This window comes from Diabrotica virgifera, chromosome 9 (genome assembly GCF_917563875.1).
Source record: "Diabrotica virgifera virgifera chromosome 9, PGI_DIABVI_V3a".
NCBI lineage: Eukaryota > Metazoa > Arthropoda > Insecta > Coleoptera > Chrysomelidae > Diabrotica > Diabrotica virgifera.
Genome location: NC_065451.1, coordinates 84,684,346 through 84,756,434, shown reverse-complemented (window position 1 = coordinate 84,756,434; position 72,089 = coordinate 84,684,346). Strand labels below are relative to the sequence as shown.

General features: G+C 34.6%; 1 protein-coding gene across 1 annotated transcript; it reads right to left on the bottom strand.

The window, feature by feature from the left end:
• Positions 1-15,262: 15,262 nt before the first annotated feature.
• Positions 15,263-54,335, bottom strand: LOC126891065 (drebrin-like protein). Its single transcript, XM_050660244.1, has 2 exons — positions 54,060-54,335; positions 15,263-15,715 (listed from the first exon to the last, which is right to left on the bottom strand). Exons 1-2 carry the CDS (start codon positions 54,333-54,335, stop codon positions 15,263-15,265), a joined length of 729 nt encoding a protein of 242 aa, XP_050516201.1.
• Between the last annotated feature and the right edge of the window lie 17,754 nt (positions 54,336-72,089).

Below are 72,089 nucleotides of genomic sequence, written 5' to 3'. Positions count from 1 at the left end.
ATTCACAAAAGCATATCCAAAGAAGAACGATCAGGAAGGTTTATGGACCAATTCTCACTAATACTAAGTAAATAAACTAAATTAGCTCTACATCTACCCTCATCCGGTAATGTGAGCCTATCTGAACTAAATAATAGAAATAGAGGATGAACTTATAAGTTCTATGACTCTATGGCAACTACAAAATATGACGGGAACAAACTCCCAATTTTTTTATAAGACTGTATATTCATTTGAACATACATAGGATTATCCAGGAGATATTCCTGAATCTAAGCAACAACTAATGCCTAAGGAAAGAAGGGGAATCAACTAAAAAGAAAATCAATAATTTGTCCCGATGGGTTAATCACTAACATTACGACTCTACGTATATGGATAGTCAAAGCATCAATATACTATGAAATAAGAGACATAAAATAAGCAAACTAAACTTCCCTATTATCGTGTGAAAATGTGTCTGGAATATTTGGACTAATTACACAAGAACGGCTATTAAATGTTGCGCACCATTTCCCGACCGGAAATATTATCATGCATAAACATCCGCAAACTCAATCATGAAAGACATGGATTACGAAATCGGATAGCAGTGATCAGTTGCTGAATTTCGAACCCACGTATTCACCAACTTTGAGCATTAACAGACTAGTTCATAAGAAGAAATATGAAAGACTCAAGCATTCATCTATAAACCAAAATTCCAAACTCATTCCAAAATTATACTGTGGAGAAAATAAAGACCTGAATTATTGTAAAGTATCTAACATATCCGTGACAAATGTCAATAGCGTAACCCAATAACAAATTAAAAACCACATCTTTCCAATATGGCAAATCCAATAACATTATATAAAAATAATATATAAAAAAAAATAATAAGTAGGTAATCAAATATCCAACATATAACACATAATCTAAGATATGGTAGTGTAACATAGTTCCATCTATATTCAGCGAGAGTACTAATATGAGCCTACATATCCAAATATCTAAATATATAATAATCAACAGCTCTTTTATTGTAAGAGGTTGAGTAAGCAAACCGAAAATACAAGTGGAGGTTATCAAACTTGGTAATACTACTGCCTGGATTGAAGAGTGTTGATACTGAAGAGTGTTGATCCCTAATGATTAAACTGCAATTCATAATACAGAAAAATGATAAACTCGTATAAGCGGTATTACAGAATAATTCTTCGGTACCTAGGACTTAAGAAGTGAGAAGTCATTAAACCATGCCGAAGGATGAAAATTGAACTATGGACTTGCACTATCGAGTGATTAAAAAATTAAACCTAATTCTAATCCATAATTAAAACGAGCTAAAGGCAACCACAGGAAGGGATTAGCTCAACAACCCTGTTAAGCTAATCTTCTTCCGATGAAGTTGAATCAGCATCGTCCATGGTATTGTCAGGCAGTAAATCCTTTACATGAAATTGACCAATTCGCTTATTAGTCGAATTGTCCTTTAATTCATAAATCAAAGGAGATACTACCCTTAATACAGTACACGGAACATATTTCTGGCACAACTTTGCAGAAATGGCATCACCCTTACTGGATTTGACAAAATTGCGCTTTAAGAGTCGATCACCAACAAAGAATCGCAGATCTCGTTTCCTCAAATTATAGTGCTGCTGGTTCCTTAGGTAAGAAGATTTTAACTTCTTCCTAATGTCTGAGAAAATATGAGGTAACGTCTGGAGATCATCTAAGCGATGAAATTTCTCAGATATTTGAGGAAGGTTTTCGGAATTGTCTGAAATTAATCCAAAATAATCACCTGATAACGCAACATTCCTACCAAAATTCAGATATGCTGGGGAGCACTGGGTCACTTCATGGACAGAAGTCCTTATGGCCTGAGCTATGGAATGGATATATTGATCCCAAGCTCGGTGATCCGGGTAGGTATAGGACCTTAGAGCTGTGACAATACTGCGATTTACTCTCTCAGTATGATTTGCTTGTGGATGGTAGGCAGCATTGTAAAAGGTCTTTTGAACCTTATATTTAGCTAAAAGATCTTTAAAGGCCTTTGATACAAACTGAGGACCATTGTCACACGACACAATTTGGGGAACACCATACACCAGAAAGACTTGTTCCTCCAAATATTTTAAAATTGCTGGAGTTGTGGCCTGACGAAGAGGACAAACCAAAGGAAATTTAGTGAAATAATCCACAACTACCAGGCAATAGGTATTACCCTTGTAGCTCCGAGGGTACGGTCCAATGAGATCCATTGAGATCATCTGCCAAGGAAAATTGATGTTTCTGAAGGAACCCATAAGTCCAGCTTGTGGTAGGTTACTTGGTTTACAAGTAGCACAAACCATGCATTTAGAAATGTACCTTTTAATAGACTTCCGCATGCCAGGCCAATAATATAATTCAGCAATGCGGTGATATGTCTTATAAAACCCAAAATGACCAGCTGTAACTTGAAACATATGCAGAATATTTTCCCTATTTGGCGTAGGCACAACTATTTTCCACTCCGACATGTTGGATAAGGACTCTATCGGACTAAAGGTGTGTTTGTACAGAACATTATTCTCTACCTTAAAATCAGGATATTTTTGTGGGTCTTGAGTAACCCTATCAATCATATTCTGATACCACACATCAGGGGTTAAAGAAGACAGATCTAGGACATTAATATCGTGGACACGTGAAAGAGCATCTGCAACCACGACCCCGTTTGCCTTTCTATGGACAATCTTATATGAATAGGCAGCCAGTTTACATATCCATCGAGAAAGTCTCTGAGAAGGGTTTTTCATACTATGAAGCCATACCAAGGAACTATGGTCCGTAATTATAGTGAAATTACGACCTTCCAAATAATAACGAAACGCTTCTAACCCATGGATGATAGCTAAGAGTTCTTTCTCTGTGGTTGAATAGTTTTTCTGGGCCTTATTCAACTTCTTACTAGTGTAAGCTATTGGGTGTTCAGAGCCATCCTTCAACTGAAATAATACGCCACCAGAAGCAGTATTAGAGCAATCTGTCATCAGATAAAAATGCTCATCAAAATTAGGTGACATCATGACCGGAGCGCTCGTTAAAGCATCTTTAACGCGCCTAAAAGCTTCATCGGCCTCAGGAGTCCAAGTAATGGTCTGTCCCTTTTTCCTGTTCTTCAAAAGATCAGTAAGAGGAGACAACAAGGTAGAGTATGACGGTACAAACCGACGATAATAGCCACACATTCCCAATATCCTACGGACTTGGGTGGTGGTCTTAGGTATGGGAAAATTTTTAATAGCTACTATTTTCTCAGGATCAGTCCTTAGCCCCTGGTTATCAACAACATAACCCAAGAACTTAAGACTAGGACGACAAAACTGACATTTATCCAAATTGATCGTCAGATTAGCTTCCTTAAGACGTAAAAATAACTTATCTAAAATTTCCATATGAAGGGAAAAATCGGGAGTGACAACCAAAATATCGTCCAAATAATAGAAAACATAGGGCTCTAACTGTGGACCAATGACTAAATCCATCAGACGACACATTGTCTGAGGAGCAGAAACAAGACCGAAAGGCATGGTGACAAACTGGAATAATCCTTTACCACTGACAGCAAAAGCAGTATACTTCTTGCTCTCTTCACTCAGTGGGATCTGTAAGAAGGCCTTAGACAAATCAATAGAAGAGATGTATTTGGCATTCTGAAGTTTGCTCAAAATCACATCTATTCTGGGGATAGGATAAGCATCCCTGTTCGTTGTGATACTGTTTAGTTTTCGACCGTCAAAGCAGATCCTGAAGGATCCATCCTTCTTCTTCGTTAACCAGAGTGGGGAACAATAGGACGACGTTGAATGTTCTATGATATTTAAAGCAAGCATCGAATCTACTTCTTTTTCTAAATCTGCCTGCCAGGCTTGAGGTATGGGATACTGATACAACCTAAAAGGAGTGGGATTTCCCACTTCGATAGTGTGAGATATTAACGACGTACGACCTAGTTTGTCTTTTGAAGAAAGAGTAGTGAATTTAGAGATCATACTCTCTAATTGCCTTTGTTCGGAGCTTGATAAACTAGCAAAATCATGAATAGCACTAAGGGTAGATAAATTAAATTCAGATATGGAAAAAGAAAAATCAGAACAACTTAAGGTGCTATTGAAAGCATTGAAAAAGTCCATACCTAGAATTATAGAATTCTGCACGGAAGGAATAACATAGAATGTAATTTCTCTACATAAATCGGCCACTGTGATTTCAATTTGGAGTTTGCCCGTAATGGACTGAACTGTACCATCTGCAGTAGATACTTGCAAAGATGAAATGGGCATAATGGGAATACTAGAATTTTTCAATAAATTTAATGAATGTGCCCCTATCAAGGAAATATAAAGCTAAACACGATTGTCCTAGAATTTGAATAGGGAGATATGGCCTATTATCATTTTGTTTCCTAACTAATAAAGAATTAATATCTAGATATAAAGTATTTGGTTGTCTAGAACCGTTATAGGGAACTAACCTAGACGTATCATCATCATTAACAAAACTAAAATCTAATATAGATAATGGAACTACATCACTATCACAATTATTATTGTTACGTTGAACACTACCAATCAAAGAAGAATTTGTAAATGAACATCTGTGATCATTTGAATCAAGCGAATCTAATGTATCATCTATAGAAATTAATTTCTGGTTTAATTTTGTTTTGTGGTGTGTGCTGTTTTCTTGAACGACACCCCTTTCCCTTTTCGTGAAGATGGGTTTGGGTTGCTGGATGTGCTTGGTCCAGCAGTTTCGTTTGACGATGGGGTTGGATTCCCTGATTGGGTGTTGGACGGAGAAACGTTCAGGGGACGGACCTCCGACATCTCGTTTCCCGAACACTTAGAACAATTCCTTTTAACCTGTTCCGCTCCATCGTATCCACGTATGGATATTTTTAGGTATGGCGAACTTTACCACGATATCCACATACGGATATTCATATAGGAATATTACTGCACTCTGTAAAAGTGGTGTAGTGCTCTGTAGATTAATTTGGATCACGGTAGGATATGGATATCCATACGGCGATATCATGGTTAGCCATTGTTTTTTACACAATTCCCAGAATAATGTAAACAGCTCAAGGTCGACGTTTGTTCATTGTTCACTGTCTTTTTATATATGTTTTATTTTTATTTAGCGTGACTTTATAAATTAAGAGGAAACAGTAGCGATCAACAGGTAGCAAAAACGCGTTCCAAGATTGCTGCTGTAATTTTGAATATTTTTTCGAGATATTTGGCACACATATTCGTAATATAATAAAGAATGGCGGTACAGAGCCCAATTTGAAAAATATCTTAATATGTGGAAATTACTCTGTAATTAAATACAATATTAAAAAAACGAGCCTGTACCGCTATTAAGAAGAACAAAAAATACACTTTCTTCAAATAAACTTTTTTATCCAATGCCTAGATTTTGTGTCATTTTGGGACTACTAAAATTTTTTATTTCATTAGTAGTTCCAAAATGACACAAAATCTAGGCATCGGATAAAAAAGTTTATTTGAAGAAAGTGTATTTTTTTGTTCTTCTTAATGGCGGTACAGGCTCGTTTTTTTAATATTGTATTTAATTACAGAGTTATTTCCACATATTATCATATTTTTCAAATTGGGCTCTGTACCGCCATTCTTTATTATATTACGAATACGTGTGCCAAATATCTCGAAAAAATATTCAAAATTACAGCCGCAATCTTGGAACGCGTTTTTGCTACCTGTTGATCGCTTCTGTTTCACCTTAAATAATAGACATAGATAAGTACATTTTAATGGTATCCAGATGTGGATATTTTGGTAGTACAATCGATATCCAAGGGTGGATATACTATTACACCCAAATATCCTTATGTGGATATTCTGGTAAACACTATAAATTGTCATATAAATTCAAATTGCTTCAAACATTTTTTTGGCCCCATAGGTGAATATCTCTTCTATTATACATCATAACTATCGTAAAATAAATTTTCATTAAAAAACTTTTGCTGGTATACAGCTTCCTATCTCAAAAAGTGGCCTGGAGCGGAAGGGGTTAAGGGTGTTCTCTCGGCCACAACCATGGCAGAAAATACGACTTTGAGGAATCCCACAATTGTAAAACGGATGACCTGGCTGATCACAATTCCAACAGACAAGAGAACTAACAACCGAAACATTATGATCATGGCCCTTATTTGGCCAAGAACGTTGCCTAAAGGAAGTTGACTGAGAACAAGAGTTAGAATAGGATCGAGATGTGGATGGAGGTTGAGAAGACCAGGATAAAGTTTCCTCCAACCGTTTGCACTTTATAGTAAGGTCATCAATGTTCTGAATGTCCATAAGAGCTAATTGTTGATGATAAAAGGGTAATAGACATTTAAGGATGATTTTAATTTTAGCTAAATCTGACAAAGGAGTGTCTAAACGACTACACATACCTAATATAGTATTAATAAACATAGTAACAGATTCCCCAGGTTTCTGCTTATGATTCTTAATTTGATCTAGTAGGTCGTCCTGGAACGAGTACGGAAGAAAATCTAACTTCAACTTTTTAATCAGATCAGACCAACAAGAAAAATTACCCCTATTATTCCTAAACCAGGTAAAAGCTGTCCCGGTGAACAGTTCAGCAGATGCAGCAAACAAATCCTCTTCAGAAACACCTCTAGATACTCGAAGACATTCAACCCTTTCCAAAAATGACATCACATCAGTGTGCTGTTTTTCACCTGAAAATGAAATACCCCATTTGTGTACTTGCACAGGTTTGGAGTAAGTGAAACTAGATACATTGACTGGAGCATTAGGAGTAGAGGTAGCTATGGGGTTAACTCTAGAATCAAGTTCACCCTCTAGTGTTAATATTCTAAGAGAAACAGATTTCTTGAAAGGTTCCTGTTCTTCGGTAGGACAGTGTAACAAGTGTACACGGGCAGAAATATGGCCTAGACGAGATGTTAATCGCGCATACTCTGTATCCTTTACAGTTCCCCTAAATTTTTCGATTTTTTTAGACAAGCTGTCCAATGTTTCAGAGATTCCTTTCTGTTGTTCCTCAAAAGGGATGGATACAGCTGATATTTGGAGAAAACTCCTATTGCCAGCTTCTTGTTTCAAAGCACCTCTCAGAAGATTGCGTTTTTTATCGACAGTTGTCGACTCCTCTGGCATTATGTCCCTAATCTTTAATTCATAATCCAGTTCATCCACCAGAAGATGTTCAGCTTTAAAAGCACACATGATGAGAGCAAAATTATTGACAAGTAGTCCAAAGAACAGAAGTATGAAAGATACCTAAGTTTGCACGCAAAATATATATACCGAGAAAATATTCGCAACACACCAACAAAATCAAAATGGCCAGCAATATATATATATATATATATATATATATATATATATATATATATATATATATATATATATATATATGAATCCATATATGGATTCCGACTTTAGGTAGCCAAAAACGCTATATCGCACCGGTCATACGAAGCCCGACACCTCCTTACGAAGCCCGGATTCGGGCTTCGTAATTCTTTAATGTTATTTCCCCAAAAAACGTACTTTACACCATCTCTCGATATTTTAACCAAGCTCAGAACATGTAAATACGCTTGGGCTTCATATATATTCGGACAAATTTTAGAAATGTACCATAGGTAGCTCTGAAATCATGATTAACAATACGAAGCCCGGGCTGCTTATGCCTGGAATTATTATCAAAACATACACTCGTAGTTCATGGTGTCTACCACCAGTTTGCGCTGCGAAAAAAAGTATATACTCTGTAGAAGTTCAGCAGCGTTAGGAAGCCCACATTGAGCTACCGATTATAAGAAGCCCTGAAGTTTGGCAACGTTTTTGCATATTCCTCAAAGTACTATTAGGTTGTAAACATTTTTATTATTACCTGGCAATGCACATTTTTCGTATTTTTGGGTCGTTCATCGTCATTAATCTTGTGTACTAAGACTCCCGAGAACAGATTATGGTAATTGTTAGCATTACCTGTACACAGATACCGACAGAAAAAAGATTTAAAAATTGAACCGCAAAAGAATTATTTATTTTAATTGATACAATTAATACAAATTAATACTTTGTATTACTAATTTACTATTTTAGTTTGTAATAAGCCACAAAATTTGCTACCAAATAGGAAATTAATATGACAAATTAAATTATTGTTTTTTTTTTTATTTAAAAAAGGTTAATGCCTCGACACCTAATGGCCATTGGCATGGTAGGTACGGTAATTTTTAACAGTTAGGTACCTAGTGTAGTGTGTGTGTGTTGAGTAAGTGTTGTTACTTTGCAAAGTTGACGTTATTGTCTTTGCAAAGAGACGCTAACTGTATCCGAACGTCTGCGGTCCCTCCGGTGAGTACCGATCCCACAAGGACAGAAACTATTTTCATTTATTAATTTATAATAAATGAAACATTTCTGACCCTGGTTAGATTCGAACTCACAACCATTCGGATTTTTCGATCCAGAGGTAGGCGCTCTTACCACTCATTCAATGACGGGGTTAAAGTTATTATTATTAAATATTACTTTATAAAATTAAAAATAGTCATTCTTATGAATTATGCGTATTATTCTGATTCTGATACGATGAACACTTGTTTGATGGGTCTGAGCCACACAATTGAGGGTTAGGCCACTGTTTCGTTCGTATTTTTAGTATTTGTCAAGGCAACAATACATTATGTAGTGCCATCTTGCCAAATATAGAGCTAGATTGTGTAGACCACTGTTGAACCATATATCCAATTTTTCTGCTTTTATTGATGTATTAATCTAAAAATGCTCAATTTGTGGACTGTGCCACTGTTGCTCTGAGCGCCTCATTTAATACAAATACAAAATATTTAATACAAATGCATATAGATTTTCCCTTCGGAAAAAATCAGACAATATAGATGTTTTTTAATTTCATTAAGGGGATGGGTACGTAGTTTCTGCTGAAATGCTACTCAAATGGAATTCATTTTTTTTTTCGAATTCTGAGAAAACTAATAAGTATTTTTGAAAATTTTAAATTCAGAATAAGAGATTACGTTATTAGCCAGGGCCGAAAGTCCCTGGGAACTTCTATAATGTTTATTTTAATAAGTTACAGGGCTAAAAAACTAAAAGAAAATTTAGTGTGACTTTTAATTTCAAAATATCTCATTCAAAATAAACTTTTTATTTATTGTAAGAGACTTTCGGCCCTAGGTAATAATTTAGTCTTTCATTTTGCGTTTAAATTTTTCAAAAATATTTATTGTTTTTTTTTCAGGATTTGAAAAAAAAAATGAACACAATGTCCGTGGTAATATTTTCCAAATCTTTGTCAGTAGTAAATAGAATATTGCCAGCATATTGTCAGTCAGACAGTGACAATTTTAAAAATTTGACCTGGCATTGGGAATATTTTCAGTTGTTGATTAAATAATATTGATAATGTGTTTGATAAATAATTGATTTAAGACGTGAACTTAATAAAAAGTTATTTATTGTTTATTATTTATGGAAGATCCAAAGCAGAGAATACACCAGGATATATTCAGTGATCCAAGTATTGTGTTGTTACAGATGTTCAAAATTGTAAGCGTTTCATAGTAACAATATATTATTAAAAAATCACTTTATCACTTTTCCTCTTTTCTCGATTGATTATTAGCTTTTGTTGTACAGTAGATAAATTATTACTGAATACATAGGTAGTGAAAAAATGATCAGTAGTAATTGCACAAGAGCTCTGAAATTATCGAATTTTTCCCGAGTGACACTTTGACAGTATTAATTTCACGACCCGTCAATTACGTCAAGTGGCACGAGGGAAACAATTCGATAATAATTTCAGAGATCGAGCTGCAATTTGCTGCGATTATTTCATGAATAAAACTGTTTAAAACCAAAATTTTATTGTAATTTATTTATGTAAGTACAAATTAGTACAATTAAACACACAGTTGTTATAAATATTTGACGATTGAAAGTCATCACTTTTATAAGTTTTAAAACAGTAATTGTCATTAATGTCACTGAATGTATTTTTTCACAGCAAGGAAGGGCATCTGACGTAATATACTTGACGATGGGATATTATCAAAAATGATCAATTTAATTTGTATTTCTGTAGCTTTCTATTGGTCGGAAATATGAAATAATCATATTAATTAACTGAATTAACAATTAAGACAATTAATTATACTAGTAAAAGTTATCCAAGAACATTCAAAAGCCATCTTTACAGTTAATGATGAAATTGTCAAGTAAAGTTTACATATCCATACCAGTGACAATTTTACTACACGTAATTTGCCGTGTAAAGACAGAAAAAGTAGGGATAGCCTTAAAATATTTGCGAATTATGTACCGATGGCCCTAAGAAATGTTTAATAAACAACATATTAAAAAGTTCTACTCTAGAAGTGGGCACTTAATTTTTTATTAAACAAATGAACTGCGAAATTAGATGTTTCTTTAAATAACCCCGAAAATATAAATTTTAGAAAAAAACTGACTTGACTATTGAAAAATTCAGACTATTGAAAAAAACCTAAATATAAGATTAAAATTTTTATAAAATTAAATTTGTAGCTTCTATAATTTTTTATTTATAACGCTAATTATGAATGTTCTTTGGAAAAACACTTTTTTAAAAAACTAAACTTCACAATTAAAACTTTTATTTCGACAAACAAAGATTTTAGATACCAACTCAATAATTTAAAATCAGACTTTACTTTAACATTTAAATTAGACTTTTATTTAGAGATTTTAATCAGACTGAAAAATATTGATTTTTACATGGTGTTTTATAATTTTATAATTGCTGATCTTGCTGTCCAATACGTCGCAATTAGGTCCAGAATGTTCAACGCTGCGACGCGGCGTAGCCTCGTGTTGATTCCACGTGGTAGAATATACTGGATGGTAGCGGTCGTTGTACTATAACTACTCCATCCCCTGAAGAAGTTTTGTAAGGGATGAACAAAACTTTTGGATTGGCATCTCTTGGAATTTCGTTGCTAGAATTTATTTTTTGTATCTGTAACATATACAAGGCAAATAATTTTAATAAAAATCTATACAGGAGTTAACCAAAAAATGGCTATGGCTATGGTTCCATAATTTTGGGTTATTTTTTTCTGGATGTTCTTCTTCCTTCGGGGAGTTTATGGAATTTTTCTAAAGGGATGTGGTCTATCCTGAATGGTTTGAATTTCTGCAGTCCTAATTTTTGGAAAGTATTCGCGATTTATCTGGAACGTTTGCTCTTGAATTTAATAACTCCGGATATTTTGAAAAGTTAAATTTATTTTTTTCTTTATCATTTTTTTTTTGTCTGTTAGTAATCTAAATCCTTGCTTGTCCCAGGTTGAGGGGAATTATTTCTGGTTTGTTTTTCAGTTTCTTTATCTTTAATTTCTTTCCTATCGTCTGGCTGATCTTGTTGGGAAGTTTCCAAATTAGTTTTTGATTTAGGTTGATGTTTTATGTTCTTCTTATGTACTGTAGCTTTTGATGTTTTTACAGTAACTTCGTTATTTTTCTTTATAAGTTTTGCAGAATATCGTGGAAGTAATTTATTCGTAGTGACTGTTTTTTGGGTATAAATTTTTGTACTTGGTTTATACGTAATAGGGTCTTGTCTCGATTTGTTTCTATTTTCGATGACTTTATTTTTATTTTCTTGTATATGCTGATTTACTTCCTTGTATAATTCCTTTGTTATCTCTCTATGATTTTGAATATAATTATTCAGTATTACTTTCTGTATGTCAACGTCAAAGGGATCTTTTGCGTCGATATGGCCGTTTAATATGTCAATGGGTCGTAACTTCGTTGCGGAATGTATGGAATTATTGTACCCAATTATAGCGTATAGCATTTGTTCTTTTATCGGGAGCTTTGCCTTGGTGTTCCTTAGGATTCGAAGATGTTCGATTAATGTAGAATGAAATCTCTCAATCATCCCGTTGGATTGCGGATTCTCTGGTGTCGTATAGTGGATTGAGATTTTATGAGAGTCTACAAATTCTTGTATTACTCCATTTTTGAATTCTGTACCATTATCGGCTACTATCATTGTTGGGAGTCCATGATGGGTTATAAAAATTAGTAGGGCGTTGAGTACATTGATTGCGTTTCCTCCATTTGTTGGATAGGCTTGTCCATACTTCGAAAATGCGTCTATTATGGTTAGAAACTTCTGTCCATCAGCCTGGAATAAATCGATGTGAACTATGTCCAGTGGTTTAGTGGGAGTTGGTGTAACCATAAATTTTGGTTTGGGAGGAAGTCTGTCATATTTATTTTCTTGACATATATCGCAGAAGTTTATGATATCTTCTATGTCTTTCTTCATATTAGGCCAGTAATATCTTCTTCTTATTTGGCTTTCTGTTTCAGCTATTCCTCTATGGTTCGTTTTACCTTCATGATAGTTTTTTATAATTTCTTTTTGTTGTTCTTCTAGATTAACATCTTCCAATAAAAGATTACATTTTACTAAGTCATATGCGTTGTTTTTGAAAGTTTTTCTGATAATTTCGCAAATTTCTGCAAAAATTTCTTCTTCTGCTTCAAATAAAATTGCATACTTCTTTTTCGGGTTGAGATGTTCCTTAAAAATCTTTATGGTATCAGCTTTTAATTGATCTTTCGATAGCTGGATATGATAACGTCTTTTATTCGGAAAGGTTTGTATAATTGCTGGAGGTCGTGGATTGTAGTTGACGATTTTGACTATAATTTGGTTATTGTAGAAGTTAAGTGGTTTTTCCGAAATAGGTATACCAAGAATTGGATTTTCTACTGCTGTATGTATTGTTTCATTTCCGTCTTCATCCATGTTTTGATCTTCGTTTTCAACATTGTCTTCTGGGATGTTTTGATCTTCGTTTTCAACAGTGTCTTCTGGGATGTTTTGATCTTCATTTCCAACAGTGTCTTCTGGGATGTTTTTTGGGATTAATTCTGTTGCTTTTTCTTCTACAATCGCGTCGATTATTCGATCTGCATCTGGATTATTAGTCGTTGACCATCCATCGTCTTCCATGTCTACTAAGTCGTCAAAGACTTCCTTAATTTGTGAATCGATGTCCTTAGTTTCCTTTGTGTGAATTTCGATTCGAGACAGTGCGTCGGCATTGGTATTAGCTTTTCCTTTTTTGTAAATTACCTCGTAGTCAAATTCTTCTAATTTTAATCTCCAACGTACTAGTTTGGAGTTGGGTTCCTTTAGAGAAAATAGATATTGCAAGGGACGGTGGTCTGAAAGTATTTTAAATTTCCTTCCAAATAGGTAGGGTCGGAAATACTTAGTTGCCACTGCTAGCATTTCCTTTTCTATTGTTGAGTATTTGGTCTCAGTTTCATTTAGTGTTCTGGAAGCGAAGGCAATTGGTTTATCACTGCCAACTGGTCCTTGGGAAAGTACTGCTCCGATAGCGAAATTGCTGGCATCTGTTGTGAGGTTAAACGGTTTGGAAAAATCTGGATATTGCAATAAAGGCTCATTCATTAATAATTTCCTGCATGTTTCAAAGAATTCTACGAATTCGGGTGTATGTTCGATCTTTGCGTCCTTTTTCAAGCATCTTGTTAGAGGTTTTGTGATTTTTGCGAAGTCTCGAATAAACTTTCTGTAATATCCCAAGAGTCCAAGGAATCCTCTAATTTCTTTTGCTGTTTTCGGTATTGGATATTTTTCTATTGCTTCAATTTTCGCTGGATTCGGTTTTATTCCTTCTTGTGTGACTACGTGTCCCAGAAAATGAACTTGCTTTTTTAAAAATTCGCATTGGTAACTTGGATTTTTAGTCGGGCTTCTCTTAATCGTTGGAATACTTTTGTGAGATTTACTATGTGTTCCTGTAGTGATGTTGAGTATACTATTACGTCATCCATATAGACGAGGCATATTTCTCCTTGAAGTCCCTTCAATACGTTGTCCATCATACGTTGGAACGTGGACGGAGCGTTCTTAAGTCCAAATGGCATTCTTAAATATTCATAGTGTCCATTTTCCACATTAAATGCTGTTTTGGGAATGTCTTCTTCAGCCATCTCGATTTGATGAAATCCGCTCGCTAAGTCGAGGGTCGTAAAATATTGACATCTTCCCAATTTGTCCAAAATATCGCTAATGTGAGGAATTCTGTATCGGTCGTCAATTGTCTTCTCGTTGACCTTTCTATAATCTACCACTATCCTCCACTTTATTTTACCGGATGAATCTGGTTTCTTTGCCACGACCCAGATGGGCGAGGACCATGGCGATTGGCTTGGTCGAATGATCCCTTGCTCTAACATTGAAGAGATTTGTTTCTTTACTTCTTCTTTGTGCACATACGGATACCGGTATGATTTCGTATATACAGGCTCTTCATCCTTGGTTTTGATGTGGTGTTTAACTTCGTTAATAAAGCTGAGAGGAGTGTCTGGTTGATGAAATATATCGGAGAATTTTCGGCATAGTTGACGAACTTGATCCTCTTCTTCTTCGTTAAGATGTTCAGTTTTAATTAAGTCGTCGATATCTTGTCTGTAGTCTGGTCCGGAGGTTGTTTCCATGGAATATATATGGAAATCTTGAATGTCTATTTCCTGGCTTTCGAGTGGTTCCATAAGAGAAAGGTGAATGGGTTCTGACGTGAAGTTGGCAATTTCGGTCCAGGCGAGGTGGTTCTCGGCGTTAGTAAGGGCTTCTCGTACTACGATGCCTTGTACTTTTTGAGTTGGAATAATGATGGTTCCTTTTTCTTCTTTGACTGGAATTTTGACTTGGCTAATTGAATTTGGTTCCAAATGGATGGAATAAAATTGTGTTTTGTTTGTTTCATAATATTTGATAGGGATTGTAGAATCTTTTGTAACTAGAAGTGATTTAGGAAAGTTTAATTGGGCTTCGAAAAGTTTTAGATTATCGAGGCCAATAAGACCATCGAAAGTTTTGTGAAACTTGAAGAGATAAAATTTCATTTTGCTGTCAGAATTAAATTCTGAAAATGAAGGAATTTCAGCACAATATTTTTGGGAATAATTTTGAAAAATTGATGTGACGATGAAGGGTTCGTGTTTTATATAATTTGGAAAATATGAAGAAGCTATTTCTGGATTAAGAAATGACTTTGTGGATCCTGTATCGATTAAAAGTCGTAAAGAAGGCTCAGAAATTTCGATGTAAGGTAGCTCCTTCTTGTCGGGAAATGAATGAAGTTCAATTACGTTTCGGCTGCTTCTGGTGGGTCCTCTCGAAAATTTACGTTTTCTTCGTATTCGGTTGGTTGATTTTCGTATGTATCTTGTAGAAAATTGTCGTATTCGGGTTCATAGTAATCATTGTAGTCGGCATTCTCTTCTTGCTCATCTCCGTGGCATTGTATATTGTAAAGTTCTTCTACGGTGAATTTTGGTTGTGCTCGGTAATTTGGTGTAAATTTTTGACGGCCTCCGGTTGTGGTTTCTGATATTCCACTCATAGGTGTTGGTCTAGGCTGCTTTGGCTGTCCGGGTTTGGGTGCCCATACATTTGACTGGTTCTGGGTCCTGAATGCTGGAGGGTTTGAATTTTGTCTAAATTGGTTGAAGTTTTGTTGTCGATGGGGTTGTTGAAACTGATTCTGTGGGTAGAATTGTCTGATTGGTTGCTGCCATTGCGGAGGTGCAAAATTTTGCTGTTGATAAAATGGTTTTTGGACAGGTAAAGGCATTTGCTGTCTCTGAGGTCGGCGTTCTTGATAATTTTCGCTTCTTCCTGATGTTGAAGGTTGACTTATTTGATTTTTTTGAAGATATCTAACATTATTTTCTTCCTGTACATATTGTATCGCCGTAGCTAAACTTCCTGGTCTCATTGCTCTGATAACAGAGCCCATTGGTTCTCGTAGGCCTGCTAAAAATGTTGTAAGAGCTTGTTGACGGAAAAATTCCTGTTTGCTTCTTTTAATGTCGGCATTTACAGTATGTAATTCTAAGTAATTGTTGATACAGCTTAAAAGTCCCATTATTTTTTCGTAAAAATGCATGATAGATTCTGTTGCTCCTTGTCTTAAATTTACTAAGTCTCTTGTAAGCGAATTTTCGTCTCTTTGGTCTCCAAAATTTTGAATTAATGCATTTTTTATTTCGTCAAAAGTTTCGCATCCATATACAGATATAACTTCTTTGGCTCTACCTGTTAATTTACTTATAATACCATGAAGCAAAAATTTATTTTGGATATTAGCTGCATTTAGTCTATCATAATAATGGTTTAGAAGTATTGTAGAAACTTTAATAAATTCATGTAATTCATTTGGGTTTCCGTCGAAATTTGGAAGAATGCATAAATTTTTCACGTCAAATTGTGGAACTGCCATATTTAAAAAAAAATTTCAATATATATAGTCAATAGTCAAATACGTATAGTAATTTCAAATATATCAATCTTAAACTGCTTATTATTTATCTATTAATCTCTAGTGTTTATTAATATATAGTATTTATTAAGCTATTCAAATTTTTCTTTAAATAAATTTCTAAATCTGGCTCTAAAGTCAATCTAAGGACTTAGAGGAGATATTTCTAAATTATTTTAATTTTTCTATTAATTTATTCAAATCTTTGTTTTTATCTTCTTAATCTAGCTCTGATTCAATCTAAGGACTCAGAGGAGTCTGATTTAATAATATCTCTTTCAAAAATTAATCTTCTTAATTCTAAGTAATAATAAAAATCGCTTACAGGATAAAGACGATGCCGATGTGCATTCCTTTGCTCCTGAAGGCTCCTAACTTCTATTTCTAACTGCTAATTCCCTCGGGTGAACTCTGCAACGGTTTCCCTGGGGCTGGTTCTTGGAACAGTGGACAAACACTTAAAAGTGACGAGGATCTGTAAAGACTCTTCCACTTCCGTACTGACTGCGCCAATTATGAATGTTCTTTAAAAAAACACTTTTTTAAAAAACTAAACTTCACAATTAAAACTTTTATTTCGACAAACAAAGATTTTAGATACAACTCAATAATTTAAAATCAGACTTTACTTTAACATTTAAATTAGACTTTTATTTAGAGATTTTAATCAGACTGAAAAATATTGATTTTTACATGGTGTTTTATAATTTTATAATTGCTGATCTTGCTGTCCAATACGTCGCAATTAGGTCCAGAATGTTCAACGCTGCGACGCGGCGTAGCCTCGTGTTGATTCCACGTGGTAGAATATACTGGATGGTAGCGGTCGTTGTACTATAACTCGCTTCACGCTATAACGCTATAAGTCACCCTTCTCACAAACATTGGCGCACTGTAAACTAGCGAAGTGCACGGCTTAGTTATTTCAGTGTATTTCTCTAATTAATGGATCAAATAAAATTTTACAAATTGGACAAGAAAGAAGGAAATTAAGAGAAGGAACAAGAAAGGATAGCTTAATTGGAAAGAAGAACAATTAAGCTATCTTATGGTTATAATAAAAAGAAATAAAATGTATGGGCATAAGTACGGTGTGGGCTGAATTTTGTTTAAACATTATTTAAAAATGTGTAACTAATAAAAATTTTTTTATAAAGCTCTCAAATTTGCACAACTTACCTTTCAAACATCTTACTAAACAATGTTTCATTCAAAAAAATGCCAAAAATTTAATTCAAATGATATGACGCAAAAATGCAATTTTTGAAAACTTTTACGTAAGTTTTAAGTAAAAACGTAGTTTACAGAATTACCAGCACTTTAAAACGGTATTACTCAAGTTTGAAAAGATTTATTACAATTTTATAGGTGTTTTTTAAAGCATTTGATGTATTTTTTTAAATTTACCCAATAATTTTATTTTAGAAATGAAACTATGAAACTATGAATGAAACTATTCCTTTTTGACAAAAATTAAGAAAGATAACAAAAATGTACCTAATACAAAAACCGAAAATTACCAACTAAAAAATTGTTTATAAAAAGTGATCAAAAATGTTTTCTCTAAAACTTACCTAAAATAAATTTAATAATAAGCTTGAACAATAATACATTTTCAACAAAAAAATATTTTTAGCTCTTAAACATTATGTCTGCGTAACTTCGAACCTATTAATAACTTTTTTATTACCAGTTTTACGAAAAAAGTTATTCTTTATAAAATACTCTGCATCGTATATGATCTCAGATGCAACCATCCAATATCAAATTTTATTAATTTTACATACGAGGTTTTACATACGATTTTACATTTTGACATACGAGGTATGTAAAAAAATATGAATTTCACTCAAGGGTAAAGTACCTTTAGATTTCACAATATCGAAAATTGTTATTAAAAAAAGTTGTTTGGAATTACAAAATATGTTTCACTGTTCAATTACATTCTTCTAAATGAGATATTGTGAACTATAAAAGTACGGTATGTTTAACAGTAAATGGTCGAGTTCAATTAGTTACCACTATAAACATCCTGGAATAACCGATAATAGTATAAAAGGTCCGGTTTCAGGTAAAATTTAAATATGTTTTCTGGTACAATTTCTTTGCTTTATTATGGGATTACCGTCTAGTCAGTGTTAATTGTCAAAAGACCAACTCTGTCTACCTCGGTTGCTTATCGCTCCGGGTGGGTCTTAACAATGGGCCAGGTCAGATAAATTTAATAATATTTACGACCGCACTAATTGAACTCAACCATTTACTGTTGAACAAACCATACTAAACTGTTAAGCAAAAGTCATATTTTTACATACCTCGTATAAAATTGAAAAAGTTTGATATTTGATGGTTGTTTTTTGGACTTTAGACCAGAATAGAGTATTTTATGAAGAATAACTTTTTTTCGTAAAATTAATAATAAAATAGTTGAAATAATTGAAATAAAATAATTATGATGGGTATCCGTAATTTGAGAAAACATTGAATTTTTTTTTCAATTATAATGATGTAATTATAATAAAACATAGTTTTTAATTCCCAACAACTTTTTATAATACCCATATTTTGATATTCTGGAATATAAAGGTACTTTACTCTTTAACAAAATTCGTATTTTTGACATACCTCGTATAAATTTGATAAAACTTGCTATCTGATGATTGGGTTTTAGATTTTAGACTATGCAGAGCAATTTATGAAGAATAAACTTTTTTTCGTAAAATTTGTAATAAAAATGTTTCAAATATGGTTCCTTGCTACGCAGACATAGTGTAGAAGAGCTTCTTTATAAGCATTTTCAAATTGTAATGCCATATTCGGATTCAGCATAATCAAAAACAAAATAGAAACAAAATTCAACGATATTTTTAAAATTATTTTAAATTATATAATTTAACATGATTGTTTGGAATTAAGAACTATATTCTGATATGCAATTTCATCCTTCTAATGGAAACAAAATTGAAAATTTTTCTAATCAACATTATTTTTAGTTGTTTATTTCAATTATGATACATATAGCTATTTGTATAACAAGGGAGGAAAGTGCTACTTTTCCTCCCGAGAATGAAGTTTCGTAGCGGAGGGCAGTAATCATTCAAGGGAGGAAAAGGCACTTTACTCCCATGTTATACATATGGTTTTTCCACCTTCCTCAAATAACAAGTCATTTTTTCATTTTTACTTAATTGATTTATGTAACTAACCAACAAAATTTATTAGAACTAAAACTAATAAGTACGTACAATATAACTGTCAACTGTCAAATATAAGTCAAAATAAAAATGTAAACATTGTTAAATCAAAATAACAATTTACAGTTTTTTACCATTCTGTGAAATACAGAGTGTTTTATAAATAAACGTTAAAATGTATACAAACTTACGTAATAGAAAATAGATATTGTACAGGGCGTCAATAAGTTATATTTTTATGAATGAAGTACCATGATGTCACTTTTACTTTTCCTCCCTAGGGAGGAAAAGTACAACTTTGCTCCCTACAATCAGGTCCGGAAAAGTATACTTTCGGTAGAAGTAGGTGGAAAACTCTGTTATTATTCATTTTACGAAAAACAGTTATTCTTTATAAAATGTTCTACAGGGTCTAAAACCTAAAATACAACCGTCTAATATCAAATTTTGTCACATTTATACGAGTTATATAAAAAATATATGAATTTGCTCAAGAGTACTTAAATAATATACCCTTATTTTTCACAATATTGAAAATTGTGCTTATGTAAAGTTGTTTAGAACTAAAAACCATAATTAACCCGCCAGTGGTCGCTATATGAGATTTTCTCTCACGGTTTCAGAAAATTGCACAGAATTTTTTTTCTGGGAAATTATAAGATCTGTAGTTCCTTCTAGTCTCCTAACTATCCTCCCTCGACAATCTAATAGAATCGTCCGCTTAGATAGTGACTCAGTTGACCCAATATCACCCAATTGTTGAGTCAGCGCGCTTCAAGTGAGACATTCTCTCATCAAGCGACCACCCGCGTTACGAACTGTACATAAAAATTAATTTTATTTTGGCACTTAAAACCTGAAATAATGTAAAAAAAATTGTAATTGTCATCAATCAATTTTTCCAGAGCATTCTTGTTATATTTGTGTGCTGTGCCCTAAATTATCAAGATACGGAGATTGATTAATATTGGTTTAATTCCGATTATTTCTTTTTATTTTATTATATTATTATCTATATTATGTTACATTCGTTTTTTCTTATTATTAGTCAATAAAAAAAGTTTAAAAACTGTTTTAAAAACTTTATTTTGTAAAAAAAGGTAAAATTTATATATGTGAGAGAAAATCTCACGCGCGACCACTCGCGTAACAATCTACCTAGCGACCAATGCCGGGTCGCTAGGTTGGGAATCTATCTTTGGTTGGGAAATAAGCCACAATTAAATTGAAAAAATAATTTTATTCGCGTTTCGACGCCCAAATCGGATGTCGTTGTCAAAATATAAAATATTACTAATATTTACTCGGTAATATTTTGTATTTTGACAAGGACATCCGATTTGGGCGTCGAAACGCGAATAAAATTATTTTTTCAATTTAATTGTGGCTTATTTCCCAATCAAAATTTTTATAAAAATGTCACAAGAAAATAGCTTCAGAACAACACTAAAAACCATCTTCCAATATTCCATCCTTCTCATTGAAATATTCTGAACTAATGCTCCGTCTCAAATATGCCCGGAACATTAATAAAAAAAATAAAATATTTAAAAATTTCAAAAAATTTCGTTTTTTTTTTACTTTTTTTGCTTATAACTTTAAAACGATTCATTTTGGAACAAAGTCGTATAGGAATAAAACAAAGGTAATTAAATTTTCTATTAGATGCGATTGGTTAAAAATCTCTTAATTAATCACCCTTGCTGCAAAATAGCAATAAATATAAAATAAGGGGGCAAAACAAGCCTGTTTTTATTCAATGATTTTCCATCACTTAGGTTACACTTGGAACCTTCCTAATTCGCATAGAAAATTTTTGTAATGTGCTAAAACCGTACACCAAATTTCATTAAAATTGACTTACTAGATTTTGAATAATAATTTTGCAATCTAAACTTTTTTTAAAAAATTAAAATTTTTTAAAATGTTGCACAACAAAAACTAGTAAATACAAAGATTTGTCAATTTTTTTAAATATAAAGAAGCACTCCACCTATCTAATGCACTTTACAGAATTAAAATCGGATTATTTAAGCAGCCTCAGCAATGTTTTAAAGTTATAAACAATTTTTTGGCTTATAAACAAATTAGTCCTGTGGCCAGGAGGGGGTGCTGCGGGCTCCTTTATTTAGATGGACTTACCCAAGATTTTTATGTATTTTTTGACCCGTGGAACACGATTTTTTTGGGTAACAGTTGATCCGGATGTCAATAAAATTGTTATAAACAAAGAACTTGAGGAATTACATAACATCGATTTTTCGCAAAATAAAACATTTTTTTATATTTCTTGGGTAAATCTAAGCAAAAATGTTCTTACAAGTTTTTTCGTAGGATGCATAGTTTTCGAGATAAACGCAGTGGAACTTTCAAAAAATCGAAAAAGTGAAATTTTTGAACGCGAATAACGTTTGATTAAAAAATAAAGTAGCAATTCTGCTGACAGCATTTGAAAGTTTAAATCAAATTATACCGGTTTTAATTATTTGCATTGCTAAAAATTAATTTTTTATTATTAAACAAAGCTATTTGTTTATAAGCCAAAAAATTGTTTATAAGTTTAAAACATTGCTGAGGCCCCTTAAATAATCCGATTTTAATTCTGTAAAGTGTATTAGATAGGCAAAGCACCTCTTTATATGTAAAAAAATTAGACAACTTCTAAATGGTCTACTTTTTGTTCAGAAAGATTTTAAAAAATTTGAACTTTTTTAAAAACATTTAAATTGCAAATTTATTATGCAAAATCTATTAGGTCGATTTTAATGAAAATTAGTACACGGTTTAAGTATGTTACAAGGAATTTCCTAAGCGAATTACTAAGGTTCTATATACCACCGAAGTGGTTAAAAATATTGAATAACAACAGGCATATTTTGCCCCCTTATATTGTATTTATTGCTATATTGCAGAAAAGGTAATAAGTTAAGACATTTTTGACCAGTCGGATATCATACAAAATTCAATTATCTTTATTTTATTTCACTACGACTTTGTTCCAAAACGAATCGTTTTAAAGTTATAAGCAAAGAAAGCAGAAAAAAATCGACGTTTTTCGAAATTTTTAAATATTTTATTTTTTTTATTAATGTTCCGGGCATATTTGAGAAGGAGCATAAGTAAATTATTATTAACGAAGCATCTTACTTTATCTGCAAAAATTCGAATGCCACCTTTCACATACAAAAATAGACGTTTTTTCACAGATCCTTACTGGTCTATAATAAAAGAGTTATCATAATTGAAATAACTGAAAATAATGTTGTATATCCATAATTTAAAAAAATTCAACTTTTTTTTAATTAGAAAGATGAAATGGCATATTAGAATATAGTTCTTAATTCCAAACAACTTTTCATTATAACAATTTTCAATATTTTGAATAATAAAGCTACTTTACTCTTGAGTAAAATTTATATTTTTTGCCATAATATCTCGTATACGGCATAAAAAAAAATGAACTGATGGTTCTATTTTTAATTTAGACCATGCACAACTTTTCACGTTGACGAACAGAACGTCTATAGTCGTCTAATTTCCATTGATGTAATGTGACACAACGTCTATATACGTTGAATTTTTCCCTATTCTACTTTGCAAAATACATATAGTGTCACAACACTTGCTTTGCACGCAGTGTCCGTCAACGTGTTAATTGGACACACTGTACAAAACAATTATTGTTATTGTTTAAACAAATAATAAACAATTAGCGGCAAAATCTGTTAGTAGAACTTTTTACTTTAACATGTATATAAACTAACAAAAAAAGTTTTAGAAAAAGATAATCTTGTTTGAATTGCTCCGAAACAATGCATCTTTTCGTTCTATCTTGACTCTTCTAAAATGCTTCGTATAGATTGCTGAATAGAATTGGGCTTCTTATAACAGGCAATATGACGACTTATATACACATATAAGGATCTCGTAGAACAGTCGTATTATTTAAACGTAAATTAAAACATGGCAACATCGTCGGGCTTCGTATAATGCGTAATCCATATACACTGTGAACGCGTTTATACGAGTGGGCTTCGTAAGACTGTAGGAATAAGACAGTGCTACAATGCCCTTACCCCGTAAACCGCGGGCTTCCATTCATCTGCAGGTTGTAGCGGGCTTCCTATCATTTGTGAGCCATATATATATATATATATATATATATATATATATATATATATATATATATATATATATATATATATATATATATATATATATATATATATATATATATATATATATATAAACAAAAGATGTAGATCTTTGAAACACACTCAGTGATCAAAAGATCCACAGGTACTGGTTTAACGACCACTCGTACGAAATCTATAAAAATAACAAAATATTCGAAAAATTTTTCCCAGCCAGAAATAGTGGATGTGTGAGTTATTCGTAAGGGGATTTTTCCACATTCTCTATTTCATTTGTTTGATATATATATATATATATATATATATATATATATATATATATATATATATATATATAATGAAGTATATAATCAAATAAATATATAAGATCAAATAAATGGATAAATAATCCAATAAATAATGTATACTCAAGTAAACCTACTACCTAAATACTGGAAGTAAATTTTTATTTATATGTAACTTACCACCACTTTGGAAAAAATATATATAATAATAATCAATGCTTAGGTGTACCTCCAACTATACCACTATTGGCTGAAGGAATAAAAATTACCTTATATGAATTATATTATTAATAGCAATATTAAATATAAGTTCCCAATAAAAAATTCAAATTTAACCCAGAATGTAAGTTGCACAAACCTATACTATAACGAGGTCCCAAAATATAAACAAAAATCAAAACAGCGTATAAGAATACCTGATATGTATCAGAAATTAAAAATAAAATAAATAAGTAACAAGATGTGTATAGAGATACCAAACGGAAATAACAAAGAAACTTGAGATAAAAAGAGAAGAATTGACCTAAATAAATACTGTCTCAGACCAAAAATAAGGCCACCACGTTGGGAAGCCGATGTAACCAGATAGAAGGAGATTTTCTGTTGGAGTGAATGCACAGAGAGTGATAAACTCCAACAGAAGTAGGAATAAGAAGATCTACTTAATGTAGCCAAAGGAACAACAATGTGGCTTCTGTGTTGAAGAAGCTGAAGTCTAAAATACTACTTTGCAGTAGTACTTGTATGGAAAGATGCCAAGACGAAGAGTATAGAATTGATATAGGACTGAAGATGAAAATTATGAATAGATAGATGTAACTTGAATAGCTAGCTCAATATGCAAGAGAATGGCCACTTTACACTCAAGGAAGGATTGGGCCAATTTGCACGGCTATTTCTGGCTGGACAATAAATTAAAGGAAATGACAATGATGGCTAGAAAAGAAGATATTAAGACAATGTTCACAAAATAGATAGAGTAAATATAATAATATAATGAAAATAGAATAAATTTTTGGGCGCCAGAAGAAGGATAACTGGGTTAACCCTCTTCCAGGTATTCTACGCTGCTATAGAGTATATTAAATTTGTAATAAAAGTATATTAAATGTACAAATATAGAGGAGTAATATGAGAAAAAAAATATGCACAATAAATATGTATTTATTAAATTTAACTACTAGATGTTCACAATCTCCGAGTTAAGACAAGTAACTAGTCTGTGACTCTAACATGACAAAAAAAATGATACTAGTGAAAGTCAATTAAAAAATTATCACACAAATGTGATCTAAGAATAATCTTAATAAGGTTAGAAAATCTGAATAAGGGTACCTCTAATACAGAAAGTACAACTTACACCTAGATTAGTATGAACCCTTCACCAAATAACACTTGTACGATTTTAATACATACACCCTAATTGAATACTACCTGATAATAGAATAAGGAAAATACCTAATGTAAATAATATATATTTTACAACTCTCAATGTGTTGACGGGTAACAAGTCCCTAAATGAACCAACTTAGTACTGGATACAAAAGATCCTTTTCTGACTAGTGGTTCTAAATAATAATCGCAAGTAAAACTAGTACCTTCCTGAGGGGATGGGTACTAGGGATTTATTCAAATATAATATAAAAAAATTAATAGTTAACGTTAAATAATATTTACAAAAATCTAATACAAATTGAAAAATTATGAAATAAGTTGAATGATTTTAAATTAACTGAGAAAACAAGTCTAAAATTAATACGAACCAAGGGGAAAGAACATGTATGGGGAGAATCTTCGAGCTCGAAACTTCTACCAAGAATTATATAAATTTGGGGGAACAGTACTAACTGTTAGGCATGGTTATTATAACTAAAATGTACTTAAATTTGTAGAGAAAGAAAAAAATATTTATGTGTAATTAAATTATGAACTTATGTGTATCTAACTTAAATGTCCTGAATATTACAAAAAAAACAGTATAAGTCTTTAACTAGTATGAATAATTGTCCCCCAAAACAAACCCCTTTTCACGCGTTCCAACACTGATCCTTGGTGTGTGGTACCAAATCCGTGGTACGAAGTTAACACCGAAGTGGTGCAACTGCCCAATAGCTAATGAACCTGTCCCTCGGAGGGTGCAGGATGATGAACCAAAACAAAACAAATGGGACTGTATCCTTAGACTTGTTCCCTGGTTGACTGAATCTTGGAAGTGTCTGCTCTCGGTGTTAGAGAGGGTTTACCAGCGGTAATAATAGATTTCTCCCGAATGGCGGTGTGAGATCCTTTTTCTTACAGTTTCATTATTCCGTCACTTTAATTCACTCAACTTTCTATAACTTGCAACAACAATAATGGAACTATGCAACTGGAAATAACTTATTTTAATTATATAATTAGAAAACTCACGCCGCCATTCTTATTGACACTCCCAAGACCAATCCTTCCCTCTTCACCGTTCCGGCTTCGTGACAGCTAGCGGCCGGTGTTCAGTACCAACCTCAAGAAATATCAATGTGACCACCATACACCCAGTATGACGTCACCAAGGGAATTTTGTACGAACTGGTTTTTAATATTCTAAGAAAATACTTTTGACAATAATTAAATAAGGTGTTCCCATTAATAATTAATTAAATAAGTGATGGAATGTCTCAGTCGATACTATTTCATGTATTTGTTTTGTAGTTAGTAAGTAAAAGTGCTTTATTATAACTGCAAATAGTGTAGACGTCATCATTAAACGTGAATGTTTAGAAGTAATAGAAGCCGAACAACAGTGCAGTACATAATAAAAAAATAGAAACACGAAACCAGCGTGGCAAATAAATTTTAAGCTAGAAATACGAAAAAGTTAACTATAAGCAAGGAACGATGGATTTCTATAAAAAATAAAAAATGATACAAGAATTAATGCACTAAAGCGTACTATTGAAGTACAAACGTGCTGAAACAAGATTGTTCATCCTGAAAACATCCGACGGATATTACGAAAGAATACTTTCATGGTAGGTATAATAAGCTCGGAAGTAACCTTACATTAGTCAAAATAACGGAAAAATTAAAATGCAAAAATTGAAACATGTGCTTTTTCTTGACGAGAGCAAATTTTACCATAATATTATATTGAAAACAAATTTAAATAAAAGCGTCTAGAAGTTAGGTATTATAGATAGTTTTGTCTTCTACATTGATAACAATTCAAAGCATTCCGCACAAATTGTTAAACAATGGCTATTATATAATTTAGCGTAGGTAATTCAAACACCGACAAAATCATCTGACTTAAATGCAATTAATAATTTATTTCCTAATTTAGTTTTCCTTATTGAGTTCAGATCCGTTAACATGATATACACAATAATAATAATAAAAGAAGATATTAATATAAAAGATAGAAAATACATATATTAATATAAAAGATAAAAGATAGAAGATATATAGAAGATATTAATATAAAATATAAGACATTAATATAAAAATGCTCTTCTAGAAGAATGAAGTAAAATTAATCCTAAATATTGAAACAAATTAGTGAAATCAATAATTGATCCAAACAGGCTTAAAACTGTCGTAGCTCAAAGGAACTACTGTTATATTGTGGTAATATAATATTATTATATTATATTATGTGTTAATATTATAATAAAGTGGAGATTGACCATTTTTATTGAGAGCATTAGTATTAACAAATACACAATTTTTTAAAAATTGCTGTGGTTGGAAGACTATTGTTTAATTTATTTAATATTATTTACATATGTTAAAAGTTGTATTACCACATTGAGTTTATTAATTTAAATTTTAATTTTTTATATACAGTGCGCTGGAATAAGTGTTACACCCTTATTAACTTATTTATTTTTAGCACATAAGCAAAACGCTCGAACAGGTCGATTTTTAAAGTAATCATAGTATATTATAGCATCAATGTTTCGAACTTTACGCGATCCCTCTTCAAGTGACAGGCATAACTTTGACTTTTCTAAATAGGAAAGAACATCATGTGATACATCATTTAAAAGCTTTTGAAATGCTGATTACAAAATTGTATACGTTACTCCTGTTTGAGAGCGTAGGCGCAAAATTTCGATCAAATTCTATTTCAACTCATTTATTTTTTTCGAATTCTGAGGAAACTATTAAGTATTTTTGAAAAGATCAAACGCAGAATTATTACGGAGGGCTGAAAGTCCCTTAGACTAAACAGTTTTTTGAATAATATATTTGAAATTAAAAATCAGACAAAATTTTCTCTTCTTTTCACCCCTGTGAATTATTAAAATAAACATTACAGAAGTTCTTAGGGAAACCCTCGATATTTTAAAAAAAGACTTATTAGTTTTCTCAGGATTCGAAAAAAATGAATGCAATTGAAAATAATTCGACCGAAATTTTGCGCCTACGCTCTCAAATAGGATTAAAGTATTATATATTTTTGTAATCAGTATTTCAAATGCTTTTAAATGACGTGTCACTTGATGTACTTGCCCATTTAAAAAACTCGGAGTTATGCCGATCACCTGAAGAGGAGTCGCGTAAAGTTCGAAACACTGATGCTATAGTATACTATGCTTATTTTAAAAATCGACCTGTCCGAGCGTTTTGCTTATGTGCTAAAAATAAATAAGTTAATAAGGGGGGGTAACACTTATTCCAGCGCACTGTATACAGGGTGAGTCACCACTAACGGGACGGAAGATTACAGCGAAATGGTAAAAGATATGAAAAATTTTTTAAATTAATAGTTTGTAAGTTGATAAAAGCTACATTTTAAAATTATTTTGGAATATACAGGGTGCGCCAATAAATGGCGGCGTATCAAAGTTATATTTTTTCTTATGAAACACCCTGTATTTTATTGCATTTTTTAATTGTCCGCAAAAAATAAGGTATAGTTCCATAAGGCTTCCCTATACCTATGTACAGAGTGTTCTGAGTTATGCTGACTTTTCTTAAAATGTAAAGTTTTAAAAGAAGGCTTATTCTCAAGTTATTTAAGAAATTATAAAAATACTACTTTTACATCTAAATAGTTTGATATTGGTTAAATGTATTCCATGATTAATTATTACACATTTGTCTACAGGGTGTTCAAAATTTACAGTTCCATTATTGGACTATTCAATGTGTCATATGATGCTTATTTTAAATGGAACACCATGTATATTAATAAACAATTATACTAAACAAATTTACCTCTTTCGAATGGTATATGGATGTCCTATACCTAAGTGTCATAGTTTTTGCGTAATTTACAAATATTTAAATTCTTTATCTGTAAATCGATTTTAAAACAAAAGATGAAGTTAATTAATGCCATTGTATGACATTGTCATTTTATGACAATACGGTCTGGTAATAATCTTATAATTAATGCATCTCATGATTGATTCAGTGTTCAAAATTTACAGTTACAGAACACCATGGATATTAATCGCTTATGTAATAGGTACACATTCAAAATGTTTATACAACAAGCGATTTTAAATGATTTGTTTACCTTATTTACATAGCTGGTGCTATAGAAGCAAAAACGTTCGAAATTCTTAATTTCATAAAAATATCCTCTGAGGTAGTAGGGTAGGAAGTGTAGCATTTACAATATTTTTAATACAACCCCATTTAAAAAAATTCATCTTGGTCAATCCTGGTGACCTAGGTGGACAAATATATGGACCGAATCTATCTATCCATTTATTTCTAAATTTCATGTTAAGGTTGTTCTTAACATAACGTCAGAAATAAGCAGCAGCTCCGTCCAATTGGAGCCACATGTTTGTTCGCACGCTAAGTGGAAGGTTTTAAGAAGGATCCAAAAAACTTATTTTAAGAAATTTAAAAAAGTTGCTCCATTCAGATTTTCGTCAAAAAAATATGGGTCGATAACGTACTCGCTCAGAATACTGCCCCAAACATTAACACTTCATCGGTGTTGGCGATCAACAGTAAAATGTTTGTTTCCTGTATCATAATAAAGTGTATGTCTATTAACTAGACGATTATTATGAAAAGTAGGTAGATTCGTCTGTACACAATAAATTCTTAAAAAAATCAGGATCTTCTCCAAATTCTAAAGTCTATAAACGAAAAGTTAAACGTTCCTGTTTTGTCTAATGCTGTTGTAGTTGAGTTTTATACGGATGATAGTGGTTTTTCTTATATATTGTAGATACACTCGTTTGACTGATTTCCAATCGACCCGAAATTTTTCTCGTACTAGTATTTGGGTTTTCCGTAACAGAAAGCAGTACATCAAGTTCGTTAACGTCATCAAAAATAAACGGTTTATTTTTATTTAACTTTTCGTATCTATGCAACATTACCATTAGCATAGAATCTATCGAGAAATCTCTTAAAAACGTCCTTTTTGTGTGTCTTCTATCAGGATACTTTTAAGCGTAAACTTTAGAAGCTAAGAGACAATTTTAAAAATATTCCCCAATGCAAAGTAGCATGTCTACTCTTTCATAGATAGCGTGATTATTCATTTTTAGGAACAATTAAATTTGAATGTAATTGGCCCTGCCAAAGCCATTTTTAAGTAAAAAAATTGAATTTCATACACGGATGTTTATAGTTTTGATAATTACCAAACCAGACTCATAAACTGACAATGTCATACAATGACATTAATTAACTACATTTTTTGTTTTAAAATCGATTTACAGATTAAGAATTTAAATAATTGTAAATTACGCAAAAACTATGACACCTAGGTATAGGACATCCATATACCATTCGAAAGAGGTAAATTTGTTTAGTATATTTATTTATTAATATACATGGTGTTCCATTTAAAATAAGAATCATATGACACATTGAATACTCCAATAATGAAACTGTAAATTTTGAACACCCTGTAGACAAATGTATAATAATTAATCATGGAATACATTCAACCATTATCCAACTATTTAGATGTAAAAGTAATCTTTTGATAATTTCTTAAATAATTTGAGAATAAGCCTTTTTTTAAACTTCACATTTTAAGAAAAGTCAACATAACTCAGAACACTCTGAACATAGGTATAGGGAAACCTTATGAAACTATACCTTATTTTTTGCGGATAATTAAAAAATGCAATAAAATACAGGGTGTTCCATAAGAAAAAATATAACTTTGATACGCCGCCATTTATTGGCGCACCCTGCATATTCCAAAATAATTTTAAAATGTAGATTTTATCAACTTACAAACTATTCGATTTAAATTTTTCTCAAATCTTTTACCATTTCGCTGTAATCTTCCGTCCCGTTAGTGGTGACTCACCCTGTATAATAATGTAATATTTTTTGCAATAAACATATTTCAAACGAATGACCATATTTACCGTGAGCCACTGTATAAGTTGAACAATAATATATAAGTTAAAAAATAAAAAAATATGAAAAGAAAATTTTTTAAGAAACGCTTTTCTTTAGTTACGAGTTACTAAAATTAAAAATCCTATAAAAAAATCAACTAAAAAGCAAAAAATAAACAAAAATTGAAAAAATCTAACACATTCGTCAAAGAAAAGCGTGGAGCGTGTTCATCGAATAAACAGTTTTCGCCCCACGCTTATCTTTAACGAATTTGTTAGATTTTTTCAATTTTTGTTAATTTTTTGCTTTTTAGTTGATTTTTTTATAACATTTTTAATTTTAGTCACTCGATTAGCTTGCTAATCACCGAAAAAAGGTCGTACAACTCGGGAAACCACCGGGCGAAAGCGATTACGCATTAATAATTTTTATCAATACCAATACCATTAAAAAATAACAGAGAAGGTAAAATACTACAAAAAGTTGCGAAGATTATAAAGAGAAACCGAAGAACTGTACAGTACCTAATAAAAAGGCAGAAAGACTAAAAGAGGGGGTGCAAATAAATTCCAAACTAGAAATACGAAAAAGTTAAGTATAAGTATGAATCATATGTCGCAATCGCGATAATTAAACGATAAATTTGGCAACATCTACAGAGTTGGGCCTGCACTTGCAACATCATATAAAATATGCAAATGAGGCCATAGAGTACGTTCAGTGTATGGAGGCAAACACGAACTACACAAATAAAATAACTGTGTAAAATTAGGTTAATAAATGTTTACCCCTCTTTCTTTGCCTTTATATTATACATCAAAATAAGGTTATTGATGCATTATATGTGCACATACTACCTTTAGTTTTGGTGGAGCGATGGACGTCTGTTGTATGTGCGGAGGCAAAAAGGATACAAATGCACATATATATATATATATATATATATATATATTTATGTAGAGGGCGAAACACATTTCTAAGAACTGGTGTTTGGATCTTTGATTCTATTCAAAAAAATTTTCCCAGCCCGAAATGGTGGATGTGTGAATTATTCGTAAGGGGATTTTTCTATTTCATTTGTTTCTCATAGATTGTCACAGGCAATCTATGAATCTAGAAATGCTTGTGCAAAATAATGAAAACAATTCTGAAAAATACCGCAAATTATTTTGAAATCAAAATTACCCAGTATGAATACAAATTAAATTATAACTAGTAAACAAAAGTCAATTTAAAAATCACGAAAAAGTTTATGTCCTATTTCACTTGAGTCTTTTCATAGAGGTCGATGCAACCAAAGAAAACCAAAAGTGTGGCAAACAGAGACTATTGACGGAGAGAATAATGTATTTTGGATACCTTAGTACAGCTGTTTTCACTTGACATTGAATTTTCTTTTGACTTTTAAAAATAACATTTTTACTTTGTACTTGTTATATACGGGTGCCTATAAGGATTTTTAATTTACGAAGACCGACACTTGTTACTTATTCTTTAACAGTACCTTCTATTTCAGCTCTCTAAAACACACTGCCTCTCGTTCTTTTCTTGTCAAAAAGAAAAAACCTTTTTTGACATCCTTCAATCTATCTCGTCCCTTCAGTTCCATTGGTCCCAACAAATATCCTTACTACGTCATATCAACGCCTCCAAACGCTTTTGCCGCTAATTGTTCTTAGAAACACTGTCTATTGAATGTAACCGCACTGTTAACATGATAAACGCATTTGTCCAAAATTCATAGAATTATTTTAACATTATGAATAAGAAGAACTTATATCTTACAATACAATACTGGGTAATTGAAATCGGTATCTATTTTACAGGGTGAATGAAAAAATTAAATATTAGAAAATAACTATTTTAACATAACAAAAATTAGCATAAAATTAGATAATTAGATTTTCTTCTTTTTCCTCTCTGCTTTTCTTTATCTATGACAATATATATAAATTGTACAGAAGTATTTAAATGTAAAACCTATTTTAGGATGAGGTAAAAGGATTTATTTCGTGACCGTCATCTCTTCGTCGAAATAAATTTTGTGCGTATCTATATTATGTGTATGTATCCATAAATTGTATAGAAGTATTTAAATTTAAAATAAATGTAAAACCTATTTTTTGGTGGGGAAAAGGATTTATTTCGCGACCGTCATCTCTTCAACTAAATAAATTTTAAAAAAAAAAAGACTAAGTTTTCACTCTAATGGCATATAACATATCCCACCAGAATGAAAACAATGGGAACCTTCTCTGGTTACACCTCCGAGGCTTCTACAATTTGCAAGCCATACGGATGCTGAGACTAAGGAAGATGAGGGAATTCTACAATTTACAATTCACGTCACATCTGTTCAGCGCGGTAAAGTTCCAACGAGACTGGTTCCCTTCATACTCCACACAGAGTAAATGTAAATCAAAAATGAATAACCATTTTCAATTTCGTTGCAAAACGAAAATACAGCCGAACCATATTCCAGTCCAATCAGAGAGTGCTGCAAGCACCTCTACCGGTTTCGAAACTTATTAGTCTCTCATCAGGAGGCACATATGCTGCTCTCCCCGATCCAACCAAAACAAACCCCAGCGTGCAGTCCCGAATTGCAACGAACGAAATGGCATAGATGCCCTAGCGGCAACTGCTAGCAAAAGACTAAGTTTTCACTCTAATGGCATATAACATATCCCACCAGAATGAAAACAATGGGAACCTTCTCTGGTTACACCTCCGAGGCTTCTACAATTTGCAAGCCATACGGATGCTGAGACTAAGGAAGATGAGGGAATTCTACAATTTACAATTCACGTCACATCTGCTCAGCGCGGTAAAGTTCCAACGAGACTGGTTCCCTTCATACTCCACACAGAGTAAATGTAAATCAAAAATGAATAACCATTTTCAATTTCGTTGCAAAACGAAAATACAGCCGAACCATATTCCAGTCCAATCAGAGAGTGCTGCAAGCACCTCTACCGGTTTCGAAACTTATTAGTCTCTCATCAGGAGGCACATATGCTGCTCTCCCCGATCCAACCAAAACAAACCCCAGCGTGCAGTCCCGAATTGCAACGAACGAAATGGCATAGATGCCCTAGCGGCAACTGCTAGCAAAAGACTAAGTTTTCACTCTAATGGCATATAACATATCCCACCAGAATGAAAACAATGGGAACCTTCTCTGGTTACACCTCCGAGGCTTCTACAATTTGCAAGCCATACGGATGCTGAGACTAAGGAAGATGAGGGAATTCTACAATTTACAATTCACGTCACATCTGCTCAGCGCGGTAAAGTTCCAACGAGACTGGTTCCCTTCATACTCCACACAGAGTAAATGTAAATCAAAAATGAATAACCATTTTCAATTTCGTTGCAAAACGAAAATACAGCCGAACCATATTCCAGTCCAATCAGAGAGTGCTGCAAGCACCTCTACCGGTTTCGAAACTTATTAGTCTCTCATCAGGAGGCACATATGCTGCTCTCCCCGATCCAACCAAAACAAACCCCAGCGTGCAGTCCCGAATTGCAACGAACGAAATGGCATAGATGCCCTAGCGGCAACTGCTAGCAAAAGACTAAGTTTTCACTCTAATGGCATATAACATATCCCACCAGAATGAAAACAATGGGAACCTTCTCTGGTTACACCTCCGAGGCTTCTACAATTTGCAAGCCATACGGATGCTGAGACTAAGGAAGATGAGGGAATTCTACAATTTACAATTCACGTCACATCTGCTCAGCGCGGTAAAGTTCCAACGAGACTGGTTCCCTTCATACTCCACACAGAGTAAATGTAAATCAAAAATGAATAACCATTTTCAATTTCGTTGCAAAACGAAAATACAGCCGAACCATATTCCAGTCCAATCAGAGAGTGCTGCAAGCACCTCTACCGGTTTCGAAACTTATTAGTCTCTCATCAGGAGGCACATATGCTGCTCTCCCCGATCCAACCAAAACAAACCCCAGCGTGCAGTCCCGAATTGCAACGAACGAAATGGCATAGATGCCCTAGCGGCAACTGCTAGCAAAAGACTAAGTTTTCACTCTAATGGCATATAACATATCCCACCAGAATGAAAACAATGGGAACCTTCTCTGGTTACACCTCCGAGGCTTCTACAATTTGCAAGCCATACGGATGCTGAGACTAAGGAAGATGAGGGAATTCTACAATTTACAATTCACGTCACATCTGCTCAGCGCGGTAAAGTTCCAACGAGACTGGTTCCCTTCATACTCCACACAGAGTAAATGTAAATCAAAAATGAATAACCATTTTCAATTTCGTTGCAAAACGAAAATACAGCCGAACCATATTCCAGTCCAATCAGAGAGTGCTGCAAGCACCTCTACCGGTTTCGAAACTTATTAGTCTCTCATCAGGAGGCACATATGCTGCTCTCCCCGATCCAACCAAAACAAACCCCAGCGTGCAGTCCCGAATTGCAACGAACGAAATGGCATAGATGCCCTAGCGGCAACTGCTAGCAAAAGACTAAGTTTTCACTCTAATGGCATATAACATATCCCACCAGAATGAAAACAATGGGAACCTTCTCTGGTTACACCTCCGAGGCTTCTACAATTTGCAAGCCATACGGATGCTGAGACTAAGGAAGATGAGGGAATTCTACAATTTACAATTCACGTCACATCTGCTCAGCGCGGTAAAGTTCCAACGAGACTGGTTCCCTTCATACTCCACACAGAGTAAATGTAAATCAAAAATGAATAACCATTTTCAATTTCGTTGCAAAACGAAAATACAGCCGAACCATATTCCAGTCCAATCAGAGAGTGCTGCAAGCACCTCTACCGGTTTCGAAACTTATTAGTCTCTCATCAGGAGGCACATATGCTGCTCTCCCCGATCCAACCAAAACAAACCCCAGCGTGCAGTCCCGAATTGCAACGAACGAAATGGCATAGATGCCCTAGCGGCAACTGCTAGCAAAAGACTAAGTTTTCACTCTAATGGCATATAACATATCCCACCAGAATGAAAACAATGGGAACCTTCTCTGGTTACACCTCCGAGGCTTCTACAATTTGCAAGCCATACGGATGCTGAGACTAAGGAAGATGAGGGAATTCTACAATTTACAATTCACGTCACATCTGCTCAGCGCGGTAAAGTTCCAACGAGACTGGTTCCCTTCATACTCCACACAGAGTAAATGTAAATCAAAAATGAATAACCATTTTCAATTTCGTTGCAAAACGAAAATACAGCCGAACCATATTCCAGTCCAATCAGAGAGTGCTGCAAGCACCTCTACCGGTTTCGAAACTTATTAGTCTCTCATCAGGAGGCACATATGCTGCTCTCCCCGATCCAACCAAAACAAACCCCAGCGTGCAGTCCCGAATTGCAACGAACGAAATGGCATAGATGCCCTAGCGGCAACTGCTAGCAAAAGACTAAGTTTTCACTCTAATGGCATATAACATATCCCACCAGAATGAAAACAATGGGAACCTTCTCTGGTTACACCTCCGAGGCTTCTACAATTTGCAAGCCATACGGATGCTGAGACTAAGGAAGATGAGGGAATTCTACAATTTACAATTCACGTCACATCTGCTCAGCGCGGTAAAGTTCCAACGAGACTGGTTCCCTTCATACTCCACACAGAGTAAATGTAAATCAAAAATGAATAACCATTTTCAATTTCGTTGCAAAACGAAAATACAGCCGAACCATATTCCAGTCCAATCAGAGAGTGCTGCAAGCACCTCTACCGGTTTCGAAACTTATTAGTCTCTCATCAGGAGGCACATATGCTGCTCTCCCCGATCCAACCAAAACAAACCCCAGCGTGCAGTCCCGAATTGCAACGAACGAAATGGCATAGATGCCCTAGCGGCAACTGCTAGCAAAAGACTAAGTTTTCACTCTAATGGCATATAACATATCCCACCAGAATGAAAACAATGGGAACCTTCTCTGGTTACACCTCCGAGGCTTCTACAATTTGCAAGCCATACGGATGCTGAGACTAAGGAAGATGAGGGAATTCTACAATTTACAATTCACGTCACATCTGCTCAGCGCGGTAAAGTTCCAACGAGACTGGTTCCCTTCATACTCCACACAGAGTAAATGTAAATCAAAAATGAATAACCATTTTCAATTTCGTTGCAAAACGAAAATACAGCCGAACCATATTCCAGTCCAATCAGAGAGTGCTGCAAGCACCTCTACCGGTTTCGAAACTTATTAGTCTCTCATCAGGAGGCACATATGCTGCTCTCCCCGATCCAACCAAAACAAACCCCAGCGTGCAGTCCCGAATTGCAACGAACGAAATGGCATAGATGCCCTAGCGGCAACTGCTAGCAAAAGACTAAGTTTTCACTCTAATGGCATATAACATATCCCACCAGAATGAAAACAATGGGAACCTTCTCTGGTTACACCTCCGAGGCTTCTACAATTTGCAAGCCATACGGATGCTGAGACTAAGGAAGATGAGGGAATTCTACAATTTACAATTCACGTCACATCTGCTCAGCGCGGTAAAGTTCCAACGAGACTGGTTCCCTTCATACTCCACACAGAGTAAATGTAAATCAAAAATGAATAACCATTTTCAATTTCGTTGCAAAACGAAAATACAGCCGAACCATATTCCAGTCCAATCAGAGAGTGCTGCAAGCACCTCTACCGGTTTCGAAACTTATTAGTCTCTCATCAGGAGGCACATATGCTGCTCTCCCCGATCCAACCAAAACAAACCCCAGCGTGCAGTCCCGAATTGCAACGAACGAAATGGCATAGATGCCCTAGCGGCAACTGCTAGCAAAAGACTAAGTTTTCACTCTAATGGCATATAACATATCCCACCAGAATGAAAACAATGGGAACCTTCTCTGGTTACACCTCCGAGGCTTCTACAATTTGCAAGCCATACGGATGCTGAGACTAAGGAAGATGAGGGAATTCTACAATTTACAATTCACGTCACATCTGCTCAGCGCGGTAAAGTTCCAACGAGACTGGTTCCCTTCATACTCCACACAGAGTAAATGTAAATCAAAAATGAATAACCATTTTCAATTTCGTTGCAAAACGAAAATACAGCCGAACCATATTCCAGTCCAATCAGAGAGTGCTGCAAGCACCTCTACCGGTTTCGAAACTTATTAGTCTCTCATCAGGAGGCACATATGCTGCTCTCCCCGATCCAACCAAAACAAACCCCAGCGTGCAGTCCCGAATTGCAACGAACGAAATGGCATAGATGCCCTAGCGGCAACTGCTAGCAAAAGACTAAGTTTTCACTCTAATGGCATATAACATATCCCACCAGAATGAAAACAATGGGAACCTTCTCTGGTTACACCTCCGAGGCTTCTACAATTTGCAAGCCATACGGATGCTGAGACTAAGGAAGATGAGGGAATTCTACAATTTACAATTCACGTCACATCTGCTCAGCGCGGTAAAGTTCCAACGAGACTGGTTCCCTTCATACTCCACACAGAGTAAATGTAAATCAAAAATGAATAACCATTTTCAATTTCGTTGCAAAACGAAAATACAGCCGAACCATATTGTTCTCATTCTGGTGGGATATGTTATATGCCATTAGAGTGAAAACTTAGTCTTTTGCTAGCAGTTGCCGCTAGGGCATCTATGCCATTTCGTTCGTTGCAATTCGGGACTGCACGCTGGGGTTTGTTTTGGTTGGATCGGGGAGAGCAGCATATGTGCCTCCTGATGAGAGACTAATAAGTTTCGAAACCGGTAGAGGTGCTTGCAGCACTCTCTGATTGGACTGGAATATGGTTCGGCTGTATTTTCGTTTTGCAACGAAATTGAAAATGGTTATTCATTTTTGATTTACATTTACTCTGTGTGGAGTATGAAGGGAACCAGTCTCGTTGGAACTTTACCGCGCTGAGCAGATGTGACGTGAATTGTAAATTGTAGAATTCCCTCATCTTCCTTAGTCTCAGCATCCGTATGGCTTGCAAATTGTAGAAGCCTCGGAGGTGTAACCAGAGAAGGTTCCCATTGTTTTCATTCTGGTGGGATATGTTATATGCCATTAGAGTGAAAACTTAGTCTTTTGCTAGCAGTTGCCGCTAGGGCATCTATGCCATTTCGTTCGTTGCAATTCGGGACTGCACGCTGGGGTTTGTTTTGGTTGGATCGGGGAGAGCAGCATATGTGCCTCCTGATGAGAGACTAATAAGTTTCGAAACCGGTAGAGGTGCTTGCAGCACTCTCTGATTGGACTGGAATATGGTTCGGCTGTATTTTCGTTTTGCAACGAAATTGAAAATGGTTATTCATTTTTGATTTACATTTACTCTGTGTGGAGTATGAAGGGAACCAGTCTCGTTGGAACTTTACCGCGCTGAGCAGATGTGACGTGAATTGTAAATTGTAGAATTCCCTCATCTTCCTTAGTCTCAGCATCCGTATGGCTTGCAAATTGTAGAAGCCTCGGAGGTGTAACCAGAGAAGGTTCCCATTGTTTTCATTCTGGTGGGATATGTTATATGCCATTAGAGTGAAAACTTAGTCTTTTGCTAGCAGTTGCCGCTAGGGCATCTATGCCATTTCGTTCGTTGCAATTCGGGACTGCACGCTGGGGTTTGTTTTGGTTGGATCGGGGAGAGCAGCATATGTGCCTCCTGATGAGAGACTAATAAGTTTCGAAACCGGTAGAGGTGCTTGCAGCACTCTCTGATTGGACTGGAATATGGTTCGGCTGTATTTTCGTTTTGCAACGAAATTGAAAATGGTTATTCATTTTTGATTTACATTTACTCTGTGTGGAGTATGAAGGGAACCAGTCTCGTTGGAACTTTACCGCGCTGAGCAGATGTGACGTGAATTGTAAATTGTAGAATTCCCTCATCTTCCTTAGTCTCAGCATCCGTATGGCTTGCAAATTGTAGAAGCCTCGGAGGTGTAACCAGAGAAGGTTCCCATTGTTTTCATTCTGGTGGGATATGTTATATGCCATTAGAGTGAAAACTTAGTCTTTTGCTAGCAGTTGCCGCTAGGGCATCTATGCCATTTCGTTCGTTGCAATTCGGGACTGCACGCTGGGGTTTGTTTTGGTTGGATCGGGGAGAGCAGCATATGTGCCTCCTGATGAGAGACTAATAAGTTTCGAAACCGGTAGAGGTGCTTGCAGCACTCTCTGATTGGACTGGAATATGGTTCGGCTGTATTTTCGTTTTGCAACGAAATTGAAAATGGTTATTCATTTTTGATTTACATTTACTCTGTGTGGAGTATGAAGGGAACCAGTCTCGTTGGAACTTTACCGCGCTGAGCAGATGTGACGTGAATTGTAAATTGTAGAATTCCCTCATCTTCCTTAGTCTCAGCATCCGTATGGCTTGCAAATTGTAGAAGCCTCGGAGGTGTAACCAGAGAAGGTTCCCATTGTTTTCATTCTGGTGGGATATGTTATATGCCATTAGAGTGAAAACTTAGTCTTTTGCTAGCAGTTGCCGCTAGGGCATCTATGCCATTTCGTTCGTTGCAATTCGGGACTGCACGCTGGGGTTTGTTTTGGTTGGATCGGGGAGAGCAGCATATGTGCCTCCTGATGAGAGACTAATAAGTTTCGAAACCGGTAGAGGTGCTTGCAGCACTCTCTGATTGGACTGGAATATGGTTCGGCTGTATTTTCGTTTTGCAACGAAATTGAAAATGGTTATTCATTTTTGATTTACATTTACTCTGTGTGGAGTATGAAGGGAACCAGTCTCGTTGGAACTTTACCGCGCTGAGCAGATGTGACGTGAATTGTAAATTGTAGAATTCCCTCATCTTCCTTAGTCTCAGCATCCGTATGGCTTGCAAATTGTAGAAGCCTCGGAGGTGTAACCAGAGAAGGTTCCCATTGTTTTCATTCTGGTGGGATATGTTATATGCCATTAGAGTGAAAACTTAGTCTTTTGCTAGCAGTTGCCGCTAGGGCATCTATGCCATTTCGTTCGTTGCAATTCGGGACTGCACGCTGGGGTTTGTTTTGGTTGGATCGGGGAGAGCAGCATATGTGCCTCCTGATGAGAGACTAATAAGTTTCGAAACCGGTAGAGGTGCTTGCAGCACTCTCTGATTGGACTGGAATATGGTTCGGCTGTATTTTCGTTTTGCAACGAAATTGAAAATGGTTATTCATTTTTGATTTACATTTACTCTGTGTGGAGTATGAAGGGAACCAGTCTCGTTGGAACTTTACCGCGCTGAGCAGATGTGACGTGAATTGTAAATTGTAGAATTCCCTCATCTTCCTTAGTCTCAGCATCCGTATGGCTTGCAAATTGTAGAAGCCTCGGAGGTGTAACCAGAGAAGGTTCCCATTGTTTTCATTCTGGTGGGATATGTTATATGCCATTAGAGTGAAAACTTAGTCTTTTGCTAGCAGTTGCCGCTAGGGCATCTATGCCATTTCGTTCGTTGCAATTCGGGACTGCACGCTGGGGTTTGTTTTGGTTGGATCGGGGAGAGCAGCATATGTGCCTCCTGATGAGAGACTAATAAGTTTCGAAACCGGTAGAGGTGCTTGCAGCACTCTCTGATTGGACTGGAATATGGTTCGGCTGTATTTTCGTTTTGCAACGAAATTGAAAATGGTTATTCATTTTTGATTTACATTTACTCTGTGTGGAGTATGAAGGGAACCAGTCTCGTTGGAACTTTACCGCGCTGAGCAGATGTGACGTGAATTGTAAATTGTAGAATTCCCTCATCTTCCTTAGTCTCAGCATCCGTATGGCTTGCAAATTGTAGAAGCCTCGGAGGTGTAACCAGAGAAGGTTCCCATTGTTTTCATTCTGGTGGGATATGTTATATGCCATTAGAGTGAAAACTTAGTCTTTTGCTAGCAGTTGCCGCTAGGGCATCTATGCCATTTCGTTCGTTGCAATTCGGGACTGCACGCTGGGGTTTGTTTTGGTTGGATCGGGGAGAGCAGCATATGTGCCTCCTGATGAGAGACTAATAAGTTTCGAAACCGGTAGAGGTGCTTGCAGCACTCTCTGATTGGACTGGAATATGGTTCGGCTGTATTTTCGTTTTGCAACGAAATTGAAAATGGTTATTCATTTTTGATTTACATTTACTCTGTGTGGAGTATGAAGGGAACCAGTCTCGTTGGAACTTTACCGCGCTGAGCAGATGTGACGTGAATTGTAAATTGTAGAATTCCCTCATCTTCCTTAGTCTCAGCATCCGTATGGCTTGCAAATTGTAGAAGCCTCGGAGGTGTAACCAGAGAAGGTTCCCATTGTTTTCATTCTGGTGGGATATGTTATATGCCATTAGAGTGAAAACTTAGTCTTTTGCTAGCAGTTGCCGCTAGGGCATCTATGCCATTTCGTTCGTTGCAATTCGGGACTGCACGCTGGGGTTTGTTTTGGTTGGATCGGGGAGAGCAGCATATGTGCCTCCTGATGAGAGACTAATAAGTTTCGAAACCGGTAGAGGTGCTTGCAGCACTCTCTGATTGGACTGGAATATGGTTCGGCTGTATTTTCGTTTTGCAACGAAATTGAAAATGGTTATTCATTTTTGATTTACATTTACTCTGTGTGGAGTATGAAGGGAACCAGTCTCGTTGGAACTTTACCGCGCTGAGCAGATGTGACGTGAATTGTAAATTGTAGAATTCCCTCATCTTCCTTAGTCTCAGCATCCGTATGGCTTGCAAATTGTAGAAGCCTCGGAGGTGTAACCAGAGAAGGTTCCCATTGTTTTCATTCTGGTGGGATATGTTATATGCCATTAGAGTGAAAACTTAGTCTTTTGCTAGCAGTTGCCGCTAGGGCATCTATGCCATTTCGTTCGTTGCAATTCGGGACTGCACGCTGGGGTTTGTTTTGGTTGGATCGGGGAGAGCAGCATATGTGCCTCCTGATGAGAGACTAATAAGTTTCGAAACCGGTAGAGGTGCTTGCAGCACTCTCTGATTGGACTGGAATATGGTTCGGCTGTATTTTCGTTTTGCAACGAAATTGAAAATGGTTATTCATTTTTGATTTACATTTACTCTGTGTGGAGTATGAAGGGAACCAGTCTCGTTGGAACTTTACCGCGCTGAGCAGATGTGACGTGAATTGTAAATTGTAGAATTCCCTCATCTTCCTTAGTCTCAGCATCCGTATGGCTTGCAAATTGTAGAAGCCTCGGAGGTGTAACCAGAGAAGGTTCCCATTGTTTTCATTCTGGTGGGATATGTTATATGCCATTAGAGTGAAAACTTAGTCTTTTGCTAGCAGTTGCCGCTAGGGCATCTATGCCATTTCGTTCGTTGCAATTCGGGACTGCACGCTGGGGTTTGTTTTGGTTGGATCGGGGAGAGCAGCATATGTGCCTCCTGATGAGAGACTAATAAGTTTCGAAACCGGTAGAGGTGCTTGCAGCACTCTCTGATTGGACTGGAATATGGTTCGGCTGTATTTTCGTTTTGCAACGAAATTGAAAATGGTTATTCATTTTTGATTTACATTTACTCTGTGTGGAGTATGAAGGGAACCAGTCTCGTTGGAACTTTACCGCGCTGAGCAGATGTGACGTGAATTGTAAATTGTAGAATTCCCTCATCTTCCTTAGTCTCAGCATCCGTATGGCTTGCAAATTGTAGAAGCCTCGGAGGTGTAACCAGAGAAGGTTCCCATTGTTTTCATTCTGGTGGGATATGTTATATGCCATTAGAGTGAAAACTTAGTCTTTTGCTAGCAGTTGCCGCTAGGGCATCTATGCCATTTCGTTCGTTGCAATTCGGGACTGCACGCTGGGGTTTGTTTTGGTTGGATCGGGGAGAGCAGCATATGTGCCTCCTGATGAGAGACTAATAAGTTTCGAAACCGGTAGAGGTGCTTGCAGCACTCTCTGATTGGACTGGAATATGGTTCGGCTGTATTTTCGTTTTGCAACGAAATTGAAAATGGTTATTCATTTTTGATTTACATTTACTCTGTGTGGAGTATGAAGGGAACCAGTCTCGTTGGAACTTTACCGCGCTGAGCAGATGTGACGTGAATTGTAAATTGTAGAATTCCCTCATCTTCCTTAGTCTCAGCATCCGTATGGCTTGCAAATTGTAGAAGCCTCGGAGGTGTAACCAGAGAAGGTTCCCATTGTTTTCATTCTGGTGGGATATGTTATATGCCATTAGAGTGAAAACTTAGTCTTTTGCTAGCAGTTGCCGCTAGGGCATCTATGCCATTTCGTTCGTTGCAATTCGGGACTGCACGCTGGGGTTTGTTTTGGTTGGATCGGGGAGAGCAGCATATGTGCCTCCTGATGAGAGACTAATAAGTTTCGAAACCGGTAGAGGTGCTTGCAGCACTCTCTGATTGGACTGGAATATGGTTCGGCTGTATTTTCGTTTTGCAACGAAATTGAAAATGGTTATTCATTTTTGATTTACATTTACTCTGTGTGGAGTATGAAGGGAACCAGTCTCGTTGGAACTTTACCGCGCTGAGCAGATGTGACGTGAATTGTAAATTGTAGAATTCCCTCATCTTCCTTAGTCTCAGCATCCGTATGGCTTGCAAATTGTAGAAGCCTCGGAGGTGTAACCAGAGAAGGTTCCCATTGTTTTCATTCTGGTGGGATATGTTATATGCCATTAGAGTGAAAACTTAGTCTTTTGCTAGCAGTTGCCGCTAGGGCATCTATGCCATTTCGTTCGTTGCAATTCGGGACTGCACGCTGGGGTTTGTTTTGGTTGGATCGGGGAGAGCAGCATATGTGCCTCCTGATGAGAGACTAATAAGTTTCGAAACCGGTAGAGGTGCTTGCAGCACTCTCTGATTGGACTGGAATATGGTTCGGCTGTATTTTCGTTTTGCAACGAAATTGAAAATGGTTATTCATTTTTGATTTTAAATAAATTTTGTACGTATATTTATTGAAGTGAAAATTTCTTTAGTAGTGACGTTGTGCACTTTTTAGATGGGAAAAAGTATTGGATTAGCGACCGTAATCGCTTTGAAGACATACATTTTTGAAGTGAAAACTTCTTGAGGGACGTTATGCCCTTTTTGGATGGGGAAAAATTATTAAATTAGCGACCGTCATCACTTCGACGGAATAAATTTTTGAAGTGAAAACTTCTTTAGAGACGTTGTGCACTTTTTTAATGGGAAAAAGTAATAAATTAGCGACCGTCATCTCTTCGACGAAAAAACTTCTTTAGGGACGTTGTGCACTTTTTGGATGAAAAAAAGGATTAAATTAGCGACCGTCATCGGTTCGACGAAATAAATTTTTGAAGTGAAAATTTCTTTAGGGACGTTGTGCACTTTTTGTATGGGGGAAAAGTATTGAATTAGGGACCGTCATCGCTTCGACGAAATAAATTTTTGAAGTGAAAACTTCTTGGGGGACGTTGTGCACTTTTTGAATGAGGAAAAAGTATTAAATTAGCGACCGTCATCGCTTCGACGAAATAAATCTTTTAGTGAAAATTTCTTTAGGGACGTTGTGCACTTTTTGGATGGGAAAAGTATTAAATTAGCGACCGTCATCGCGACCATCATCGCTTCGACGTAATAAATACCTATATGAAGTGAAAACTTCTTGAAGGATGTTGTGCACTTTTTGGATGGGGGAAAAGTATTATATTAGCGACCGTCATCGCGATTATCATCGCATAAATAGCAAAGGGCATATGGTGGGGAAAAAGCATTGAGCTCGTAATTTATTTACTATAAGAAATTTTCACTTCTGTCGGCACTCCCACGAGTGCCTTAAATTTTTTTTAAATGAGAATATGGGTCATGTGATAGCTCATTTGAAAGGATATTCAATTCTCTATTCATTAATGTAAACATTAACATAATTGTTTGTACAGGGTGTCCAAAAATGTTCTTTAAATTAAATTAATTGGCACAAAAACTGCTGTCAGAAAAGATAAAAATGTTTTATTTAAAAAACGAAACATTGATTTTCGCTTAAACGTAATGTTCAAATTTCCAAGAGGCAGGTGGGTGGCAGCTCTAGCATTGAATTTAAGCTAAACAATATTTATTTGTTAAATAAACTTGTTTTTATTGTTTTCTGACAACAGTAAAATAAATTTTAAATTAAATAAATTACATACATTCTTCTTTTTGTCTCAAATAATTTAATTGAAATTTTTTTAACACCCTGTGTAAATAATTATGTTAATGTTTATATTAGTGAATAGAGAATTGAATACCCTTTCAAATGAGCTATTGTAACGGAACGTTACTTAATGAAAATAGTTTAATTAAAATCAGTAATAATTTAATATTTATAAAATGCTACTTTTCCATCTTGCAACACCGCCAACACTGGACATTAGTTCCACGAGTACCCGCTGTCGCAAGTATCAAGAAGGACTGTCAAATTTTTAAAATTGTTACTGTTCGCTGAATCTTCGAAGAAATAACTTCCAAGTGGTCGATGGCTGTTTGAACCAAAAAAGGAATCGTCTTTGAGTTATTTTTTTTTGAATACGGAATTATCTTAATTAAGTTGAAGGAGGAGAAAGTTTTGTTTTGGTTAGTTTTACGAAGAAAAGTATTAATTTGGTGAAAATTTGGGAGAATCGCTGTCGGGTGAGTTTTTATCATGAGTTCATTCATATAGGAAGCCATATTGACAAGCGGTAAATTTCTAATTTTCATAATTACTAATGTTCCTAAATTATTTTCATTATTATATATTTCGACTAACTATTTATAGATACAACTTCTAATATCATTCCCAACTTTAAATAGACATATTTCTATATAAAATTCCATAAAGTTATTCAAGGTCAAGCTGTACCAATGTTTTTGGGTACAGAAAAAAAAAACAACACTTCTTTTAATGGATCAGTTTTTATTGGAGGTTTAACTTCCAACTTTTTCCTTTTTCCATAAGATTGAATGCCAAATTTACAAGGGGTTTGTATATTTTAGCCACTTGGAAGTATTTGGAAGCACTTGGAACCACTTAAAATGTCACCCCCAGAACATCGGGGGATGAATCAACAACTTTAGCAGCAGTCACGGGGTAGCCCAGGCGGGAATCATCTTTTAAGTTGGTTTTTGGGACTATCATCATTATTTTGGTTGGACATTTGGAAAGGATCTTAAGTTAGTTGGTGTTGGACAGTGATTTAAGTATTTTTTTTATTATTATCAAGAAAATTAATTTTTTTAAATAATCGGAATATTAAATATTTATTAAAAATAATATATTAACTAATTTTATATTACACTTCACTTACATTTATATTTAAAATATTTACCCAAACCAAAACAAAAGAAACCATTTAATATTTTCAATTCTTTTAAATAATTAATACCTCCTCTTCAAGGCTTAAATTTTGTATTTTTTTAATCAATTTATTTCTTTTGTTTATTTTCTCAACTGTAAGGTAATTGAGCTCAAATATCCGGAGAAAATTTGGTACTTTTTATATAAATTATAACTAATTAACCTTGGCTTTCGTCCCCCTCAGGGTAGATTGACCATTTAACTTGCCTTTTATTATTGTAACCGCACGTGAAGTTAGAGTTCTATCTCGAGTAGCGTGTCGGTTCATTTTTGTATCATAAGTTGGATTTGCCATTTCAAACCAATTTTTAGGGCTGGACTTTGTTCCTCTTTTGTTTAAACTACTCTGTAGACTGTAGATTGTATATACTTTATTAGTAAAATATATTTTGGATTAATTTTAGGGTATACATTATTGGTACATATACTAATTTATTGTACATATAGGTAAAAGTTAAATATACTATTGATTGGGTCGTATAATATTTCTTTTGTAACCTAGTTGTTGTCATATTTTACTAGATTTACTAATTTTATTCTCATAGCAACTAACTAGTACGAGTGCAGCAGCATAGGATACCTGGTAGAGCAATAGTCTACGCTCTACTGGCGCCCACGATTTATTGTTATTCTCCTATATTTTCTAGCCTTTGTTCACCTTGATATTTTCCTTATAGCCATCATCTATATTCTGTTGATTTACTGTCTTTGACGGCGTGAAAATTGGCCGAAACCGTCCTTGAGTATCAAGTGCTCTTCCTTTTCTACACACAGCTAGCCTAACTATATTTTGTTTCATCCTTCTACTTCTGTTTTTGTCAATAGTTCACCATCTGATTCTTTCAATTCACATTCCCATACGAGTACTACTGCAAAGGTAGTATTTTGTTACGTCTGCTTCCCAACGTAGAAGCCCCTTCATTCTAATACACTTGCTTCCCCTTCTTTGCCTACTTCTGTTGGAGTTTAGAAATTTCACCCTACTGTTACTCAAACAGAAGTACCCCACTTTTTGTTACACTATCACATGACCCCTATTCTCATTTAAAAAAATCATCGCTTACGTCATCAAGTCCAGATGGATGACGTCATTAGTATGATATATATGCCAAAAAATTATAACTTAAAAATAAAAATTTACCTGTTTCGGGATTTGTTCTTAAATTCGCCGGTTTACGAAATAAAGAATTTATGCGTTACTTTATACACGCACTGTATATTGTTCTGAAGCTATTTCCTTGTGACATTTTTGTAATAAACTATTCTAAATGGGAAATAAACCACAATTTAACAATCGTCTGCCAACAACTTTCGAAAATAATCACTTATCTTTATTTATTCAATATTTAAAACTAAATACAGTCGTTAAAGTACTTCTACAACTAAAAACTACACAAAATCAACAACAAAATGTTCTCAAAATACAACTAGAAAACCATTAAAGTGGTAAAAAATTTAAGAAACACAATGTCAAAAAATATAAAAAAATAAAATACATGCTCCGCTTGTCGTCGACCAGTCCCTGACTGTCTCTGCGAATACACTTATTAATTTCCTCCCAGCGGTAACATAAACGTCAAAATCCTGAAACGGCCTATTCAAAATACATTTTACTGCTGTCAGAAAGCAGACAAAAATGTTTATTAAATAAATAAACATTGCTTTTCGCTTAAATTGAATGTTCAAACTACCAAGAGGCAGGTGGATGACGGGAGCTGGTTTGAACATTGAATTTAATCGAAAAGCAATGTTTATTTCTGAAATAAACATTTTTTCTGTTTTTGAGCAACACTAAAATGTATTCTGAGTTAAATAAATTACATGCATTCTTCTTTTTTTTGTCAAATAATTTAGTTAAACAATTATTTTGTACACTCTGTACAAATAATTATGTAAATGTTTATATTACTGAATAGAGAATTGAATTACCTTTCAAATGAGCTATCACTTGACCCCTGCTTCTACAATAGTAGAATCAAGGTGGGAAGGACATATCGGAATGGCTCGCAGCAAGGATGAAAAGAAAAACAAAATACGCATAAGATGGAATGCAACCATAGACACTTGGTTCGGACTCATTAGTCGTCATCAGTATAGTATAGCCAAGCTAGAACAGGTGTATGTTAACTTGTGAAAGGATCACTACAGGAGCAATGCAACCAATTTGTGGCTGTATTGTTAGAAGGCCCCTTAGGATTCGAGAGCAACAACTAACACATCCACGGAGGAAGCTACAGCTACCTTAGGAAAGGAATGCCTAACGTTTAGAACGTTTCAATCAAATAACAAGAAGAGGTTATTGCGACTTAATAGTAGAATCAACTACTTATTTGTGAAATTTTGAAATAATAGTGTATGGAAACCAAACATACCTCGACACCGTAAGGTACAAGATGACGGCTTAAGTTTTTTTAAGTAAGTAAGTACATGGAAACCATTTAGGGAATAAAATTGTATGTGTCCTTATTTCAGAAAATTATAAAAAACACTAGGATACCTCAACTTTTAAATTCAAATATGCACTAACATAAATTTAAATGTGCGATGATTCACGCAGGTTAAACATACTCCGTAATCTTTAATTTTATTGAATCATCCTGTATATTTTATGATTTTATAATCTGCTAAACAACCTCATATCAAAAAAGTGTATTATGTAGGGCATATTATGAATAATACAAAGTGACATTTTAAAATTATGTATAATTTTCGTCAAGATATCGAATACCTACATAAATCTTTTAAATTAATAATTTATCAAACTTTAAATTGTATTATTTTTTACACTAGCTAAATAAAGACGCACATTTTCTAATCTAAGTGTAAATATATTGGGTCTTGTATTTAATGTCTCGAGTGAAAATTTATAAATAATTTCAAAATTTCACCCTGTATTATTCATAATGGACCCTACATAATACACTTTTTTGAGATGCGGTTGTAAAATAGCTTCTATATATATAGTTCAGCTCAACAGGCCTTAGGGGCCCAAGGCTTCAATTGTTTTCTTCCATTTCTTTCTGTCTTGTGCTAGGTTTTTCCAATCTTGTACCCTCAGCGACTTCAGATCTTCTTTTGCAGACTCCAACCATCTTCTTCGGAGGCGTCCTCTTTTTCTTTTTGTACCAGCCTTCGTGTTTATTAGTTGATTGGGAACTCTTCCTTCTTCCATTCTTGCTATATGCCCAAGCCATCTTAATCTTTGAATTTTGGCGAGTGTTGTTATTTTTGGTTGTCCATATATTTGCATTATTTCTTCATTCGTTCTTCTTCGCCAGATATTCCCCTCTTTTAAACCTCCATATATCCTTCTGAGGATCTTTCGTTCCCATCTATCTAATTTTACTTCCATATCTTTATTTAATGTCCAGGTCTCGCTAGCATAGAGTACCGTAGGTCGGATAACTGTTGTATGTATTCGTTTTTTTGCTTTTCTGGATATTATCTTCGACCTCAGTATCTTATTTAGACTTCCAGCACTCTTACTACCTTTCGCCATTCTTTTTGCTATTTCTTGGTTCTCTTCGTTCCTATTTGTTAGTGTTACTCCCAAGTAATCGAATTGGCCGACAATTTCGAAGTTATATTCTTTACTTGGGCTTTGTATCTTAAAGGACTGTCCCATATGATTTTCATTTTCCTTCATCACCATATATTTCGTTTTCTCTTCGTTTATTTCTAAACCATATTCCTTGGCTGTTCTTTCTAGTCTATTGAAGATTTCTCTTAATTCTGCAGGTCTCCTTGTTATTAAGGTAATATCATCTGCGTATGCTACACATTGATGCCTGTGATGATAAACTGTGCCTTTAGTATAGATATTGCATTCTCGTATAATCTTCTCTAAAATTAAATTGAAGAAATCTGTTGATAACGGGTCACCTTGTCGCAGGCCTCTATTGGTGATAAAGCTATCCGAAACCCGTCCTTCTATCATAACTTTACTTTTAGTGTCACTAAGTATGCATTTAGTCAATCTTACTATTTTTGGTGGAAATTCAAAATATTCTAGTGTTTCATATACTTTACTTCTTTTTATGGTATCGTATGCCTGTTTAAAATCAATAAATAACATATTTAATGCTAGGTTGAATTCATATGAGCTAGATAAAATTTGTTTCATTGCAAAAATTTGGTCTATTACCGATCTTTGTGCTCTAAAACCCGCTTGATATTCACCTAGACAATTTTCCACTTTTGTTTTAATTTTATTTCTAATTAATATGGCCAGAATCTTATATACTGTATCTTGTAGAGCTATTCCCCTGTAATTTGTACAATCTGTAACGTCTCCTTTTTTATGTACAGGACATAGGATAGCTTCTTTCCACTGATTGGGTATATTTTCTTTGATCCACACTTCGCATATTAACTCGGTGATTTCTTCTTGAAGCCCTTCGCCACCATCTTTTAAAAACTCTGCAATGATACCGTTTTCTCCCGGTGCTTTGTTGTTTTTTAAGTTTTCTATGATATCTATAATTTCTTCCTTGGTAGGTACTTCTTCATTCACATTTGGGTCTCTTTCTTCTTCATGTGGTAGTTGCATTTGCTCTATTTCGTATTGATCGTCTGTGCATAATATATTCTGGAAATAATTGGCCCATCTTCTTAATTTTTCATCTATTCCACCTATCAGATTTCCCTCTTCATCTTTATAATATCTTGATGCGGTTTTGTACTGGGTTCGGTCGCGTTTTATTTCTTGGTAGAAATTCCTGACTTGTTTATTTAAAAAATCTTCTTCAATTCGGTCTAATTTCTGCTCTAGATTTAACCGTTTCTTTCTTCTACAGATCTTCTTTGCTTCCCGTCTTTTTTCAGCATAGGCTTGTTTACTTTCTTCATTATTTCTCATTATGCTGTTTATTCTGGCTTTATTTCGGTCCCTAATTGCTTTCTTACAATCTTCATCGTACCAGTCTGTTTGTTTACTTTGTCTTTTTCTTAGTAATACTAAGTCGGCTGCCTCTTGAATGTTTCCCCTTAGCTGTACCCATCTGCTTTCTATATCATCTACTGTTGTCTGGCTTTCTATTTTCTGTTCAATTTTCTGCTTGAATTTTTTCTTAACCTCTTCATTCTGAAGTAGTGCACCGTTATATCTTTTCATTTTTGTGCAACTAGTCTTAGGGATTGTGGGAATTATTTGCTCCATTTTGACTTTGACCAAAAAGTGATCAGAATTTGCATCTGCACCTCTATAACTTCGGCTATCTTGTATGGCTCTTGCATGTTTGGCTTCTATTAGCAAATGATCTATTTGATTTACTGTTTGTCCATCTGGTGATACCCAGGTACCTTTATGGATTTCTTTGTGGTCGAAATAAGTGCTCATAATTCGCATATTGTGTTCGAAAGCAAATTCTATTACTCTTTTTCCATTCAGGTTACTCTCCCTGTGTTTACTTTCCCCCCCTGTTATTTGTTTGTATACGTCCTCTCTGCCAATCTTGGCATTGAAATCTCCTACAATTATTTTTGTGTCGTATGATGGTATTTGGTAGAACAGATGCTCTAACTGTTCATAAAAGCTATCTTTAACATCTTCTTCTGTATTTTCCGTTGGTGCATGTACATTTATAAGGGATATTTTTTTCTATTTTCCCCTCATTCTTATTTTGCATAATCTGCTTGTGACTGCCTCAAAATCTATCACCAGACTGGCAAATTTTTTCTTTATAAGGAATCCAACTCCAAATATACGTTCATTGTCTCCACTGTTGAAGAATACATAGCTTCCCACATCTATGCAGAAATTTTCTTTTTGTTTAGTTTCTTGTATAGCTGCAATATCTATCTCATATTTCTCCAATGTATCTGATAAATTTTTTAGTGCCCCTACTTCAAAAGTCCCTCTAACATTCCATTGTCCTATCATAATCATATTTCGTGCCTTATTCGTTTCCGTATTTATCTGTCCACTGTGTTTGTTTAGACTTAGTTTTTTTCCATTTTCTCTAATTTTTCGGTACTATGGTTCCATTTCCACCATTCATCGTTTATACATATTTTCTGATAGCCGACTTTCGTTTCATTACCTTTTCCTTTTTCTTCTCTCGCCATATCTCTTAACTCTTTCTGTAGTCTGGCTTCGGTTTGTGTTAGATCACTTTCAATGAAGTACCGCGTTCCTCTTAATTTACTCTTGTTCTTCATAATAAGTTCTTTATCCTTCATTGTATCCATTTTTACTATCGCCACTGGCAGTTTCCCTTGAGAGGTTCTTATTTTCTGCACATCTTTTATTTTAACGTTCACATTCAATTGATTTGCTATGAAGTTGGTGGCATCTTCAATTTCCTCATTTTCTTTGAAATCATGTCCTTTAATCACAATGTTTTGTTTTCGAAATTGTTTATCCATCTTTTCTATCCTGCTTTCTAGGGAATTTACCTTTCCCTTCAACTCACAATTTTCTTTTTTTAGATTGCGAATTTCCTCTTGAAAGCTCTGCTGGTCTTTTCGTATTCCCTTAACTTCGTTCATAAGAGCGATCATCATTTCTTTCAGTTCTGTATTATCACAATCTTTCTTAGCTGGAGACCTAAATAATTTTCTGCTTTTTGTGAAAGGGTTTTCATCTTCGTCGTCTTTTTTTCCATCCCTCTTTCTCTTACTATCATCAGATTCTTCACCATCCATCTGAGTCAGTTCTTTACACGTGGCCATATCGTTAAATATAATAATAAATAAAATATAATAAATCTATTACCTTTTTCCGGGCAGTGTTTTGAAGGTATAAACTCTCACTTACACGCCACTGTATTGTTTTGTAAATAAACACTAATAATTATCCTTATCGTAATGGTCCCCCCGCACCCCACTCTACTTGCCTCTTCAACCGAGCGGAGCAACTAGAACGGGTTTATTGTTTAGGTTATCCGTATGCAATCTCTAAAAATTCAATTTTATTCACAATTTTCTAAATACACTCGATTCGCACAGCCACTATTTCGTCGGAGAAGCACTTTGTTGTAAAAAGAACTCGATATTATCCGAAATTTACGAATTAAATATCGGAGCCGTTTTAAACACGTCTTTCTTGATAGCTTAACCTTGAGCTACCCTGAGCTTGAGCTAAAATAGCTTCTAAGCACATAAAAATATACAGGGTAATCCATGAAAACTAAAGATTATGGACCATTCCGTACTTGCGTGAATCACCCTCTATATTTAAATTTATATTTGTAAAGCGCCCATTTGAATTTAAAAGTTGTCTCAGTATTTTTTATAATTTTTTAAATTAAGGACACAAACAATTTTATTCCATAAGTGGATTCCATAATTTCAAAATCTTATCGTGGGCAGTCCGATAAGTACTTAGCCTACAAAAGAAAAACCAACATTTTGGAAAAGTGGCAATTTATTTTTCTACATAGTCTCCTTTTAGCTCGATACACTTGACCCAGCGATGCTCCAACTTCTTTAACCCTTCTGAAAAATACCTTTTCTCGAGGTCTGCAAAATAGGCTTCCGTGGCGGCGATGACCTCCTCATTTGACTTAAATTTCTGCCCAGCGAGTGTCTTTTTCAAGTTTGGAAACAAATAGTAGTCGCACGGAGCCAAATCTGGAGAATACGGTGGATGGGGCAACAGTTCGTAGTCCAATTCGACCAATTTGGCCATGGCGACGGAGAAGGTGTGGGCCGGTGCGTTATCATGGTGGAAGAGCACTTTTTCCTTTGCCAAATGGGGTCGTTTTTCCTTCAATTCGGCGTCGAATCGCCCCATTAATTCAGCATAATAGTGCCCTGTGATCGGTTTTCTCTTCTCCAAGTAGTCGATGTAGATCACACCTTGTGAATCCCAGAAAATGCTGGCCATCACCTTTCCGGCCGATTGGACAGTCTTCGCCTTCTTCGGAGCAAGTTCGCCGGGTGTTGCCCACTCTTTCGACTGTTCCTTGGTTTCTGGTGTATACCAGTGAATCCATGTTTCGTCGACGGTTATGAAACGACGTAAAAACTCCTTTGAATCACACTTAAATAGCGTAAAACACTGCTCTGAAGTGGTCTCATGGTTGCGCTTATTGTCTGAAGTGAGCAAACGCGGCACCCATCGCGCCGACAGCTTTCTCATGCCCAAAATTTCATGCAGGATATGACCTACGCGGTCTTTTGAGATGCCGAATGTGTCAGTTATTTCGAGCACCTTCAGTCGGCGGTCTGCCAATACAAGATCGTGGATTTTTGTCACGTTATTCTCCGTGGTAGCCATTTTTAGGGCCCCTACGCGTGGCTCATCAAAAACCGACATTCGTCCACGTTGAAACTCATTAAACCAATTTTTGACAGTTGCCATCGAAGGAGAAGAGTCACCGTACACAGCATCCAAGCGCTCTTTGATGTCGCTGCGTGATTTCTCTTCCAAAAACAAGAATCGAATCACCGACCGATATTGCCCTTTTTCCATTTTATTAAAATCCGCGGACACGCTGACTTTCACCCTCAATCACAACAATACTATAGTTTCGATTTGGCTGAAATTTTGACATTAGCCGTCTACGAGAACGCATTAAATGACAGTACACTTCATTTGCGATAGTGGCGCCATCGGGCGGAGAGGCTAAGTACTTATCGGACTGCCCTAGTATAACTCGTGGTGAACAAATGGTATAAAATTAACTCGCTGATATTGATTGGCATTGTGAATTTGCGAAGAACCTGTTGGGTGAAATGGCAAGTTTGGAAACGATGACAAAGGTCGGCTTAAGCCATGTTGAACAACCGCACAGTGGTCCAAAAGCCCGAAAAGATGGCCAAAATATGAAAGCATTTTTTGATTTGCATGAAATTAGGCATCCGGGGGTTTTTGAGGTCGGTAATTACGAATCCGAAGTCTAAATTGCAAAAAACAAAATGGCGGATGTAATATGGCGGGTTTATGTATTTTAATTATAATATGTAATACCGTCGACATTTGATATCCGGGGATTTTTGAGGTTGCTGATTACGAATCCCAAATCGAAATTTCAAAAAACAAAATGGCGGATGCCATGGCGGATTTTTTATTCCAACGTGAAATTCGATTATTAATCATATGAAAGTTAAAACTAATTTTTACTTTATTTTTCAACAATACTGTACCTGGCCCTTTTATCTCCGATTTTACCCTATGATACTGAAATAACTAAAGATCTACAGTCATAACAACTACCTGAATGCTGCGGCATATCTGTTTTTTCTGCGTTGTTAACGATTCATATTGAAACTCATAGCGCAGAGTGCTTGTACAAAAAATTCTCGCAAAACCAAAGGGGCAGATAGTGGCAGCTAATTTTTTTTTAATCTTAAAGAGAGAAATATAAGCTAAAAAATGATTGTAGTAACATCTTGGAATTCGATGGAATATATAACTATTTGCCTATCTGAAAATTTAATTTTTTCAAGATATATACTCTCTTATTACTTTATGTTGTTCTGAAGCTATTTTCTTGTGGCATTTTTACAATTTTAACTATTTATAATGGGAAATAAGCCACAATATTATTAAAAAATAATTTTTGTATTATTATTATTATTAAAAAATATTTCAATAGTATTTTGTATTTTGACAACGGCACCCGATTTGAGCGTCGAAACGTTAATAAAAAATCATTTTTTAATAATATTGTGGCTTATTTCCCATTATAAATAGTTAAAACTCTTATTACTTAATTTCAACTTATATATATATATATATATATATATATATATATATATATATATATATATATATATATATACACCGTTTTTTAGGCTTCAACGCCCTTCCGGTAGGGATCTATGGAGGAGTGTCACCGAGCCGCAAGCCCTTATCCCTTGCCGTACTGCTCCTCCATAGGCCGATCAGACACCAGCTTATTTCAGACCAAGTCGTAGATTCTTTTTAGAATTTTAGACTACGACGTCAGCCTTTTTATTTTTCTATTCACCGGGCTAAGGCACAAACCTCGATCGCCTCGACCGCATATCCACTATAGATTTGTCAATCGTGCGCCCAGTCCGCTTGGCTAATCTGATCGACTAATTTCAACTTAAAATATACTAAATATAACACATATACAAATATTTTGATATTATCTGCTTTTATTAAAGATGGATCCACGAATATCCTTCTAAATATCCTATCCACTATTCATTTTGCAGAATTGAATTTGCGCACTTCGTTTTCGAGATACACGCACATAGCTGTGCGTATAAAATATTCGTTATTCTTAACTGCGCTTCTGTTCCGTAAGAAGGTCAACTTTGAACTGAACTGGAAATTCAGATATACGAGATATAGCTCTAGGATTGCCAAAACTGAATAGGGCATTTAATTCTCTTTTAGAAAATATAATAATATTCTCGAAATGTTAATTTTTTTTTTACTTTTGGCCAGCTTTTTGGGATTTTGGACCACTGTGAACCGGTTCAAAATCAGCTCGCTGATATTGATTGGAACTGTAAATTTGCGTAGAAGCTGTTGGGTGAATTGGAAAGTTTGAAAACGATGACAAAGGTTGGCTTACGGCGTGCTGAACAACCGGTTCAAAATCAGCTCGCTGATATTGATTGGCATTTTTAATTTGCGAAAAAGAAGCTGTTGGGTGAAATGGGAAATTTGAAAACGATGATAAAGGTTGGATTAAGGCGTGTTGAACAACCGGTTCAAAATCAGCTCGCTGATATTGATTGACATTGTGAATTTGCGAGGAAGAAGCTGCTTGGTGAATTGGAAAGTTTGAAAACAATGACAAAGGTCGGCTTAAGGCGTGTTGAATAAACGGTTCAGAATCAGCTTGCTGATATTGTTTGGAAGTTTCAGTTTCAGAAAAAGAAGTTGTATTTCTGTGTTTTATTCGGCATAGTAATAGGTCAATTTCAATCATTGCCATTTCTCTATGGTCCTCATCAAGGACCCTTAATTTGTCATCTACGAGTTATGCATACAGTGCACACTGGTCTTGAGTGGACACCTGTGTCTTGGAAATATTTTTAAACGCCGTATAGGCTTCTTCTATCCGTTGTTCCATTTGTGTTGGCAACTGAATATTTTTTTTCGGCCTCTTTGCTTTTGGAAGTTGGAATTGGCGTTCATTTGATATGTCGTCACTAAGACCAACTTCTTCGGGCACCTTTTCTGTTTCGCCAACATTCTCGTTTTGTTCTCTCAGTACATCTTCTTCTTTGGACTAAAATAATAGGAATACATATTAGACACTAAGCCCACAGGGTGCAGTTACTCTTATTTACCAAATTCTTTACTCATAAAAAAATAATTATTAAAATATGATTTTTGGTTTCAGATACCCCAAACTGCAAACGAATGGCTTAAGATTGCAGAACGATTTAAGACAAGCTGGAACTTTCCCCATTGTTTGGGAGCCATAGATGGAAAACGCATAGTCATTTAGTCACCCTGTTGTAGTGGATCAGAATACTGTAATTACAAAGGCGCATTCAGTATAGTACTTATGGCTGTGGTTAATGCGAACTATCCATACAGTACAAGATCATTAGAGAAGTAAATTATTGATTCTGAAACGAGTCGGCTCCGTTATAAATTGATGTAAGTTAAAATTCAATACAAAATATGTAAATACATTTTTGGAAGTTGTTAAGTCACTAGGTGCATCAGTTATAGGCCATGAAATGTCTCTAAAATTAAAGTCTCCAATAACAATCAGATTCTCTAGCCTAGACAGTTCATCAAGTGATGCGATAAGGGACTCATCATCTGCTAATCTAGAAGCACCAGGCCGATAAACACATACTAAGTGAAAAACAAAAGAGTTTTTATGGCATGTTTTTAATCCAAGAAGTTCCATATAATATTAGGGACAGTAAGATCAAGAGATGTAACAAAGAAATTATTAGTAATTTCTGAAGACAAATAGATACAAGTTCCTCCTCCACGTCGATTACGACGATCACATCTATAAAGGGAATAATTATCAATGTTATAAAGAGAGTCAAGATCATTTGGTGTTAACCATGTTTTAGTGATGAGAATTATTTGGGGATTTAAGTTTTGAATGTTGCATAAAAATTCATTAAATTTGGAATCTAAAGTAGCTACATTAGTATAGAAACAAAGCCAATTATGAAAACCTGAAATTACAGAATCAGTGACGAAAGTTTACAATGTTCGGGACACCTTGTATATATTTTATGGTTAAATTTTCCTGACCATTTGATTTTCTTTCTTCTAGTTCTATTCGAAGTTCTTTTAGGCATTCTATTGGATTCGGACTTTTGTCGTCGATAATGGATACATGTTTTAAAGAGACGTTTTGTAAAAGTTTCTTTTTGTTTTTCAAAATATGTTTGGCGTCATGTTCATTTTGCATAATGACCTTTGTCATCCTAGGGAAGCGATTGTTCGGTTTTCCAATCCTGAAAAATGTGACAGGAGTGGAGTGACGCATTACAGTATCTAAATTTTTTTTTAATATTCCACCATCGTGATTTTTCTTTATTTCAATATCTCCTGTAATTTCTGGTACACTGGTAACAAAAATATTCTTAGCCCGGTTAATGCGATAAACTGCCTCATTTGCTAAGATATCTGTAAATTTTGGAGAAGAAGAATGATCCTCAGTAGATAACTTGTTTTCGACTTGTAAAAGTCTTTCACTGATATCGTTAGCTTTGTGATCTATTAGATCAATTTTTGATTGAAGATCTGAGAGCGTCTTTAAATTAGCAAAACTTTCAATGTTAGAGCAGCAGTTGTTGCAAAGAATTTTAATTCCATGTAGCTTATGCCTTGTAACGCGATCTTCGGCTCGTAGATCAGTACAAGCTAGATGTATGTTTTGTTTACAGGCTTCACATTGAAGTTGTTTTGATGATTCTCGATCGTCGATTGACTTTGAACAGTTAGCGCAGGTCGACATAGTGGGGGCAACAGTGGGAGTGAATCGCAGTAAATAGGTATAAATAAAATAAAAAGTCTGACCTTGCAATCTGTAGATAATCCAAAATACGAGATCACTGATGCACTTTATGAAGAAATAAAAACACCACTTGCAGTAGAAAATTCTTGTTTAAGCTGATATAAAAATGATGTTTAAACTCCAACAAAAACTAACTGTAATTTGTAATAATTCGCTAGGAAACGTAAATGCTGCCACACACCACGAAGGTCAGAATCTCACTGCCCATTCTCAGAGTTATTCTCATTTTCATGGTTGATTTCTTCGTGAACAGATCAACGTATTTTTTTATTTTAGATTTTTTTGGTATTTACACAGTTCTGCAAAGGTTTGCTTAAACTTCTTTTTTGTACTTATACCGGGTGGAAGAAAAGAAATGTTTTTCTTACGTTCAGTTCGAGAGAACCTGTAAGGAGGACGAGGTACAAATGTAAGTATGCATCGGAACCGTATTGTAGTCTTATGTTTTGTGAACATTTTGTTTTTTGGATGTGCCTGATATCTTAAGAACCAAAGAAAATAGACGGTTTTGTAGTTTAACATGTATTTTAACTGAAACAAAAGTTTGAGACATCCAATTTATATTGTAGTCTCATATATTGTGAACGTTTTATTTTTTCAATTTCTCTGATATCTTAAGTAACAAAGAAACTACACGGTTTCATTCTTTAATATGTGTTTTACACATGCGATATATGAAGAGGCCATGTCGTATCATTCCACCAGGATGAAATTATTTCCTATATATACATAGTGCGAAATGAAAAGAATGTTCAAAGAAACGTACCTTTCGCTATTTAAAGAGCCTCTACGTAGACACCAAATCCGTACTTATAGTAGTGCTAGCAAAGTAAGAAAGTCATTAGGCGCGTTCCAAGACGACACATTTGTACGATCCCTTGAACGGTTTTCTTTCGATCCCGAACCGATTACCGGTACGTAACCCTCTTGGAACGCTTTTGTGTATCTGTGTTGTATAGCCCCTACCCTACCATTTGAATTTGAAGTTCGAGTTGCGCCGGAGCCGGAGCCATTTTCCTTATTTTCATTGTTCTTCAAGGTTCTTCATTCAGCATACATACCACGTGTATTTGTTTATGTACAAAATTAGTTTTTGTAATTAAAACATTTTACAAGAAATGGATCTAAATGGAATATTGGGTCATATTATATTTCATATAATATATTTACAATATTTTAATAATTGGGTCATCATATTTCAAAACAAACCCCAACTTATCTTAGTTACTTTCTACTAATAAATTTGTGAGCATGTTAAAGATGCATTTTATTTATTTACCTGTTTTATTAAACTCACAGTTCCATATTGATGTCCAAGTAATATTTTCAAAATTATACCAAAAATATTTTATATTTAAAATTACTTTGGAGTTTGAGACATTTTGATATTGGATCTGGATGTCTTGTACAGAAAACTCACACAAGCAGATAATTTCATTACTTTCTTAAAACTATGCAGGAAGATCATCTCACATGGTTTGAGGTTACCATCTTAAATCAATGTATGATGGCTTATTCCCAACAATATGTATATTCCCAACTCTATAAAATTATATAAAAATACCATACACATTTTAATGTTTTGCTATTTTTATTGCAGAACTTCAGCCCTACCTGATGTTGCAGCAGACACCAAGTGTGACATTGGACTACAAGTGGAGTGAAAACGCCTCAAAATTATTAATAGATCTCTACAAACAATACAAAAATAAAGTGGGCACAATGGAGATACGAACCGTTAAGATGCTTTGAGCAAGAATAGCCCAAGAATTAAAAAATTACAATATACATATCACTGCAAACAACTGCATGAACAGATGGAGGGTTTTGGAACGAAATTATAAGAAGTTTGTGGATGACCAAAAACAAACAGGCCGCAAGCGGAAGTTTTTTGAATATAAGGAGGAAATGGACGAAATATTTACCGATAAAGTAAATATTCGTCCAGAAATAGCCATCAACTGCGATGAAACTGACCATGACCTCGGTGATGGTGTGGGTCATGGTCAGGAAGAGGTGCAGCAATCTACCAGCTTCATCTAAGATGAACCAACCACCAACCTCAATGCAGAAACAAAGTCTATTAAAAAAAAGTCCTGTCAGAAAGAGGAAACGAATTGCTTTGGCGAGGCGGGCTAGGGAAAAGTTTTACCAAGAAAGATTAAACATGGAGAGAGAGAAAATTACAGAAATTCAGAGACGAACTAATTTGGCGCACAAAATAGCTGTTGAGCGAAACCAAATATTACAAGACTGGTTAGAGGTTTGTAGTGCTTTTGTCGTGAATGCGTTTCCGGGAATAAATGAAGAGAGTGATACTTAAATATAAACAGTTAGTTTTAGTTATTTACTTCTTAATATAAAATTTTAAGTTAGGTTTAAGTTTGTTAAGTTAGGATATACCATAGTTTGCAGTTTGCTAGCCCGTAGGATGTTACAATAAATTTTGTTTTATATATAATTTGTTGCAATTTATCAAAAGAAATAAAAAAAAGATTTTTTTAAGATAAAATTATTAGTAATATTTCAACAAATCTTCAAACAATTATTAATAAGACAAAATGTTATTAGAAATGATACTTAATTTATCAATGTCAGATCTCTTATTAATGTCAAAAAATATGAATTTCGCTCAAGAGTAAAGTTGAAATATTGTGAGCTATAAAGGTATTTTACTTTTGAGCGAAATTCATGTTTTTGACATACCTCGTATACAATTGAAACAACTTAATATATTATGATTGCATCTTAGTTTTTTGAAAATTGAGATATTTTTATATAGAATAACTTTTTCGCAAAATTAATAATAACGGAGTTATCTTAAATAAAAATGTTGGGTATCAATTTAAGGAAAATTTTCAAAAGTTTTTTTCAATTAGAAGAGTGTAAATGCATACTATAACATAATTTTTAATTACAAACAACTTTTCTTAATAACAATTTTCGATATTGTGAAATATAAAGGCACTTTATTCTTGAGCGAAATTCATATTTTTGGACATACCCCGTATAATATTGATAAAATTTGATACCTGATGATTGCATCTTAAGTTTTAGACTATGTAGAGCACTTTATGAAGAATAACTTTTTTTCGTAAAATTGATATTGAAAAAGTTTCCCATATGGTTTCAAGTTACGTAGACACACTATATATATTTCTTATCCTGTCTCCTAAATTGTTGACTGTAGCCTCAAAAATTAACAATGTTTTATATATATATACAAAAATTAACAATGTTTTATATATATATATATATATATATATATATATATATATATATATATATATATATATATATATATATATATATATATATATATATATATATATACGAATTTCACAAATTTTTTGGGTATTGAAGTCAAATTGGGGCTTTAAAGTATACTATTGTCTAATATTCAAGCTTTCGGAAATGTTTATTTCCTTTTTCAAGAATGTCTACAATGCAATAAGATAAAAAAAATATTAGAATATGTATCAGAGAACAAATAGTAATGAGTAACTTACCAGAATTTAGATTATAAAAAAAATGTTGGTTATTATACATAAGATTAAAAATATTAATGGTAAACGGCTGTTGTATAACATAAATAACAATAAAAATTCTTAGCAAAAAACATTTAACAAAGGATAAAAATTGGTTAAATTTTGAAGTAATGATCTAAATTTGATTGACTTTTAAAAAGTTTAGTTTATCATAAATACATGGCTGACAAAAACTAAATGTAACTATGGTAATAGTATATAGGTGTTTATAAGAAATTGAATAAAAATCTATGATAAGAAAATAAGGAAATTTATGTTTTCAAAAAGCAGAAAAGTTAATCTTAAATATTAGTGATATTAATTAATTTTGTCAGAGTTTAGTACCAATTTCAAAAGTATAGGAGATTTGAAAAATCTTATGATCTGATGATATAGGTACCTATGATTATTTTTCAAAAGAAAGAATGTTATTAACAATTCAAAATAAAAGTTAATGTTAAATACGAGTATTAGTGATATTAATTAATTTTATTAAAATTTAGTGCCAAATTAAAAAGTGTAGGAGATTTGAAAAATCTTATGATATGATACAGGTACCTATGATTATTTTTCAAAAGAAAGAATGTAATTATAAATTTTGCTAAGATTGTCCATTTCAGATTTTTTGTTCATTGTGTTCAAACCCCTGCTGATATAAACCATTTCAAGAAAAGTACGTTTATGTTTGTTGTTTTCCATGTCTAATATTTTTGGATCTTGAAAATTCATAGTGTGGCCATTCTGAATAACATGCTCTGCCAAGGCACATGATGGTTTGAGAATTTTACAATCACTTTTGTGAGATATGATGCGACCAGAAAGATTTCTACCTGTTTCACCAATATAAACTAAATCTGCAAAAAAACTAAATGCGCAAAACTCGTCTTCTTTGCGATCTAACATTCCTTAAAGCCTGTCGAGACCATAAAGTCATTCCCAAATGTCTAAAACTCAAACACCATACTTCTTCTTCTTCTATCTCCCAAATTCTTAGAAAATCCAGTTTCGCGCTTCTTCGTGAAGCAATTCATTCCACTAGACGAAAACTAGAAGTCACAAACACCCATATTTTTAATACCTGGTCATCTATTCATTCTTTTCATGTACATCCTATATTATGGGACAGTTTCGACCGTATAAACACACAAACAGCCCTAAATACTTTCGAGTCTAAGACTGAAACTCAAAAGCGCAAATTAGCTCATCTAATTACCCAACAACTTCCAAAACCCAGAACTTTGAAACCCACCACAGTGGTTCACAACTTTTCTGATACCCCCATTTCTACTATTGCCACTCAAGCTTTAGCAAAAGGTTTCAATTATTCTGTTACCCCAAACCACATCCCAATTGAGACAATCATCTGTCAAACTGAGGAAGCTATCTCTCATTTACCTTCTGAAGATGCTGAAATAGTTAGACAAGACGTCGCTAGAGTTCTTAGGAACTCAAAGCCCCCTACTCCAAATATTAGTCAATCTGAGAGAAAAGCCCTGAAAGAACTTCAAGCAAATCCAGATCTAGTCATTCTTCCTGCCGATAAAGGAAACGCCACTGTCATCCTAAACACTTCTTCTTACATCGATAAGCTCTCAAATCTCATTAACACCCCCGACTACAAGCCAATTTCTAATAATCCCACAACCTATTTGGAAAAAACAACAAAAACCATCATCAATAAAACTTCTCTTCCTCTTGCCGTAAAACAAACTTTAATTCCTCGTGAAAAGTCTTCTAGAACACCTCGAATATATGGCCTACCCAAAATTCATAAACCCGATCTTCCTCTACGCCCCATTGTCAGTGCATACAACTGTCCGACACAACCTTTGGCAAAATATCTAGCCAAAACTCTACAACCTTTCGCCGAAAATGCCTCATCTTTCGTCAAAAATTCTTTTCATTTCATCGAACTTCTCAAACAATATCCTATCTCACCCTCAGACATTCTAGTAAGTTTCGACATCGTTTCACTTTTTACTAACATTCCTATAGATGACACCCTAAATATTCTGGAAACGAAACACAGTATCCAGCAAGACCACTTATCTCTCATTAAACATTGCATGTCCAACACTTATTTCATCTTCCAAAATCAATTCTACAGACAAATAAATGGTGCCCCAATGGGCTCACCACTCTCTCCAGTAATTGCTAATATCTTTATGGAAGATTTTGAGACCCGAGCACTATCCACATCTACGCTCAAACCCACATGTTGGCTACGATATGTTGACGATACATTCGTCATTTGGCCCCACGGCAGGGATGCTTTAGCGTCTTTTCAGACCCATCTGAATGGTATACATCCCAGTATCCAGTTCACGATGGAGATGGAGACTAACTCATCCTTACCGTTTCTCGACGTTCTTATTAAGAAGAACCAATCACAAGGTTTTCATCACTCTGTTTATCGAAAACCCACCCATACCAACCGCTACTTGCATGGCAACTCTCATCACCCACCTTCTCAAATTAATTCAGTCATTAATACTCTTGTCTCCAGATCAATCCGTCTTTCCGATGATGCAAGTAGATCTACTGAACTCTCTTCTTTAAAACAAGCCCTCATCCAAAACGGTTACCGCGAAAATCACATCGATAGGAGCATCCATAAACTTCAATCTCCCGCTCAATCACAACCCAAAGAGTTAGATCCTGATCATACGAAAGCTTTTCTTCCCTATATCAAAGGTGTTACTGACAAAATCGACAGAATTCTTAAACCACGAGGAATAAAAACAGTATTTACCCCCCAACAAAAACTTTCATCTCTTGTCCGATCCGTCAAAGACAACATTCCAAATGAACAACACGGAGTTTATGAAATTCCTTGTGCAGACTGCCCCCGATCTTACATAGGACAAACCAATCGTAGAATCCAAAATAGGATTTATGAACATTCCATATCTGTTCGCAATTCCGATTCAGTTTCAGCCCTAGGCCAACACCATCTTCATACAGGTCACAAAATTGACTTTGAAAACTCCAGAACATAGCCCCCATCCGCTTCTATAAACAAAGGATTATCCGAGAAGCCATAGAAATCGAAAAACGGCCAAGTTGTCTCAATAAAAGAGATGACGGCATCCGTTTACCTTCGGCTTGGAGACCCCTCCTAAAGAAAACATCGTCCGCTCCATCTACAAATACAATTCCAGCCGTCAAAAATCTTCGCGCCACTCCAAATAGTCTTCGCGCTAATTCCCACTCCGCCACGTCATCGACAGCCACGTCAGTCACATCAGTCCACGGTATAAATGACCGCCCCAGCGTCAGCAACAACAGTATTGCAGTGAGTAGTGAAGTAGTGAGTAGTGAGTGTAGTGTCTGGAGCCTCAGGAGACTGAGACCCCGGAAGCCCTGAAGATGACGTCAGAGAGGACGTCGAAAGCTCGGCCTAGAAACCAACGACGCGGTTCAACCCGGAAGCCTGGTGAGTTTAATTTTAATATTAATTCTTTTGTTGATATTATTTTAGCTTTAAGTTTCATATATATATATATACATATATATATATATATATATATATATATATATATATATATATATATATATATATATATTATTGTGTTTTCAATTTAACAATCAAAAGCAAAATGAAAATTAAATTAAATTTTGTTTAAATAACGCGGGCACATAAATTTGATACACCCTGTATATTGAGCTGTAAATATTTATTAGAATTTAGTTTGGATGTAAGTGGATTTCTCTTTTAATGAGCTTTCCGATGAACCATTAAAGACTTTTGTGAATAATTAAAGTGAAAAGGACGATGTATTTAGATTTAAAATGTAAATAGATTGTTCATTACGCGAACTATAGAATCCACAGGTAGAGGTAATTATCAATTTCTAGAAAAGGTGGTTATAAAAGAAAGTTTGGAATTTTAATATTTGTTTCAACCCGAGTAAATATTGTAGAGTTTCCCCGAAAGTAATTAAGGATGGTCGGAATAATTTTGAAAAAGACTGTTTGTTTGTCGAATGGAAAAGATTGTTTATGATTCTTGGCAAGTTGGAAGGGGAAAAGTGGTTTGAATGATTGAGAGAGTTTGAAAAAGAAGTCATTATGTTTTTGGCATCGCTGAAGAGCAGTTCGACGTTTTCGTGGATAGATAGTTAGCAAGTACCAGTGGCTGTTTGATAGTGGAGAATAGTGTTGAAAAGTGGAACGAGAGACAGATCAAATTGAGACGAAATACCTCTTTGATTCTGTATTATTGTGAGAAGGAGAGCAGATAATTTTTGGAGTTTGGGTCACGAGAAGACATCAGAGTGAGTGAAGAAAAAGGTCAGTCAATTTATGTGAAAGAGATTTTTATGTTCGGAAACTAAATTTTTGAGTAAAAAGCATATGAATTAAAATTCCAATTTTTCAAAAAGTAAATAGTAAATATAGGTAATCTTGCGAATACATAATTTTGTTTTGTTTAGTTTGTTTTACCAAAGTCATCGGGAACAAACCGATAAATTGTTTTTTTTTAACTATAATAATATTTAATTGGTAAGAATTTCATTCGGACATCTGTGTCCACAGGTTCTAGATTTGATAGATTTTAGAGTATTGATTTTGATAAATAAAAGACAATTCTGTATGTTTATTTTAATATTTTGCTTTATTTCTTTTCCCTATTTTATCCCGATTAGGATCAACTAAGAGATACTGAACCCACGAGAGAAGATAAGTATAACGTGAGATAATTTAGTTTTTTTTAATAGTATAAAAAGGCACCCTGAGATTTTTTATTCATTTTTATGTATGATTTGCGACAATTAAATAATTAATCAAATAAATAATAATTAATATAAAATTAATAAGAAGCAGATCATAACAACATGGCGAGCCAACGTAGGACATTAAAGTATCTCTGGTTGTGAATTTGAGGGGAATAGGAAACGGAAAAACAGGTGAAGGAAAATTTATTTGCCCGTCGGAAAGAGTTTGATATATTTAAAATTTTTTGAAATATTTGTTTGACTTAATTTTTTTTTATCTAGGTACAATTTTACATATTTATTTTATTTTTGATTGATTTGAATTTTGAAATATTTAAAAAATTTTGGGATAAATTGATTACATTTGGGGAGAGAAAAATTTTCGTCTCGACAGCATACAAGGTATTTTCGAATTTCATATTAGGCGGGGATAAAATTTTAACTACATGTCGATAACAACCAGAAGCAAAAGTAAAGAAAACAAAAAACAAGAAGAACATTTCGAACAAGAAGAACATATAGAACAAGAAGACATTTTCGAAACAACAATCATGGCATCAGAAAATCAAGAATTGTCAGGAATAGATAAATTATTACAACTGATGCAACTCCAGTCACAAAAAATGGATGACAATAAAAGAGAAACAAAACGAACAATGGATAAAAATCAGGAAGAAACATCAAAGCAAATGGATGAAACACAACAAAAAATGGATGAATCTCAACAAAAAATGGAACAAAAAATGGATGAAACACAACAAAAATTGGATCAAAAAATGGATGAAACACAACAAAAAATGAAACGAGCAATAGAAGAGAACAACAAGAAAATGGAGGAACGCATAGAAAAGTATGAAAATGAAGTAAAAGGATGTTTGACAACAATGAAAAACGAGATAGAACAGCAAGAAATGAAAATTCAAAATAAAGTGGAGGAGTTAACAAATTGCCAGAAAAAGGAACTAGAAAATTTGGAAACCAAATTTGAAAATGCTTTACAAGAAGACAAGAAAGAAATAGAAGAAAGATTCCAAAATAATGAAAAACTAATTGATATCAGAAAACAACGAGAGACCGGAGAAAGAAGGGAAACGATTATCCACAGTACAGAGGATGTGAAAATAAGATTTGGCGGGGATGTAAAAAAATTACACCCAGTAATTTTCATAAACAATTTAAAAAAGAAAATACGACACATCGGTAACTTCGAGACAGCCAAAGAAACGATAAGGAACCATCTTAAAGATGAGGCAAGTTTATGGTTCGATAGCAAAGAAGAAGAATTGGACAATTGGCATAAATTCGAACAAAAGTTCCTGAGTTTTTTCTGGGGAAAAATACAACAGCTAGAAATAAACAAGGAATTGCAAAATGGGAGGTACCATGATAGAATGGGTATTTCAGAGATAACATATGCACTACAATTATATAATCATGCAAAACATCTACAGTATAATTATTCATCCGAACAGCTACTAGAACTGATAGCCAGACATTTTGAAGATACCTTAGAAGATCACATAACTCTACAAAACTACAAAGATATCGACAGTTTGTGCCAATTCTTACAAATATGAGAAGCAAAAATGAGAGAAAGAGGAATAATAAGATCGCAAGATAATTATAGACAACGCGAAAATCGAGACTATAGAGATAGAAGACAGAACTTTAGGAGAGATTATACAAGAAGAGAAAACGAAAATAGAGGCAACGGAAGAGGAAGCTATGAAAAAAGAAATCGGCAATGGAACGAAGACAGATTTCGAGAAAACCAGAATAGAAATAACACCCGTACAAATCAAGAGGACAGAAATGATAATAGAAGGAATGAACAGGAAAATCGTGGAAACCGATACGGGTCCGACAGACAAAGAGAAAACAGAAGAGCGGTAAACAACATGCAAATATATGAATATGAGGATGAGAGACAAAGCGACGGAAGAAGAAGCGAAGAAGAACAGCAAGCGTTTTGTTCACGAAAGCGCTCACTAAAAACAAAAGAACAAACAGGAATTTTTTGTCACCCGAAGGAATTTATTAAATTAGCAGGAAAAAATGATAAAGGAAGTGGATCTAATTTAAAATTTGTAGATGGTTTTATCAATGAGAAACCAATTAAAATTATGATTGATACTGGTTCAGAAATTACTTTGATTAACAGGAAATTAATAGAAGAGGTTGATTTGACGAATTTGATTTATAAAATTCCCAGTGTAAATTTAGTGGGCGCAAATAAACGGACTTTGGCAACAATAAATGAAGGAATACGAATAAAGGTTCGATTGGGGAAGAAAATTTATGCACTACAATGTGTTATAATGCCAAACATGATGCATGATATGATCGTAGGAGTGAATGAATTGTCAGAAAAATATGTGGTGATAGATTTCAAAAATAACACGATGAAAATCACAGATGGAAAAGAAGAAGAACCAAACATGCTGAAAATGGACAAGGAACATGAGAAACGAAAAAAGGAAAATGTAGACAAAAAACAAACGGTGGAAATGAATTTGGCAATGAAGCAAGGACAGGGAAGAAGGAGGAGAAAGCAGCAGAAGATAAGTAAAAAAAATGAAGATTGGGATTCCTCGAAAAAAGAGATAAACCCAGAAGAAGAAAAAGAAGAAAGAAGATTGATAAAAGAAAATGAAGATTGGGATTCCTCGAAAAAAGAGATGCGCCCAGAAGAAGAAAAAGAAGAAAGAAGATTAATAAAAGAAAATGAAGATTGGGATTCCTCGAAAAAAGAGATGAGCCCAGAAGAAGAAAAGGAAGAAAAAAGATTGACACAGGAAAATGAAGCTTGGGATTCCTCAAAAGATGAGATGAGCCCAGAAGAAGAAGAGATCAGAATAGAAAAAGAAGGCGGAAAAGATACAATTGAGACTGCGGCATTTAAAGAGGAAGTATGCAAAATGGAGAAGACAGAATACACAATAAACATGTGTAGAGAATCGGAGGAAAAAGAAAGAAAATTGATATGTGGAGAAGAAAAGGAGAAGGAACTGCGTGTAACATTGAGTAAATGTGAAAATTTAATAAATGAAGAAAACAGAGTAGCCAAAAAGTATGAAAATTCATTTGAGACTAAAGACTTAGAAAATTTTCGATCGAAAACTTACCCTATCCCATCTAAGTACAGACACTGCGAAAAAGAAAGCAATTGTTTTTCAGGTGGGACTCAATATTTTGACACAATAGAAAAGTGTTGTTGTCGAGAGAAAATCATCTTTTTGTTGCACTTATTTATAC

Coding starts and splice junctions, on each gene's coding strand:
- LOC126891065 (XM_050660244.1), bottom strand. CDS start 54,335: ATGGCCACGTGTAAAGAACTGACTCAGATGGATGGTGAAGAATCTGAT. Junction 15,716..54,059: donor ATTGTGAGTTGAAGGGAAAG/GTAAATTCCCTA, acceptor TTTTATCAACAG/CAAAATTTTGCACCTCCGCA.